This window comes from Setaria italica, chromosome IV (genome assembly GCF_000263155.2).
Source record: "Setaria italica strain Yugu1 chromosome IV, Setaria_italica_v2.0, whole genome shotgun sequence".
Taxonomy (NCBI): domain Eukaryota; kingdom Viridiplantae; phylum Streptophyta; class Magnoliopsida; order Poales; family Poaceae; genus Setaria; species Setaria italica.
This window is the reverse complement of record NC_028453.1, coordinates 3,185,049-3,255,881: the sequence shown is the minus strand read 5'-3', so window position 1 is coordinate 3,255,881 and position 70,833 is coordinate 3,185,049. Positions and strand designations below refer to the sequence as shown.

General features: G+C 44.9%; 5 protein-coding genes and 3 pseudogenes across 14 annotated transcripts in view; 5 read left to right on the top strand and 3 right to left on the bottom strand.

Moving 5' to 3' along the window:
* LOC101768256 overlaps positions 1-327 on the bottom strand; it is a 6,340-nt gene extending 6,013 nt beyond the window's left edge. Inside the window, 1 exon segment of the mRNA XM_014805096.2 lies at positions 1-327. This exon segment is cut by the window's left edge and continues 256 nt beyond it. The gene's annotated coding sequence lies outside the window, so the exon portion shown is untranslated.
* A 14,520-nt stretch (positions 328-14,847) lies between these two features.
* Positions 14,848-26,540, top strand: LOC101766492 (protein transport protein SEC23). 9 transcript variants are annotated; one of them, XM_022825840.1, is made up of 18 exons: positions 14,848-15,194; positions 15,313-15,365; positions 15,505-15,635; positions 15,738-15,802; positions 15,942-16,001; positions 16,628-16,708; positions 17,939-18,516; positions 18,614-18,829; positions 18,935-19,108; positions 19,941-20,102; positions 20,804-20,946; positions 23,558-23,633; positions 23,743-23,918; positions 24,017-24,098; positions 24,288-24,365; positions 24,744-25,256; positions 25,472-25,576; positions 26,246-26,540. In XM_022825840.1, exons 7-18 carry the CDS (start codon positions 18,007-18,009, stop codon positions 26,384-26,386), a joined length of 2,376 nt encoding a protein of 791 aa, XP_022681575.1. In that variant the 5' UTR covers positions 14,848-15,194; positions 15,313-15,365; positions 15,505-15,635; positions 15,738-15,802; positions 15,942-16,001; positions 16,628-16,708; positions 17,939-18,006; the 3' UTR covers positions 26,387-26,540. The 9 variants fall into 9 exon arrangements, with proteins under 9 accessions (XP_022681575.1, XP_012701015.1, XP_012701016.1 ...); XM_012845566.2 differs by lacking the exon at positions 15,505-15,635 and having other exon boundaries at positions 14,851-15,194; positions 24,744-24,905; positions 24,993-25,256; XM_012845561.1 differs by lacking the exon at positions 15,505-15,635.
* Positions 26,541-27,554: 1,014 nt separating this feature from the next.
* On the top strand, positions 27,555-28,875 carry LOC101766084 (annotated as a pseudogene).
* Positions 28,876-30,078: 1,203 nt separating this feature from the next.
* Positions 30,079-31,218, top strand: LOC101765669 (annotated as a pseudogene).
* Positions 31,219-36,047: 4,829 nt separating this feature from the next.
* On the bottom strand, positions 36,048-38,494 carry LOC101765261 (60S ribosomal protein L19-1). The gene is made up of 5 exons (XM_004964569.4): positions 38,309-38,494; positions 37,272-37,394; positions 36,866-37,179; positions 36,420-36,472; positions 36,048-36,319 (listed from the first exon to the last, which is right to left on the bottom strand). Exons 1-5 carry the CDS (start codon positions 38,418-38,420, stop codon positions 36,295-36,297), a joined length of 627 nt encoding a protein of 208 aa, XP_004964626.1. The 5' UTR covers positions 38,421-38,494; the 3' UTR covers positions 36,048-36,294.
* A 904-nt stretch (positions 38,495-39,398) lies between these two features.
* On the bottom strand, positions 39,399-42,391 carry LOC101776611 (annotated as a pseudogene).
* Positions 42,392-53,628: 11,237 nt separating this feature from the next.
* LOC101764588 (DNA-dependent metalloprotease WSS1) lies at positions 53,629-57,915 on the top strand. Of its 2 annotated transcripts, none has more exons than XM_012845117.2 (5): positions 53,629-53,870; positions 53,981-54,176; positions 55,065-55,583; positions 56,531-56,776; positions 57,462-57,915. In XM_012845117.2, the coding sequence occupies exons 1-4, from the start codon at positions 53,713-53,715 to the stop codon at positions 56,717-56,719; spliced, it is 1,062 nt and encodes a 353-aa protein (XP_012700571.1). In that variant the 5' UTR covers positions 53,629-53,712; the 3' UTR covers positions 56,720-56,776; positions 57,462-57,915. The 2 variants fall into 2 exon arrangements, with proteins under 2 accessions (XP_012700571.1, XP_012700570.1); XM_012845116.1 differs by having other exon boundaries at positions 53,636-53,870; positions 56,531-56,805.
* A 1,227-nt stretch (positions 57,916-59,142) lies between these two features.
* On the top strand, positions 59,143-61,331 carry LOC101764177 (mitogen-activated protein kinase kinase 5). Its single transcript, XM_004964567.3, has one exon. It carries the CDS (start codon positions 59,184-59,186, stop codon positions 60,579-60,581), a length of 1,398 nt encoding a protein of 465 aa, XP_004964624.1. The 5' UTR covers positions 59,143-59,183; the 3' UTR covers positions 60,582-61,331.
* Positions 61,332-70,833: the final 9,502 nt, after the last annotated feature.

Sequence of the window (70,833 nt, the reverse complement as noted above, 5' to 3'; positions counted from 1 at the left end):
CAGAGCACCGCCTCCATCGCCGCCCGCCGAAGCTTCACCCCACCACCCAACGCCGTGGCGGAGATCCACGGCGCCCGGCAGGCGCTGCCGCTCCGTGCCCTCAACCCTGCGTCTGCGCGCCCGCCGCCTCGCCTGGTTGCCCCCGCCTCCCGCTCGATCCCGCGACGAAGCAAGCGGTTCGGACACCGATCTATGATTTGGGCTGGGATTGGAGGAGCGCGTCGATGAATTGGGGGTCGATGGGATCTGGGCATGGATTTCCTCCTATCGCTTTTGCCCTTTTCCTCGCTCGCTCTCTCTGCTCGGTGTACAACTGTTGCGCCGAATTAAGCTGAAAACGCCCCAAGCCACCGTCGCATTGTAAGGATGAAAGCACACATACTGATATACGCTTTCCTTATTCACAAAGCTTTTACGTTTCCACACGGGCATGGAGGGTAGATTTGATGCCACGGTCTGCCCTGCATGCTACTCTATTTTCTTGAAGCAGCGTACCAGGCCTCTAGTGCTGACGTCTCGCTCCACTAGCATGCAGCCCCACATCACAACGAAGTTAAGGGGCTGATTGGTTGCCCGCATGACTCCACAGCTAAGCTGCGTGGATGCAGAGAAGTCTGGTTGGTTGTCTGCGTACCCTCCGAACCCAGGCTTCGTACATGCAAAATGGAGGCTAGAACTGACTCACCAGAAACATAGGGAGTAAGTGTTTCTCACGAGTCTTGCTCGCATGGTGCCCGATTTGCATTGATAATGACATAATTAGTACATAATTAATATGTATTAAGTGATGTTAGAATATTAAGCTATAATAAGATGATTGATAAGATGATTAAGGACTATTGGAGTACAATCATACAAAAGAAATATACAGTTAGGGATATTTTATATTTTTTTCCGTACAATATATCTTCATATGGGTAATCAAACAACTTCCCTCCTCAACCAGACTCGATATGTGCAACCAACCAAACACCGTGTATTTGCATACACCCGACCTGGCTCACGGATACGAGCCAGGTTGAGGAGTATAGGTAACCAATCGGACTCTAAGGTTCTGGCCGGAGATGCCCTTGGAGCGCGCTCTCCTCCTTGTTCCTGATGGCGGGTCCATATGGGCCGTCCACGTCGCTCACCCCCCGCTACAAGGATCTTCGTCCACCTCTAGTTCCTCATGCGCCTCCTACAGCGACAGCTGCGCTGCGTCGCCTGTCGCCGCTGGTGGGATGGGGCTTTGCTCCTCCCTCACCCCCGCACGGCACGCTGGTTATTCCTGTAGGCGGCTCGCTCTCCTGCCATTCCTTTAGGTAATTTTGCTATTAGACACTCTTCAAGACTGGTTTTTGCTGATGGACAACACTCAATCTTGTATTTGCTGGTATAAGATTACTCAATCTTGTATAAAATGGAACGATTACATCTTATGCTACACACATGTAACTGAATTTTCTATTTGCATGCACAAATCTGGTATACATTAGGAATTAGGATTCAGAGCGTTCTTCGGTAGTTCAGTGTGCTTGCCTGTTTAACATTTATAGGTGACAAGATAAAACTCCATAACGACGGAATCATCATATAAATGTAATGAAAGCATACAAGGTTTAGATCTTATTCAACTAGTTTTACACAGTGTACAACTGATATAGTGTCAGCATATACAAGGTTCAGATCTTATTCAACTACTTTATTAGTGTACAACTAATATAGTGTCAATATCTTCTACAATACTAAGCTGATGGTTTTCTTGACTTGCATAATTCTGTTCAGGGCCTCCTAAACTACTCGTGTGCAGTTGTTGGTGCTTCATTAAGCAGCAAGATTTCTTGGAATTTTCAATACTGCCCTTGTTCCCTCCACGCATTCGTTGATGTGGATTTTTTAAAGTCTAAAGTAATTTAGCAAGCCATGGTATGGAGATTCCACTTAGCTACTCTAGTGTTGGCCTAGAGCAGATTGTTGATAGTCAATATGCAGGCCTAGAGCTCGACCTCCCGGGAGATGACGGGGAAAGGACACTAGGAGATGCACTTCATAGGATCATTCTATGACGCAAACGCTACATCATCATCCCAGCACGGAGGCATCATTGCTCCCCGTAGATCTCCCGCAGTGACCATCTCCTCAAAACTCAAGACCGTCATCTCCAGCACATCCACCCCAGGACCATCATCACCACCGGAACCGTCGCATCCTGTTCGATCACCGTCTCCATCTCCATCGAATCCTGGTGGTGCAAGCGACGACGACAACAACACCCCTCCCCGATCACCGTCACCAGGACTAAGACCCGCAATGAGCAAGGAACCTGCAACACCTCTAAAGAAGTTGCGACCACCACCTTCCAAGCCAAGGCAACAAAAGAAAACAAAGAAGTCTGAACCCATTGAGAAGCTACCGGCCGATATGACTACTGAGGAATTGCGGAAGCTATCCCAAGCAACTTGCAAGAAGTTCTTCAAAAATGCGCTGAAGAAAGAAAAGCAAAGGAGATGGAGCCAAAGCCAATAGATCCAGTAAAATTAAAAAAATTTATTGGCATGTCAAAAGAAGTAAAGATGACTCTACTGATATGAACCCGCTAGGGTTTGTTTTCGATCTTTTGGTGAGTGCGGGATAACTCAATTTGGGGTGGATCCGACGTACTGCTGCCCGACTATAACGACCAACAGGGGCGTTGCGCCTTAGCGACGGTTACACCAACTCCAATTTGTTGTTGTTCTTGCCGTGCTAAGAACAACCGTGAACTTGCAAGCAAATCGAAGAACAAGTAAGAACAAGTGGACAAGCACACAGTGCACAGACCTTACCCAAGAGATGAATATGATACACTCAAATTTGGGTTCTGAATCAAGCAAATCGGATGGTCTAATCGACACGTGTTTTACAAGGAAGTAATAGTAGCTAAACTTTCATCTAAACAAAATCTCAATCTATTTGTGGTGGCTCTAATCCTTATTACAAGAAGACGGGATCTTAACGACGGCATATGTGGTCATTAAAAGTGTAGATGTGGTCGTTAAAAGTTATTAACGACCACAAAAATGTGGTCGTTCATGGTTATTAAAGGCTCGGTCGTTAATACTATTAACGACCACATACAATTTCCGGTCGTTAACTTTTCAACGACCACCCAATATGTGGTCATTATTACTAGCTTATTAACAACCACATTTTTAAGTAATAATGACCGCATTTGTTTTGTTAATATTCTAACAACACCTAGTATGAGATACTAATGACCAAAATTTTAGTAATAACAACCACATTTGTCGTCGTTAATAATATTTTACTATGCACTACGGAGCATTAACAACCAGTTTTACAACATGAATGATTACCTATACTATGTAAAAACATTGTTGTGCCTGCTTCTTCTGATGGGTGACCACGCATAACAGCAATTACTTTTTATTATTCAAACTCAATGTTTCATGACGTTCTTTAAGAAGCCAGTACACCAATTACAGTGGCTTATTTTTACTAGCCAAACAACTTTTATTACATCACATATGGAAGCATCCAATGGCAAGAAAAACTTTTTGACACCCACATATTGACGCCCTTTCCTCACAAACAGTTTCCAATGATGATTCTACTGTTCTTCATCTTGAGCCCTAGAATACGCAAAGTTTGTGTACGTAAAAAAATGAACTGACAGTCTTTTTTTTCGAACCCCACCTACAAGGCTCCAATTGTCCTTTTATTTGAAACAGTAAAACAGGATCACGTTCTAATCTGAGAATGATCATCATTCTAAGGATAATTGTAAATTTCCATTTGCAACAGCAAGTTACAAGACCAGTAATGAGCTTTATTACAAAGAAACAGTGTGTCACACTTCACCAGCAGCCCTACATTATCAAGGATAAGTTGCTCTGGAAAAATATATTTGAAGAATTTGGTTTGATTCCAGGTTGCATATCTTTAGGCTGAGTGTAAATTCGGTAATACTACATTCTATTTATTTCCAATGACTAGGATCGTACCCTGCGTTGCTACGGGCAAAAAAAATTGTATTGCAAAAGATAGAGCATTCAACAAGATAATAATGATATTGAAATAAGGATTAAAAATATTTAACCTAAAAATGTAGTTACTTAACTAGGTATGATAATGGCTAAGCTCGCATATTCATAACATACATTCAACCAAAATCAACAGTAACCAAAACTTGTCCCAAAAGTATGAGGATCCGTTCCATTATAATGATTCTAAATAAGTACTCCTCCGTTTTAAACTGTAGATCGTTTTCCTTTTCTAGGTTCATAGTTATTATTATGCATATAGATATATGCTATATCCAGGTGCATAGCAAAAACCATGTACCTAGAAAAGCCAAAACGGTATACAATTTGGAATGGAGGGAATAATAATGTTGTCGGCCCCTATGTTAGTCTCTGCCCGCCACCGCCACGGCGGCATCCCGCGTGACCGGATCGACGTGTCTTAGGCCAACCTAGCCAGGTCCACCGCAACAAGCTCCACCCATCCTACCTACTGCTTTTGGTCTTGTTTGTTTTTGCTTATTTGGGAATAAGGATTGTATTTATGATCCGATGTTTTTCTAGACAAAATAGTATGAGAAATTCAGAATCACCACCATAGATGCCAAAATGCCCAGATGCTCAACATTCTGGTCTAACTGACTGTCGCATTCGGCTGTTCCCGTCTAACGTGGCACCCATTGATTGGCCCAGTACACCTCAGCACGTACTGAGGTGGCGAGATGCTTTTCGCGGTGAAAAGAAAAAAAGAAAACACAAAGGGGATGTCAGCACCCTTTATCCAAACTGTCCAGCGTGCCATCTGATCAACACCTCACCCGTCCGATTACCCTGTCCCTCGCCGACCACTGGGGTCCACTGCCCGCTGCCGTCGCCACTTCATCCTTCTTCCCCCTGCAAGCCCGTCTCTTCTTGACTCCCAACTCCTCCGATGTCTTTCGATCGCATCGCGCCCTCCGTTCTCTGTTTCAACCTCGTCCTCAGCTGCCTAGCACACCTCGGCTCACGACTCTAGCCGACGCCGCCACCGCCACCGCCACCGCCCGGGGTTGCCTCTGCTCTAGGAGCTGGGCAGCCAGTCTTCAGTATTTCACCGCGCGCTATAGGTGAGCCGCCTTCTCTCCACTTGTACTCATTTTCAAGATAAAGCTCGTGGAGATCTAGGTTGTTGGCGATTAGGTGCAAGATTTCCATGATGGGGGTGGTTGCTACATTGTAATTGCGGTAGATTTTGGCATACAACTAAATGTCAAGTTAGAAGGAACCCTTGTTAGTTTTCCAGGAGTAAACCCCAGCTCTGATCTCTTTATGCTAGTTCGGACTTTGAGATTTTTTTGTGGTTTCCAGGACTTAATTTCGTGCTGTGGGTCAATATATTAAATTATGGACCCGGAATTACATTTAGAAAGATTTGTTGATCGTTAGTGCTCATACTATCAGCAAATCCGGATTCAAGAATAATTATATTTTTGTTTGATTCCAGGGTGCATATCTTTAGGCTGTGTAAATTCGGTTATACTATATTTTATTTATTTCCGATGACTAGAATCGTGCCCGTGCCCGTGTGTTCTATTAATTGTATTGTTCAATTGTTTGTGCTGCTGATTTACCTGAGCTATTATTGTCACCTCGCTTCTTCTTATATCTTTGCACAAAAGGAGAGGGAATTGAAACGCCAGGAGAAGGACAAACTTTTTGCTTTTGCTAACAGTTTCCAAACTTGTTGATTGCATGAACGTAGGCCTGCCAGCTACAATTACTGTAAGAATTAGCTTCTCCGTCGATCATGCCTGAGGCAGAGAGAGGCCAGGGAAAGGGAAGGAGGTCAGGGAGGAGAGGGAGCTCAGCGACAGCCTGCTTGCGCTCATGGTCTGCGTGCACCCGATGGACTACAGCCACCTGCGGCAGCAAGAAATTGAAATTGGGAGAGAGCGTTGGAGAGAGGGGATTTGGGAAAAGACCGGGCTAGGTTCCATTTGCCACGGGAAACATAACTAAGCCATGCCTTTTGCAGCTCCTTTTGCAAAAAAAAAAAGGTATTGTTATACTGTTAGTTCCATGAGTGCTTAATTTAGCATTACTCTCTGTTTTTTAATTACAAAATGATCCTCGGGATATTTTAGAGGCACTTCATCTATATAAATGGTAACCATTTCCAACAAAATTTTACAATTACTATTTGCTAACCTGATATTTGCACACTTATATTTGCCAATTTACATGAATCTATTTTGTTCTTGTAGAAACCTACACGTTTGCAAGAACATCTGAATAAAAATGCTAGAGTGGTGGCAGCCTAACAACTGTTTCCTTCTTGCTACCTTCTTGTGAACAAATTCAGAACCACAAGAACTACCTGCTAAGTACCATTACATCCCACATAGTAATTTCCTAGCTGCTAAAAAAAGTATATAGCGGCACTAAGCATCAATGGCGTTCAGAATAGAATTTACTTGAATGGTCACGTACTTGCATAATGCATGTGCTTTCAGCTACAGTTGCCAATGACCAATTGCCAATTATCTAGGCCGCTGCTTAAACTACCGAAGTTCAGTGAATTATTAAGTTGATACATCTCTTTCTGGGTAGATGGTCTAACACTGAACACAATTGCATGGTAGTTTCAGGGCGCCTTCTAGGGATTATTTCGAGTGGATTTTTATCTAAAAACTTATATCACTGGGTGATAGTGACTACGTCCTGCTTCCTGCCCTCAGTTGTGGGTGTTGCAGCACTAATATCACATCTTCAACTCCTTTGAAACTGTTTCCAATTAACTGAACACATGTTGTCACAAACCCACGGTAAGTGATATCATATACTTACCCTTCTGGTCAGCCATATAATAATGTGTTGCTTTTTCACTTACCATGACCTTTATGCTTACCAAAAATAATTTGATGACTGCTTTTAGTTGACCTTAATGCATTACGTAATTGTTTTAATTGACCTTTAGTTCTGTTATGGTCTCTAATTCAGTTTACGATATACTCTTAAAAATATTTACATTTACATATGTTGTTTGAGGTAGAAGAAAGTTCTTATTCATGTTGTATACAGAAACCATCCACTTTCAATGACAGTTACAATGCAGCCAGTGTGGATCCCCCACCCTTTTGTGATTGTCTACATCTTGTCGCAATTTTTAATTAATTAGTCATAAAATTAACCTAGTTCTATAAAAGCAAGGGCAGTCATAATCTTAGATACTAAAGAATTCTTGAGTGCCCTTATGTGGTGACAAGACAGACGGTCTAAAATATGTGAGGTGCATAACCAGTTATTTCTAATTCTAATTTGTTCATTACTGATTATGATATCAATTTTAGGCCATCCCACCACTCCCTATAGTTCTGTCAGTAGCATTAGCACTATTGTGAAAGTACAGACATATGTTATCTTCTTATGGTAACAAGCATTATAGATACTTGGTACATTTATTTGCAAAAGTTGTGTATAGAAAACTTCAGGAAGTGGGCCACGTGGCTGCCTTTTAAATTCAAAAGAAATATCATTGAGTATTGGCGTCCTTGACCAGTGTCACAATAATCTGTTAAATATATTTGAGATAATAGCGACTAATAGAACTCATCTGATTCCTAAGGTACTCACTCAAATGGAGCCGGTTTACATTTATCAAATGTAATAGATGTAATAGAAGAAATTGCAGTAGATCCCCCACCCTTATGTGCTCAAAATACTCTGCTCTTTTGTGCCATGTCTAACAGTTCCTACTATGGTTGTACAGCCCTTAACATCTCCGGCTATGAGGAGCACCCTGAGGTCGTCGAGCTGCTCCTCCAGTGCGGCTTGGAGGCCGCCATCGAGGACCAGTGAAGCAGCAGGTCTGGCCTTCTTATGTTTTTGATGATTTTTTAATAACTTGACAACTGATTCACCTCCATATATAGGAGCTGAATTTTCCTAAGTGCCATTTGATAGATAATACCATAGTGAGTCATATAGCACAAGAGTACAATATTCGACCTTGCAAGTTTGTTTCCTGTTTGATTCAAACATAAAAAAGGATTGGTAGATCTGTTGTCATCAGGTCTTTGCCTAATTTCCTTATGCTACCTATAACATCCAAGCGTAATCATTACACCTAAAGATTGGTAGATCTATATGCATGCAGGGATTCTTGGATAAAATGATCGCGAACATGGCATGGCAACATGCCACCTAACATATAAAATTCAGGTTAGTATTTCCCCATCCTGAATGTAGCCTAATTTGCTTCTAAATATTCCCTTGCTCTGATCTTGTCTATCCTTAATGTATCATGACATCATGTTATTGCATTGATTCAATAATTTCATCTCTATAGCTAAAAAACTGGGAAGGATTCTTTCCCTCTGCCTATAAATATTTCCTTGCTCTGATATTTTTCATTCTTAACACTATCATTTGTCAAATTTCCTTAGAATATGATTCTACCATTGGCGTGCATTGAGCTCCATAATCTTTGTTCAAAAGATTGAAAGCACCTATCCATCAGAATTACTCTATGTTTTCTAATTACAAACTTAATTTGACTAGTTGTCAAGTAATGTACCCATGATTACAGTTCTTAGATTGTTGTAATTCTTTCTCGTTCCTTCTGAATTCTGACTACATACCAAAGCACCACACTGTCTAGGTTAGAAAAATCAATGTTACGAACTGTATGCCTACTAGAAGAACCATGTAAAAGCTGCATTCATCAGATGAAAGATCTTAAGATCCTAGATTTCTGATACAATTCAGTCACTGAGTAGTATTGATGATTGAATGAAAATTTACATGGCAGTGTTGTACCCAGTTCAATTAGAAACAAATAACTTCACTGTAAAATTTCAAATCCCCAATTGGGAGATAAAATTGGGATTCATCTTATTCCTCACCTGGAAATTCCTTGGTCATTGGAGTATGTAATCTTTCCTTGGCTGAAGAAGGTACATATTAAAACCCATCAACCGTAATTTGACACTCCAGAACAATGCTAGGAGAAATTGAAGTGGCAAGAATGTTGCAGCAAAAATCACATCATTGTCTGAGAGATCTAACCTTCCCGTATTGGTTCCTTGTGCAGAATGGATCAAGATGGCACCCTCACACGGCGACGGCATGGACGATGGCACCTGTTCCCATCTTCAAATGGCGATCCTTCTCCTAGGATGGAACAACGGCAAAAGATGAGGGCACCAGCTCTATGTCTTCCAAGGCGAAGTCACCCTTGTGGTTGGTGGTTTGAGACCTTGCAACGCAGCAGTCGATGAGGAGCAAATGACGGGCAGGCGACAGCGGTGTGAAAAGGGTGCCTAGATGGGTCGCCGTCTTCCCGCGTCGTGAGGCCGTCCTGCGTGCGATGCCGGCGATTGGGAGTTGGGCAGCGCATCGGGATAGACGGCCGCTGGGTGATGGACCAGGACGTCCACAGAAGGGCGTGCCTAGTGGGCTAGCGGCGGTGACGGGAGGAGGTTTTGGGGCAGACGTAGGATGCGCGGATCATGAAAGAGGCAGAGGTGGGGTGATGCGACGGAAGAATGAAGGGCGGTGAGTTGTCGAGGGACTCCGCAGAAGGCACATGGGCGATCCGACGGTGGGAATCGAGCGAAGGGACGTTCACGGGGTGAGGGGCGATCGATGTACGAAGAAAAATTTCCTCTTTGATTTTTTTAGATGCAGAGATGCAAGGCACGAAGCATTTGTATGTAATCTCATTTTGCTGGCATTTTCACAGTATCTACCATATCAAATAAATCTTCACAATGTCTACAAAGTGGTGATATGGGATATCCAAAAGAAGCTAGTAGAAAAACAGGGTCAAACCCTTGTTTTATGTCCAGGAAATTGCAAGTTACAATTGTACTTGGAACTTTACAACAATTCATTGCCCACTGTTACTAGGTCATAGTTGCACAAAAAAAAAGCATCGTGGTATCCTCTCTCGTGGGACACAACCTCAACATTGTTGGGCCACCCGCGGTGCCACATTATGCTGTAAAGGTGGGGCACAGGCAACATGCCAACGTGGCACCATGGATATGCCCATCTTGTCAGGTCATGTACTCAAGGTTGTACCTTTCTTGAGGTGAGGTTTGGTAAAATAACATGACCATATTACCCTTAGTCCTGTTTGGATCTATAGAAATGAGCTGAATTGGAATCCTTTTCCTGGGCCGGCATGTTTGGCTGCACATGAAATTGGAAATCGTGCTTCCAGTACTTTCCACGGGCCGATTTGCTTGCCTACGACACATTCCGGGGCTAAAAACAAGAAATCAACTAGGATCGTGCCCGTGCGTTGCTACGGGCAACACAAATCATAGATAGATACCATTCTAATCTTAGTGGCAAACAACTAACATAAATGCAATACATCCAACTTTATTAAACAAGCATACATGTTCATTCATATTACAGGTGCAACACAAATCAAGCATCACGGAGAGTCATCCATTGAGTTATATTAAAAGGACAGCCAGTAGATGGATAGGAGAAAAGCTTCTATCCAGAAATGGTTTTAGAATAAACCCCGCTAAACCTAATGTCTATCGCCTATTATCCTGCCACCAGTAGGGATCTTGAAGCTAAGCAGCAAGAAACCTGCATAATCAGTAATTAAGAATAATCACATTCAAACACAGAAGCTAGATAGCTATGCTATCCTATCCTCAGTTACCTCCGATGGCACAAACGCCATGAACCTTGACATAGGAGTGGGATTATAGGAGGCCAAATCCAGCAGCCCCTTTTTCTCCATCATATTCCTGCATTCACCATGAGTGATACAACCACGTTGTGCATTAACATGCCATGTCAAAGAATGCATTATAACCTCAAGGTCGATGTAGATTGATCTGAATTTTTTTTCATTACAAGAAAGGGACTGGTTATCTGCACGTCTCAAGAAAGAACAGACACACATCAATCCATTTTTCCAGGATGCATATGTACCAGAGGAGTACGAACATAACACAGTAACAGATAAATAAGTACAAAATCTCAAGAGTAAACTGCAATTCAGGAATCATGGCACATATCATACTATTAAGATATGTTAGACTCCAACCTCAAGTCTAGCCTAAATCATGTAAATCTTCTAGAAAGAGAATGTCCCCACTGCACTTGCAACATATAGTTTAACAAGCAAAATGGAAGAAAAGAAAAGCATCCCCATTGCATTTTTGATATAATGGCCTCACAAATATTCCCTCTTTGTGACTTCCATTTGCATTCAGAGAGAAAATAATTTCAGTAAGCAACTTAAAATAATCTGAACATTTTTTCATGAGGGGGATAGCACACTGTAAAACGTACACCATCTCTTGGCTGATGCACAAGCCTGAAACGTGATTCTAGTTGTGTGTTTGCAGGTGTACAATTCTCAAAATACATTAAGTTATGATCACAACTGTAGATCAAGATAAGGCTATTTTAGCTAGAGGCGTCACCATCCAATCATCCATGCATCTCGAGTTGGCTTATTCTTATTAAAACGTATGTACACATATTTTTGCTCTTACATGCTAACTGCAATAATGTTCATATATCAAGATTGACAGAAACACGGTAGTCGGCACATGATAGATAGCACAATGGAAGCAGCTAACGAGCAACAGATACTGTATTTCAATTAGCCAGCTATAGTTTTAGAGTTCTGGATATTGTCCAACAAAACTGAGAATTGCAGCATCCTAAGGTGCTAATGATTGACCAGAAACTCGCAACCTATAGATATAATGACTTTTGCTTCCAATTCATCAGGCTGCTAATGATTAGTCAAAAACCCGCAACCCAAAAATCATGATTTTAAAAGGGCTCTCAAAGTAGTTTATGTTAGCAATATTTAAAAACATCACGAAAGTAGAGGACTGATGACCATATTTGGGATGTAGATCACGAACAAGTATTGTTGTTACTTAGCAATATGCAAAACAATCAGAAGAGTAGAGGACTGATCGTCTATGGGGTGCAGATCATAGATGACACCATTTTCCTAGGAATAAATATCAAATTTCCTCCCTACACAAGGTAATGATTGCAGAACAAATCCTTAATTCAGGAAAAGGCCTGCACATTATTAGATGATATAAACAGGGAATCAAACATCATTTCTGTACCCGCCAGCATTTACCATTCTCATTATCACGAATTGCAGTGTCCTTGATGCTGACCAAACAACCTTACACGAAAGTTCAGTTAGACCCCAGGATGATCTCTTTCAGCTCAAGCACTGTCCATGTCATGCATCAATCAGTTCTTTAGCACTTTTGTTAGCACTTCAGCCCAGGAAACGATTTCTTAGCGCAATGAGGTTTCAAAACATTAGAAATGTTGGATTTGATACTTGTATGATAGCAGGCAAGAAGAGGACTATGATAGGAGGAACGCATAGATCGGTCGCCAGGTATGGCTGGGGAACACAAATGTATATTCTCTGCAGGTACACCGAATATAAGAAATGAAATTGTGTAGTTTGATATACGATGGTGATTTAAGAGGGAAAAAACAACAATGGCAATGAAAATAACTGTTCTTCTTTTTCTATGATCTCTGAAATTATGTTCTAGCTATACAAATACCTATGGAAGTACATGCAGCTAGATGCAGACAAGGACATACGATTAATACCTATGCAACATCTGACAATCCAGACAATCTTGCTATACAAATACCTATGGAAGCCGGCACCTTTGCACACTTCCTACAATCATGCGTCTAGCAACAGTTTTGCTCCACCACCAGCTGCATCATGAGAACGTTAATGCTGTGACCACTGACCAGCACCAAGCACACCATCACCGATCAACATAGTGACGAGCAGCAGCAGCCAAATACCAAATATGTCGACGTAGATAGGAAGCTAGCATCTTTGAAAATAGACAATGGAGACCAATAATACTCGTCGGTGTACCTTGGCATCAGATAGTTCATGCAAGACTGCAGTCTATTAGACATTTCATCGAGCTCCTTCTACGCACAATGGGTCAAATGGCCGAAGATCCAAATCTGCATCATCCATCGGCAGTTAGGGGACAAGAACTAATGTGGCAAGCATGAAACACCATAAAGAATTGCAATAATGATCTCACCATCAGGAGAGATATTGTAATTCAGCTGTGTAGATCAATGTGGTCGCTGTCAAGATTCAAGAACACATCACTTTTTTAGTGGCTTGTTGTTCGTCTCCACAGCATCAAGCTACCTGAACAACATGTCATTGTGAATGACAAAATTAAACTGGAACAAAGTATAATGGCTAAATTCATCATGAAATCCATCCGTAAATCATAAAATGAACATCATTCTATTCTCGGATCTAATTGTACTACCACATAGCTAATGTTTCAGAAAACGCTTGTATAGTTGACATGATGACATATATCTGGCAATGGCATAAGAGGAAACGACAGCACCTGCACCTGACCTGCACGGTGATGGTGCTCTCGTAGTGGTCTTGATCTGCAGTCCCAAGAAGAATCAGGTCAGGGAGGTCAAGATCAGACACGTTTGGAGGCGAACGGCAGCCAAACTTAGACTGGAGGTGCTGCGGGACAACTGAGTGATGCTGTGGCAAACTCACTAGGCGATGCGATTCTTCAGGTTGGAGGATGACGCAATGATGCAGCGGCCGGTTAACAGTAGGTCCTTTCCTGGCATCACCAGTGGCGGCTGCACATCAGGGACAGTGAGGGCAGCCGATTAGTTGAGGGCTCCTCTTCTACAGGCTCTTCTCGTGCTTGGCCTTGTGGAGCTCCATGGCCTAGTCGACCAGCATCTTGGCGGTGAGGCCGAAGCACATGCTCCTTCCAGTAGGTGCTCTGGTAGATCTTGGAGCGCACAATCTGCTCCACCAGGAGGATGCCGGGGACGCCTCCGTGAGGAGGTGCGGCGGGCACAGTGCCGCCGCCGCGGCCGACGCCAAGGCCGACGACGCGGACGAGTGCAGGCGCGCGGTGGCCGTCGCCGCCACCGCCGCGAACGTCGAGTGCTGGTGCGCCGGCGTGAAGTGCACCCGCTTGGAGACGCGCAGCCGTCCCCAGTCCTTCCGCGCCGCGACCACGACGCGACGGCGGCGTAGACAGCCGATGGGTCATCGAGGAGGGAGCGGAGGAGGGCGGCTTGGAGGCGAGGGACGGCGGGGTTGGAGCTGACGGCGCCGGCAGGGTTCGAGGCTACGGACGGTTGCTCGTTTTGGGGGCGATGCTAGGGTCGGCGGCGCAGGCGAAGCGGCGGAGGCGCGGATGCGTGTGGGATGGCGGCGTGGAATTGGGGACGCAGGCGGAGGGATGGCTCGGAGGGGTGGGGGGGGTTCCGACGGAAAGAGATACTCGGGGTGAGGGCCACGGATCGGAGGCGCATGACCTACGGTGAAAAGTCTGGATCGGACGGAAGGAGATGCCTGGATCGGACAGAAGGAGATGCTTGGAGCGAGGGCCACGGAGCGACTACGAAAAAAAGTCTTCTTTCTACTTTTTTCAAGTAGTAGAGATAGGAGTTGTTTGGCAACAGGGTGTTAAAATTTAACACCCGTCACATCGGATGTTCGGATGCTAATTAGTAGTATTAAATATATGTTAATTACAAAACTAATTGCACAGATGGAGTATAATTCGCGAGACGAATCTATTAAGCTGATTAATTAGGCTTAATAGATTCATCTCGCGAATTAGCACATGGTTCTGCAATTAGTTTTATAATTAGCTCATGTTTAGTTCTCCTAACTAGCATCTGATGACACTTAAAAGTTAACACCTCGTATCCAAACACTATATTCCATCCGCAGCTATCTCCCCGACGCCGCGCCGCCTCCCCTCCCGACTCGCCTCCCCTCCCCGACGCCGCGCCGCCTCCATCCCCGACGCCGCGCCGCCTCCCCTCCCGACTCGGCTCCATCCCAGACGCCGCGCCGCCTCCCCTCTCGAATCGCCTCCATCTCCGGGCGCCGCGCCGCCGCCTCCGGGCCATGGCCCCTTCCTCCACCTCCTAGTTCCACCTCCTCCGTCGCCCCTCCTCCTCTTCCTGCTGCCGGCTCTCTCCCAAATGCATGGAGGCTAGGGTTTCCTAGTGTCTCCCCCAGAATCGCCTCCACGTCTCGCTCTGCCGCGCCGCCGCCTCCTGGACTCGCTCTGCCGCGCGGCCGTCAGATCTACACTGCAGCAAGCCGGTGGACCTCACCTCCGCCGCAGGCCGCACCTTGCTGTGGTGAGCCCCCCTACACCTTCCTCCCTCTTTACCATGTTCCACTGACTGGTGCTCTGACAGCCTCCTCCCGCGTGCCAGGCGTGCTACTGACGGCTTTCTCTGTGATACGCGTGTGCAGGAAGTGGAGAGCGCCGTGCAGGCCCTCGAGGCCCTGGGAGACGTTCCGATCCGGTGCGTGTGCCGTTCAATTTCTATGTGCTCTGCTCCACTGTAATCTAGTGTGTTCAAGTCACAGCTAGCTTGCTTGAGGGGGTGCTTGGTGGTTTTGGTCAGTAGATTCAGTTGTCAATGATTCAGGCATTATATGCAGATGACTTGAACCTTGCTTACTCAAGTTGAAGCCGAACTGAGAACTTATGCTGGAGTTTAAGTTTAAATTAGTAGGTTTACTGCCTTAAAGAAATAATATGATGGAGATGGGTCTTGATTGCGTAGAGCTTGGTATGCTTTTTTTTTGGTAGAATGAATCATTTAATTTCTTGAAATTTATATTGCAAACTGCACAAGCTTAACTGCACGGCACACTATTGTTCGTCTTGGTAGAATTTGATTGAGACCGGGGACAAGTTCAAGTTTGATTGAAGGTTGCTGGCAGCTCATCTATTCAGGTTAAGAAAAAATACAATTGCTTCTGTACAGGGGAAAATAATAGTATTTCATCTACTATTTGCCTCTGTTCTTTCAACTTTGGATTGTTCAGTCTCTAGACACATGACTAAAATTATTGTCATTTCGCATTGCCTGCAGAGGACTTTTGTTGGAGTTGACTCTTTCAGGATCTTCCAGGAAGTTTACCTCCAGCCATAGGTTAAGGTTTTAGATTGCCTAATTCACCCCCTCCCCCTCTTAGGCTACGAGCACAGATTCCTTGCACACATTTCAGTTCGCATACTACATTATTTGAACTGAGTAGTTGAACTTGCCATCACTTGTGTACCTTATAACTTAGTGGTATGAAGACAATATCATCAGGAATAATGACCATAACTAGCTGTAGAATCAGCCTATTTCAAGGTTCATCATACACAGGACAGGACAGTTGACCTGTTCTAGTTTGCTGCTAATTGCTTGCCATGCTTTTGTAAAGGCACTAGCATAGTTTAGCTATCCATTATTTATCAGCAATGATTTAAGCCATTTAATTATGCCTTTCTGTTTCCAGTAAATGTGTTCCATTTAAGAAAATTCTAAACAGAGAGCTCTAAATGTTAGTGCCATTTAAGAAAATTCTGGAAGAGCATCTAGCAACACATGAATTTTCTAATGAACTGACTATCAAAAGTGCTCCGTTTAGTTTCCTGGAACAGATCACATCACATTGACTCTCAACAATTTGGGTCACACCATCGGGAGATTTCTTCTTCTGAATCGGGGCCGATTTCTTTTTCGCATGCAAAGCAGTATCTGACAGATTACTTACTTCAATTTTGCAGGAGGAACCCAGGTTCTTGCTAACTGACGGGGAGATAGTTGGAAGTTCAATATTACAACCCAAGCAAAGTTTGCTCCTACAGGTAACATCCTTGTAACCACGTTTTATCTTTTTGACCCTTGAGCTATGTCTAACATCTGTGTCGACCAAGACTTCAGGTGCTGCTGTTTTTTTTTGTTTGCGGATAGCGTTCTTTTTCTTAGTTTTGGGCGGCGAGGTGGGAGTTGGTGTTGGGGATAAAGCGGTTGGAGAGCCTGGAGGCGTGAAGTCATGCACACTGCCTTTCCCTTGGCATCTAGAGGGAGCTCTGTTATGGAAGGAAGTGGTTTACAGAATGGAGTACCTTGGATGGAGAGGTCCTCGGGGCATCGAGAAGGAAGAGAGAACTGGATCCTCTTGGAACTGTTAAAGAAGCTCCATGCCCTTGAAGTCAGCATATCCAAGAAATGATGCTGCTTGTAACACGTACATATAGGTTCTGCTCCATGTTGTCTGTGCCCAAGGACTCTCTGTGTGTTGTACTGTGACAACTGACACAGGAAGAGAAGCCCATGAATTGGCATTGTACAATGGAGGGAGGGAGGGTCATGTATCTATTGTTTGAAGAGAGAGAGTTATTTTTGCAAATAGATCCGTGTGTGTACTGTGACACAGGAGGAGAAGCACATGTGACGGCATTGTACATTGTAGAGAGAGATGAGAGAGAAAAGCTCATGTAGCTATTGTTTGGAGAGAGAGGACATTTACAGTCTACTATATATTATTTATTCTCTACTTGAAAAGATTCCATATTTAGTCATCCAAACAGGACATGGAGTTCGATTCATGTAAAAGAATTCCATCAGCAGCCAAACAAAAAAATTGAATTGAATCAAATTCTCAGTAATTCTTTTCTGATGGAATCTAATTTCTAGAATGTAATTTCTGGAATAGGTTTCAATTCTAGGGATCCAAACAGGCCCTTAGGGTTATGTGTTTTAAGCCAAGGCATCTAAGGGTTGGTGAACAAATAAAGGATAACCACAGAACATGTGGTTTTATGCACTTTTATTTTGTTAATTTAAGGTTATCTCATTTTGTCTAGAAAGTGGATATTCTTCTTTGTGAAGTACTGATTATAGTCACACAGTTATAGAATGTTTCAAAGCTCCAGAACAGAGTTGCTGGTGTTCGGTGTTCCTTGTGGTACTTTGAGCTGATTGAATTGCGATTGGCATCCACTTTAAGGGTTTCCTCTGTTGTTCCTGTTTTGACTCTTTATTCTCTTGTTCGTGACCACCAGTTTTCACATCCTATTGATTGATATTTGCAGGCCAGATTCCTTTGACCGAATTGTGTAAGCCTCATATACAACGGTTGTACAAGGCAGCTGCATTGAAGATGTCTGAGTTCCTTGACCTAGAGGCACAAGACGGGATAAGGATGCCCTGGAATGTTATTCCAGGCACAAAGCAGGAGGCTTTGAACTGTGTAATTCCTGTTTCCGCTATCTATACACCTCTGAAGTCAATTCCTGATATCCCGGTTCTCCCGTATTCACCCCTTCGCTGTCGCATGTGTCGTTCCGTCCTCAATCCTTTCTCCATTGTTGACTATGTTGCTAAGATCTGGGTCTGTCCATTCTGCTTTCAACGCAATCAATTCCCTCAACACTACTCCTTGATCTCAGAAAATAATCTTCCCGCAGAACTCTTTCCTCAGTATACCACTGTTGAGTACTTATCATCAATGGAAACTGGTCCTATAGTGCCACCGGTTTTCATTTTTGTTGTAGATACTTGCATGATTGAAGAAGAAATTGGTTATCTGAAGTCTGCACTGGCACAAGCTGTTGAGCTATTGCCAGATAATTCCCTTGTTGGATTCATTACTTTTGGAACATATGTGCAGGTAAAAGCTCACTGTTTCTCACTAGTGCTCCATATAGTTTTTCTGTTCGATGTTTAATTTGTTAGTTTAGTAACATATACAATATCTGTCCATTCAGGTTCATGAGTTGGGTTTTGGCTTGTTGCCAAAATCATATGTGTTCAAGGGAACAAAGGAGGTCACCAAGGAACAAATATTGGACCAAATGTGCTTCTTTGCAGGGAAGCAAAAGCCCACCACTGGGGTGATTGCTGGTACCAGAGATGGTCTTTCATCTGAGAGCATTGCTAGGTTCCTGCTGCCTGCTTCTGAATGCGAGTTTGTGTTGAACTCAGTTAAGAACCAGTTACATTAAAATATGAAATAACACTGTTCACACCATACAATATATCCTCAATGTTCAATGCTGCAAGTCCATGATATAATTCACTACATGTAGGTTATAGAAGAAATGCAAAAGGACCCTTGGCCTGTTCCAGTTGATCAGCGGGCATCAAGGTGCACTGGAGTTGCCTTAAGTGTTGCAGCCAATCTCATTGGGGTTTGTGTCCCTGGATCAGGTGCTAGGATAATGGCATTTGTTGGTGGTCCATCTACAGAGGGACCTGGTTCTGTAAGTCCAAATTCTTTCAATTGGATGCCATTTTTTAAGCTATGGTTCTTTTAACTACATCAGTTCTGGATTAAGATGCCTAATAGAGGGCCAATTGGGAAGTTTCCTTCGCCAATATACAACCTACATATTTCTCAGGAAATTTAACATAGGTTCCTACAAGCTTGAGAAATGTTATTGTTTATAACTTTCCGAACACCATATTCTGAAGTGGAATGGAATATGCTCACATGACCTGAACTTGTCTGGATCTGATGCTGTCAATTGTCAATTTTATATAAGATTTACATGGTTGTCTTATCCCCCCCCCCCCCCCCCCAAATGCTAAATTACTGTTAATAGCCACGATTCTGGGAGCGGTAATTTATTTTAGCTGCATAGTTTCACTGCTATATATGCTTGTGTTATTTGTTTGTATTTGCTTGGGGATTATGCTGCAGTACCCGTAATAGTATAACATAAATACTATGCATTTCTTTATTTGCTTTATACTATGAGATTATGTTTATAAGCATAAGTGATTTGAAAGAAGATGGAAGCCATCCTTCACTTCTATTGTTGTACCTGTGTTTTGTCAGAAGATGCTGTTGTATCTTTTCTTGAAACGACTAACTCATGTTTATCTCACTACTTACATTGGATTACATTTACTACAATTCCCTTCACATTACTAGGCGATATCACGAAACAACACTTTGCCCCAGTTTATTTGTTTAAAATCAGAGCTTTAGCGTTAGTTCCAATTATGATTTTTCACATGTATTATATGGTTCGGAGATACTCCTGTAATATGCTTTCTTGTGCAGTAGGATGACCATCTTCCAATTTCCAGATTGTATCCAAATCCTTATCAGAGCCAATTCGCTCACACAAGGACCTTGATAAAGACTCGGCACCACTTTATGACAAAGCTATTAAGTTCTATGATCAAATAGCAAAGCAGCTTGTTCACCAAGGGCATGTTCTGGATTTGTTTGCCTGTGCAGTCGACCAGGTTTGCCAGTTGCCACTGTTTTGCTTTTTTCAAGTACTCTTTAGGGACAAAAAGCAGCTTCCTGAATGTTTCCTTTGACGACATTCTCTTTTTGGCCTATACTCCCGTCCCAAATTATAGTTCTTTTTGGCCTTTTAAGGTTCATAACTTTTGCTATGTATCTAGACATAGCGTATATCTATGTACATAGTTAAATTTATGAATCTAGAAAAGCCAAAACGACCTATAATTTAGGGAGTACATCATTATTAAACTTGTAGTTTGATTTAATTTTTTAAGTTTTAGTTTTTTACTTTTGCTTTTGCTAAAAAGCAATGTCTTTATCACATGTAGGTGTCTATGCATCAGAGTATATCATGCATATACGCAACTTAAAACATGATCTAGATTGTTAACCAAAATCGATAACATCACAATGCAAAATTATTTTAATATAGCCATTAACAACTTGCCATAATTAGTCACATAAGAAACAAGGCATTTCCAATGTTTCTTTAATTGCATTTAAAATGTTTACATGTAAGACAATGTGCACAGTTGATTCCAGTGACAATCAGTGCTATCCAATACATTTATGAGAAAGAAATTCATTTGGACAGGTCATTAAGGACCACTACACAGTATTTTCGATGTGTAAATTGAGATGTATGGTTACCTTGTTCAAAATTAATAAACTTCTTCTTTCTGGTTTGATTTTATAGGTAGGAGTTGCTGAAATGAAGGTTGCAATTGAGAAGACTGGAGGAGTAGTTGTGCTTGCTGAAAGTTTTGGTCATTCTGTTTTTAAGGACTCACTTCTCCGCATTTTTCAATCAGCAGACGACAACCTTGGTCTATCATTCAAGTAAATGTTCTTTCATCTATCTTAATTTAATTGTTGTGGTAGCATGACTTTTATTTGATTGTTTCTAGAGATGATCAAATTTGTAATTGTAAGGGCTTGAACTTGTAAGATTGTGTATAATGCGTGGGATATATTGCTTGAGCCTCTTGGGCTGATTATATAGGAGTACATGGCTTGGAGGGCAAGTAGCCTCTCCTAGAGATAAGGAAGGTTATCCCGGGATTACAATCAATCCTAAACTAACCATATCCGGAGTTGCCTAATATACTCTAACATCCCCCCGCAGTCACAACGGGAGCGTGCAAACGATGAGATTGGAAAATAAGCCGAAGAGAGGACATCCCCCCGCAGTCGCAACCGTCGATGCGTCGCAGATGTTGTGGTTGGAATAGGAGCTGAAGAGGCTTGCCAAGCAAATGGTAGCCCCTTAGTGCCGAAGTAGCCGAGGTTGAGGTGGACGTGGTCGAAGCCGTGGAGAAGGGCTCGTGTCCGAAGCGTCAGCGAAGGCGCCCGAATACACAAAATCAGTAGCTTCTTGCTGATAGGTTCAGCAGAACAATGAGCCGACTGCGATGGTAGATGGTGCAGCTAAAGAGCGCAACTGCATCTTCCTTTAGCAACATCGGCGGCGGTGTTCACGAGCGTGCGGCAATAGGCGCAGACTCGGACCGAGAGCCAGCGTGACGAGGACCAGCAGCATGGGTGGTGCCACCGCCTGAAAAGGCGGCGACGCCGGCGAGGATGGCTTGATCACGAGCGTTGCCACTGCAGCCTAGAGGGCGCAACGACAACCTCGTCCTCGGGAGTGTTGACGATGAAGCGACAACGGGACGGTAGGGCGACACAACCCGATCTCTGATCGGGAAAAAGAAAAGAGCAGCAGCAGGAAGAGGCCCGCGAGTACAATCTCGGGTGCACCTAGTAGTTTCCCCTCCCCTCCCTTATCTCTTCCCCACTGTGGTCAACCACGGGCACAGGAAAAAGAAAGGAGGAAGCGAGAGCGACGGCGTGGGGTGCGCCCCAAGCGGCTCCTCCACTCCAGTAGCATGGCAGGTCGATAGCCCCATGAGCCGCCCCCGTAGCCGTGTCCTTGCGCTCAAGGCAGCAGCAAGGCGGCGCTGGGGGAGGAAGGGGACGGCGCCCGATGGCGCGGAGGAGAGAGCCGGCGAGGGAGGGCGGGAGGGGCGCTGCGGCCCGACGGCGACGTCGACCGGCGGTGCAGTGGCCTGACGGCCCCAACGGCGCGTTGGCCTGAAATCCCCACAGGCGTCCTCCGCAGCTGTGCACTCGCGCTCCGAGGTGACGGTGCGGCGGCGCAGGTTGGAGGGGGATGCCTGGGTTGGTGCTCAGAGGGAGCGGCGGATCCAGATGCAAAGCTGGAGGAAACAACGACGTGGAGGCATGGCAGGCCCAGCGGCGGCCCCATGGTGGCGCGGCCGACGAGCAGTGCGGCCATGGATCCAATCGGCCACGGGTAGAGGTAGGCCCCTCTGTTGCTAGGTGACCACGACGGCGTGGCGGATTAGATCGGCTGCGCATCCTACAAGGGTGCTGCAACCGGCGGAGATCGATCTCCCCGGGGGTGGCGCAAGGGCAGCGGAAGCCGGAGACCTAGGGTTAGAACCTAGACTCGTGATACCATGTAAGATTGTGTATAATTTTTGGGATATATTGCTTGAGCCCCTTGGCTGATTATATAGGAGTACATGGCTTAGAGAGCAAGTAGCCTCTCCTAGAGATAAGGAAGGTTATCCCGGGATTACAATCAATCCTAAACTAACCATATCCGGAGTTGCCTAATATACTCTAACAGAACTGAGTCACCTTGTTTTTTTAAAAAAATACATTGTACGTGCAAGCTGCAATTCTTAATTGGCGGAGCTACTGCTTTCTTATCTCTTTTGAGAATGTTGCATCGGAGACACTTCACACTTGGTTTCCTTTTCTTCGAATACCACAGAATCACATATCTAGTCATTCTTCTTTGCACCAGGAAATACATGTAGTTGTGCATAGGCCCATTGAAGCTTTCAGTGCATCGCAGCTGCTTTCCACATTAAGGCATTGTGCAATTGCTTTAAAGTGGCTTGACTGCTAACCGCTGCTTAAAACATAGCATCTAGTGCCTTGGTCGCACAATGCCCATAAGAGAAGCTAACTGACTGGCATGTTTGTAGATCCATTGTCTTATTATTCCTAGAATAGACAATCCCATGTAGGTTAATAGTGGCGGGTTTGGGTTTTGAAAGACTGTACTTGAAGATTTCACTTGGGATAATTGAACCTGAGATTTCTTAGTTTACATCCTACTCCCTCTGGTTGCAAATATAAGTCGTTTAGGACATTGACACGGTCTCCAATATGTCACTAGTGATTCTGAAATTATGACTTCGGGTAAAGGGAATTGAGTATTGTGAAACCTCTATTAATGTTGAATTTAGTGATAGAAATTTTACGTTGTTCTCCATCTGCACATTGATGGTAAATTTTTTGAAAGTTTACGACCAAAACATATCTTAAAACAACTTACATTTGCAATAGCCAATAGGAGGGAGTACATTTGTGGAATGGTGGCATGTTGATTTATTAATTGATTAAATTGCCTCTGCAGTGGTATCCTGGAGATTAACTGTTCAAAGGATGTAAAGGTTCAAGGCATCATTGGACCTTGTACTTCCCTGGAGAAGGTAGGACACTATGATCATTCAATAGCTACTTTGTTAATTAGGAATACAACAAGCTTGCGTGTGCTTTCCCCCCCTCTGTTGTTCTAAACATTGCTGTCATGATATGCAGAAAAGTCCTTTGTCTTCAGACACTGTTATTGGTCAAGGAAACACTAGCGCTTGGAAGATGTGCGGTCTTGACAGAAAAACATCACTTTGCTTTGTATATGATATTGCAAAAAAAGATGGCCCAGATTCAATTGGTCAATCAACAAGCAATCAGTTTTACTTTCAATTCTTAACCTAGTAAGAAGATTTTTGGTTTCCTCTGGCCTATACATATGCAAGTAGCTGATTCTGTTTTGGATGAATTTGTCTGACTAACTTGAGGGTGCCACATTCAGCTATCAGCACAATGAGGGTCAGATGAGATTAAGGTCAACCACAATATCCAGAAGATGGGTCTCTGGCGTGGATAATGTCGAGGCAAGTGCCCTTTTATTTGGTTAATTTAATAATGCTGAATTTTCAAGCACTTTGTTTTTACATGCTATAGTTTGTTTAGCTGATATGATGAATACAGGTGTGACTGATTTCTATTCCTTTCTTGTGTTTCCCCCCTCTTTCAAAACAAACTAAGGTATTCGTTCCTTAGCAAGTTCGTTTGTGTTGTAGGAGCTAGTAGCTGGCTTTGATCAAGAAGCTGCTGCTGCAGTCATGGCTCGCTTGGTGTCATTTAAGATGGAAACTGAGGTACCCCCCCCCCCCACCCCCAGAAGTCTTTTGGTTTTGCATCCATGCCAAATTGGATTACTCCTTATCTTTTAAGGTTTGAAGAAATGGCCAAACTTAACGTGGCATAATATTTGTATAAAAATGGGGATTGGATCATATCGGTCACTGAAAGTGTTGTGCCAGATGCCCAGATCTCAACAATTTTAACTTTTTTGGTCAAGTCTGCTCCTGACGTTTATAGGAGCAATATTAATACATTATCTGCTATTTCTGCTTATACATTTATACATAGCATTTTTTGAGTATATAGGCTGGAGGGATTCGCGAAGCATGCGCAATAGTTTAAGTTGTTGAGCTCATCTTAGTGTAACATTTTCCTGTCATGGATTATTCCAGGTTGATTTTGACCCAGTAAGATGGCTTGATCGAGCTTTGATACGTATATGTTCTAAATTTGGAGACTATCAGAAGGAAACACCCTCATCATTCAGTTTATCCCCACGTCTATCAATATTTCCTCAGTTTATTTTTAATTTGAGGCGTTCTCAATTTGTTCAGGTAGACTGTTCATCTTTATTCATTAAACAATGCTTTGAATATGAAAGGTTTACATATCTGGATATTAATTATTTATTTCTTGTGCAGGTTTTTAATAACAGTCCTGATGAAACTGCATATTTTAGGATGATGATGGACAGAGAGAATGTAGCCAATGCACTTGTGATGATTCAGCCTTCACTTATATCCTATTTATTTCAGTCAGGGCCAGAGCCAGTTCTCTTGGATGCAACTGCAGTTGCTTCTGACAAGATCCTTTTGTTGGATTCTTATTTTACTGTTGTCATATTCCATGGGATAACCATTGCACAGTGGCGAAATGCTGGTTATCAAGATCAAGAAGGTCACGAGGTAACCCTTCTCACAGCTTTCTAATGTTTTCTGCTGAGATATAAAACTTTTTTGCTTGTACATTAATTTTCAAACACATTTTTAGTTTATTACTTCACCTTAACATCAAATTGTCATTATTTTTATATTATAGTGGTCCAAGTAGGTCACATCTACAGTGAATTGTGAATTATATGCTATAGTTGCCATCCGGTGCTTACTTGTACAATGTTCAGGCATTTGCCCAGTTGTTAAAAGCTCCACACGAGGAAGCTGGTTCAATAATAAAGGAGCGGTTTCCTGTACCCCGTTTGGTAGTCTGTGATCAATATGGATCTCAGGTATTCTTTTTTTTTCTTGGCCATTTTGAATTTCCCTAGTTCTGTTTGTACATTATCCTGTGGGTTGATAAGTCATGGTTGTTTTTTCAATAAGTAGTTCATGGGTTAGTGAAGTAATATTCCCAACTTTCACTTAAACATGTAGTATAATGCTCCTTGTTATGGATTCATGGTATTTGCACTGTGAAGCAGCATCATTTCAGCAAAGCCACTGAAAAGGGGTACAGGAAAAAATGAGCCATCGCCTGTATCTAACAAGCTCTATGGCATGGAAATAATGAACTGCTCAACAATTGTTGCACGTCAATATCCTATTTTAGCTGTAGTTGCCCCCCTAACCACCAGTGCTCAAATAAAGCCCCTTGTCGACTTTGGTTCTAGGTCCCTGATGATTCCATTTGTCATGACAAATAAAGCAGTCTTAGAATCAAGCCATTTCCCATGTCTAACAACCAGTGCTCAAATTAGTGTGTATGAACCATGAAGTGTATTACGGATTTACGGTTTAGAGGAATGGTCAATATTCACCAAGGAAAAAGAACAACCATTTCCACCGATAAAACCTTTATTTTTCAACTGTTGTCTCATCCCAACCTTTCTCTTGGCATACCTTTCCCTATGCTATATGCTCTAGAAATAACTAAAAGTTATTTTCTTCTGAAACTGCAGGCTCGATTTTTACTGGCGAAGCTAAATCCATCTGTGACATATAATTCGGATAATCCCTCCCCTGGTGGAGACGTCATATTTACAGATGATGTGAGCTTTGAGGTTTTCATGGACCATCTCCAGCGGCTGGCAGTCCAATAGCAGATCAATCTTAGAACAGTGCGTAGAGTAATTTGTACTACCAATGATCTCTTCTGCTGTACAGTAAGAAGAAACTTTTTTGCTTGTACAAAATTCATTGCAGCTGATTTGAATTATACAATTTTCTCAATAAAATTACATAATCATTAGTGCATTGTAGAATGGAAAACCGCACCTTCTTTCAATGGATGGTTACATTTCTTTGGATTTACCGAAGAGGCATCTTTCAAACACGAGCGCATATTTAGGAAGCTGCCAATTTGCTGAGGGAACCTTGTCCCACTGGCGCGTGGGCCATTTGGCGATGAGGCCCACGCGTCAGTGGGGAGAGTCCAGTTTGATAGCCTTGCCAGGTCATGTCCCGCTATTTTCCAACTATTTTCTGTCCCACCACACTGATTTTTTTTATTACTCATCATCCAAGGGCCTAGGCACGTGCGGCCACAGTTCACACCTCACTCAGAGCATGCAGAATATCTGGTGCTCCAAGTGAGCAAGGTCTTGTGTTGTGATCCCATCGATAAGATATGTAAATAAAAAAATTATGAAAAACTCCAACCACAAAGCAGGTGTATATTATATGACAAATTATGCAAGGAGAACAAAAGGGGGGAGCTCAGCACGTGAAGTATCGTAAGTTGTGGACCAACTATGAACACGGTTATTTTTTTCAAAACAAAGATGCAGACGCTCACGTATGCAAACGCATACTCATTTTATGAATACCCATACGTAATCCTACCTATATAATCACTTTCGAGAGATCAAGTCGCTGGTTATCAAGATTGACGAAATCATAGCAAGCATCTATACCTCTACTAGCATCTTCGAGATACTGAGTTACCAGTTACCACCGAAAAATAACGTCCATAAAAATACGAGCACCTGCATCAAGTCGAAAACTCGAATCCAATGATGAGATTTCACCACAAGTAACCTTATCCGTTGATCTACGCCTGGTTTGCAAACACAGTATTTTCTCTTTGTATAATTCTTTGTACAAGCTCAATTTTTACATGCTCAGGAATTTTCCGTGCATTTTCTAGATACGCATTTTGTTGACAGGACCACGGAGGTGCTAGCCTTTGTGTCACAGCAATCCCATTCCGTTGGTAGAACCGAGCGCGGATTTTGTCTACGCCAGGGATTCCAGCGATTTGGCCGGGGTCAGTATAGCTGATAATGCAATTGATTTTCCATCTCAAACAAATCCATCTTTTATCTTTAGAAGCCTGCCAGTGTGTGTTTCCACACCGACGCCTTCTCCGATCCATCATGGAGCCGGCCGCAGACGAGATAGCCATCGAGTCCCCGGCGCACTTCCGCCTCTACAAGAGTGGAAGGATCGAGCGCCTGAACCGGCCTCCGGTCCTCCCCGCCGGCCTCGACGAGGCCACCGGCGTCACCTCCAAGGACGTCGTCCTGGACCCCGAAACCGGCCTGTCTGTCAGTGCGCCCCGTCCAAGAAGCTCCCCGTCCTCGTCTTCTTCCACGGCGGCGGGTTCATGCTCGAGTCAGCTGGCTCTGCCACGTACCACACCTACGTCAACCCCCTCGCCGCCGCGGCGGGCGTCCTCGTGGTGTCCGTGTGCTACCGCCTGGCCCCCGAGCACCCGCTCCCGGCTGCCTACGAGGACTCCTGGGCCGCGCTCCAGTGGGCGGCGTCGGCGCGGGACGAGTGGATCGCCGAGCACGGCGACGTGGCTCGCCTCTTCCTCGCCGGCGCCAACATCGTGCACGACATGCTGCTGAGGGCGTCCGGCAACGGCGGCCCGAGCATCGAGGGCGCCATCATGCTCCACCCGTGGTTCGGCGGGAGCACGCTCATCGAGGGGGAGTCGGAGGTCGCCGCAGCGATCACCGCCGGGCTCTGGGTTTACGCGTGCCCGGACGCGGTCGGCGGCGTCGACGACCCGAGGATGAACGTAACCCGCTGGCGCCCGGCGCGCCGTCGCTGGAGAAGCTCGGGTGCGCGAGGATGCTGGTGTGCGCCGGCAACAAGGACGGGCTCTACGCGAGGGGCCGCGCGTACTACGAGGCCGTGGCCGCGAGCGCGTGGCGTGGCACGAGTCCGACGGGGAGGAGCACGTTTTATTCCTCCCGAAGCCCGAGTGCGAGAACGCCAGGCAGCTCATGGACCGCGTCGTGGCCTTCATAGCCGGGGCCTGACTTTGCTGTCTCTCTCCCTGTGTTCCGCTCGTCGCAGCATTCGAGGTTCGAGCTGTCATTGAACTTGTGCAAGTATTTCTGGTTGAATAAATCGGTCTTGGTCCGGGCATGATTTTTCTTGTGGACGTGTGTAGTTTTGAGCTTGTTGCAACTGAAAATTGTTCACTATTCCAGCTCTGCGCCTCTGCCACAGTCGAGGAGGGCAGTAGAGTGTTGTCGTCGTGTCCCCATACATCTCTTCTCGAGACTTGAATTGCTTATTCTGCTACGAAGCTTTATGATAAGATTTTTCATATTTCCATGAATATGGAAAGTTCCTATTTAACGTTATTATCACGATAGTTTTGTTCATTTCCAAACTCGCTACTTACAAGTGCAAGCTCCAAGGGTAAAATGTCCGAAGAGGCCAGTAGAACGTTGTTAGTTTAGAGCTTTGGGCCCTGCATGTTTACAATCCACCTTATAATCTGTCCTCTGAATTGTTATAGTCTAATTATAATTACAAAATAATAAGCTTGATTATATACTCGGGTGGGAAACAAACATTGCCTTATAATAATCTTTCTATAAACTAGGAACTCCTTCACATTAGAATAGTTTTGATCGATTTTCTTAACCTGTATTCATGGATGTGTGCTCTAGGGGTACAAGACTCCCAAATAAAGACGAGAATTCTATGACCGAAATGGCTACTACAGATGAGATGAACATGAACGACCTTTACCACTCTCTTGAGCGGCTTGTCATAATTTTTAACCAACCACCTGAAAACTACTGAGAATCACAACAAAACACACAACTATGATGCTTACGTTCGAAACAGTCCCCTCTAATCCACACATAATGGGAGGGATTGGATGAAAATAATTAATTTTCCATTTTAATCCACATGTGCCGAGAGTAAATGATTTTAATCCAAACAAGCCATGAAAAAGGAGCAGCACTAAAGAACTGGACAATAGCCTCCATGCAACATAACAAGATGTCGCACCAAATTCAGACGGTGTGAGCGAAATGCAATTATAGAGAACCTAGACACCGCTCAATGTGGTTTGATTAGGCGATGTACTTCAAGTGATAAACAAAAGAAGGCAGGGTTTACAAACCCTGAAAGACCACTTGAATGCGATACACCACTTTAGACGAATAAATGTTTGCGTAGTTCAAAATTTGAACAGAAATTCAATTGAAACTCGGTTAAATCAGCTCCAAATATAGAATTTGGCAGGTATTTGAAACAACCAAAACAAACATATATATTCCAACAAGTAGATCAAGTTGTAATCGAGAAGGTTACGTCCACGTTTGTGATTTGGAGTATCGAGACCATTTTTATGGAATTAATTTGATATTGTAGACATGGTGTGTTTTTTTAAAAAAAATTGGTCAAAACTTGACTTAGGACAAAAGAGTTCTTTTCATTTCGAAACATCTATATCATCCAATGGCCCCAAGCACGTCTGGTCGTGATTCACTCCCAAGAGAGAGGCAAAGCTACCCAATAGTCCAACAGCCTCCTAACAGCACCTCGTTGGGTAGCCATGGACCCGGACAACGACGAGGTGGTGTTCGACGCCCCGGAGGACTTCCGCATCTACAAGAGCGGCACGATAGATCGTTTCCACCGACCAGTGCTCGTGGCCGCTGGCGTCGACGACGATGCCAGCGGCGTCGCCTCCAAGGACGTCGTCATCGACGCCGTCACCGGCCTCTCCGTGCGCCTCTTCTTGCCCAAGCTCCAAGGACCTTCCGCCAAGAAGCTCCCCGTCCTAGTCTATTTCCACGGCGGCAGGTTCATCATCGAGTCCGCGAGGTCCGCCACGTACCACAACTACCTCACCTCCCTCGCCGCCGCGGCCGGTGTCCTCGCGGTGTCCGTCGACTACCGCCTCGCCCCGAGCACCGGCTACCCGCGGCCTACGACGACTGCTGGGCCGCGCTCCGGTGGGCGGCATCTGCGCGGGACGACGACTGGCTCGCCGAGCACGGCGACGCGTCCCGCGTCTTCGTCGCCGGCGACAGCGCGGGCGGCAACATCGTGCACAACGTGCTGATGAGGGCGTCGTCCGCGGACAACGCGCCGAGGATCGAGGGCGCGGTCCTGCTCCACCCGTTCTTCGGTGGGAGCATGGCCATCGAGGGGGAGCCGGAGTGCGCGGTGGTGATCACGGCGAAGGTGTGGGCGCTCGCGTGCCCCGACGCGGCCGGCGGCGCGGACGACCCGAGGATCAACCCGACGGCGCCGGGCGCGGCAGCGGGGCTGGAGAGCCTCGGGTGCGAGCGGTTGCTGGTGTGCGCGGCGGCGAAGGACTGGCTGGTGGCGAGAGACCGCGCGTACTACGACGCCGTGGCGGCCAGCGCGTGGCCCGGGAGCGCGGCGTGGCTCGAGTCCGAGGGGGTGGGCCACGTCTTCTTCCTGATGAAGCCCGAGTGCGAGAACGCCAAGCGGCTCATGGAGCGCATCGTGGCCTTCATAGCCGGGTCCTGAAGCACGTGCCCCGAGTGTCTGCGTGCAGCATTGTTGCAGCCGCATTGCACTCGAGCTGTAGGTTTTCTACTTTTCTTTCACCGGGGTTGAATAAAAATAGCTCGTGGTACTACTGTGGTAGTTGTAGCAGATGTACTACTCAACCAGTTCATTACATTGAAAATTTGAAATCTATTTAGCGAATTGAAATGCCTGTCCAGCATTTCGGCTCAGCTTCATCAAAGCTTAAAAGACGGCAGTCTACTTTCCACGTCAATGGCTGTGATACAGTACTGGACCGATTGGTACTGAAAACCGACATGCCGAGCTCGAAAAGCTCTAATTTTATTCGAGAAGAACTAAACTCAAGCACGAAAAAACAATAAACAAGGTTTAGATTTGGAGGTTATGGCAGAGAAGACGCTCCGGTTTAGAGACTATTGTTCTCGAAGATACAAGAGCTGCAGCATGTGGACGGTGGCGAGCCGGAGCGCTGGAGAGGTGGAGCGGCGCGACGTATGGTGATCGAAGAGGGGCGGTGAAGGGGGCCGAGCGGGGGCTACAGTAGGAGTTCTTGAAAACTCCTCTTTGGGGAAATGGCGAGGACGACAAGAGGAGTTCTTAAAATCCCCTCTACAAACTGGATTGGGAATCGGCGACGACAGCGAGAAGGAGTTCTTGAAAACCCCTCTTGGAACTGCCACCGACCACCAGCCTCTCCACTCACAGTTAAGGCGGAACCGCGTCTAGGTGAGCATGCGCCACCAGCCTCTCCACTCACAGTAAGGCGGAACCGCGTCTAGGTGAGCATGCACGGGAACAAGAACCGTCGCGCCCATGTGAGTATTTTGCTCAAAAAGAATGCGAGTGTGTAGTTAGTCAAAAACACTTGAGTAGCGCAGTGGTTGATAGCATCTGCGATGCCGCCTTTGGCTCGTGTTCGAACCCGTGCGGCAGCAAAAAAAGGTGGGCCTCGCGTTGACATATTTGACCCACGGTCCTGACACATGGACGGTAGGGTCCTATTCACTACACATGGCAGCCACGTAGACATGTTGAACCGGTCAATAGGGACCCACAGTTACACGTGTTAGCCACATCGGTCTGCTTGGCCCGTACTCGTACACGTGGACGACCGGGTCCCACCTCTACCACGGCCCTGACACGTGGACCGGTGGGTCCTGGTCGCTACACGTGGCAACCACGAAGACACGTTAGACCCTCTATCATCACATGTGGATCTATGGGTCCCACCGCCACATGTGGCCCACCGGTTCTATGACGAGTTGTTGGCGTCACAAATACGAGATGCTGGTGGCGCACCGTTCTGTAACGATATGAGATGTTGTTTTATGACACACGTTTTTTTCATCATAATTCCATATTTCCATAGCGGTCGAGGGCTACTGCCGATGATCTATGACGAACCTAAGATTTTTGTCATAGATGTGATCTGTTCAATGACGAAGTTTTAGAACGTCACGCGCAAAACTTCAGGGAAGCGGGAGCAAGGGTTATGATGTGGGTTGCTATTCTAGGTACTCTTTAACTCTTTATCATATTTTGTCAATCAGATTTTTAAAAAATGTGAAATACGTTCCATTTTGACTGTGGATAGAGGATGCGAGAGAAACTTTCTATTTCTCGAGTGAACAAGTTAATCCCTAGGAAACAGTTTCATAGAAACATGGTTTCAGGGTTTGGGCTGGCTTGACTAATATCAACTTTTAGTACTGTGGAATTCAAATTCAAATTATAAAACATAGACCAGAAAGAAATAGCCTAAATAAGGTGGAAGATAGTTCAAAGAGGTGTTTAAATAGATTTGCTCGATCTAGGCGTAACCATTGCAAAAACTCCCTCTCTCTGCCTTAAAACAATCCTTTCAATTCTTAGTAAGCAGTATCTTGTTTTCTAGCAAATTAATTTTGAATTTTCTTCTTTCATGTTTAGCTGTATGTCAAGCGTTTTTGCATGAAAATTGGGGAATTGCAATACTCTGTCCTGAATCTCCTTCAATCGTTCAGTTCCATTATGTCTCTCTCAGTTTGTTTCGCATCCAGTACACATCTTCAACAATTCATGAACGGATATCAGATTTCTGTTGCAAATGATGGAGGGCCCGTCTCCATTGGACTGCTGAGGGATCTTTTTGACGAGACTATGACATGTTTTTGGATATTTTGTTTATTGAAAATCTAGCTTATGTTTCCCCTGACGCGACATTTGGGCTGTTTAATCTTTCCCATTTGATGTATGCAAGCACAAGGACCTCAAGTTTAATTACACATGCCAAAAGTTATTGCAAACAGCTGGTGGGCATTTCTTTTTATCAGTTGGCATGGAATGTGTTCCTGTTTTATTTTTCATAGTCATAGTCACAACTCTCATAGTTATAGCTGCATGCTCTTGCAGATTTTTACTTCTCTCATTGAGAAAATCTAATGAAAATGTTTTGTTTCTGTTGTCAGAGTAAGTAAATGAACCTTATTACTACCTTATATGGCCTTTTCATGGTTTCTGATGATCGCTGTTGAATATCAAGGCTCGGATACAGAATAATGAGGTGGATATCACGGGATTGAGAGAAAAAAATGTCCTATGAGATCTTGGCATGTTTAAGTCCTATGAAACAATGTCCTCTGATCCTTTCAAAATGATGACGCACTTCTAACCGATGAGGTGGTTGATTAAGTCTGCCAAGTATCATGCCGCTAGATTTGTCAGGATAAGGTCTTAAGTTGAGGGGTATCATTCTCATAGGACGTTCTTCTGGCTTGAATTGTCATGCCATATTTTAGATATCAATGTGGATGACTTAGGGCTCCTTTGGTATGGCTTAGGGAGGCTTCGGCTTTGCAACTGTAGCAGTACTATAGCAGGCGGAGCCGAAGCCGTGGGAAGTCACTTTTTGGGGCTTCACCTCCTTCCCAATTCATTTTGAGGCTTTGGTATCTGTTTTGGCTTCGTGCTACAGTATCGCACAGTGTTAAATAATGCTTGTTACTCCGAAACCTCTTTGGCCTAAGCCCGTGCCAAAGGGGACCTTATATTGCGTGAAACTGAAGTCACAGGATTGCATCATTAGGAATATATAAAGGACTAATATTCTATTTTGAGAGCGTAGTGCAAATGGCCAATATGCAGAAGCACGTGAGACGTAAGAATGAAGTTATGGGACTATGGTAGACTTAACAGTTAACACTCTTAACCTTCCTCCTGGATTTTGTTCGTCAAAATAGTGCTAGTAAGATCAAAGTTCTGCTCTGCTAGCACTTTCAATGATTTTATTTCTGGATCAGTTGTCTTGCCGTTAGCTGCCATTATAAATTATAGTAATAGGGAACCAGTTGGTATTAAATGCAAAGAGCCTTGCTCAGAAACTGAAATAGGTACTGATTTATCAAAGTTGAGCAATATTCTTAACATTGTTGTCCTCACTGACTCTCAAGTACTTTGAAACTTAAAGTTTCTCAGCCGCGAAACTGAGTCTATCAGGGCCTTGGTGAACGCCACACAAATGTCATACGAAGTACTGGATTCGCAGCATCTGTCTGCAAAGTGTGGAATCATTAAACGAAGTCTGCCGTGTCACTCCCTGCAAAGCATAGCAGTAGCAAATTCTGGAATCATTAAACAAAGATGACCGGTAATTTAATTATCTTATACTTGCCTTCTGCATATCTACCAGGATCTTCTTGGCTCCTCTTTGTACTTTGAGCTTATATAGGCAACTTGAATGTAATGATCCTTTTTTTTCAACTTCAGTGCCATTCCATTGTAGGAATCTTGTTCTTTAGTTCTTATCTAGTTGATCAGATATCTTCTTAACCCAGTGACAAAAAGTCTGCTACCAAGTCTTTGATCTTTGCAAAAGATTTTAACTTTCCAGTTATGTAATATTACCCTTTCAATGACCTGCGTAAGATCCTGCATGGCATTTGACAACTATTTGTAAACATGCAGGTGTTTTCCTTGTTCTTTTTTTTTCGTGTACTGGTTGATTCTCAGATTCCTTTCTAAGTGATATTATACAGTACACTTGAGGTTTTTTTACCTCATACCTCTACCAGCGTGGTTCCTGACATAGGTAAAGATGTAATCTGGATGGCTTAATATAAGACATTTCCAGGTCGTGATTGGAGAGCATTTTGAGACTGATGACTTCCTAGCAGCTGGAGCTTTACATCATGCGATTCAGTGAACAGAAAAGTTTGTTCTGCACCTATCAATTTCAGATGAACTAGATACGGCTGCTAATGTGATTCACCAAAGGCACATCAGTTGAAATCTTGATTCTAGTTTCATAGTTTTCCCAATCTTATGCATTTTCTGTTTGCAATGCTCCCTGCACCAGGATCGCAATTAACCTTGACAGGAAACTGTGTAAGAATGCTCTATCATGAAAAACTCGCTGATCATCCACTGAAAATGGACTCTCTGTCTCTGTAACCTACGAACTGAGCCAATTTCCTGACAGCCCGTCCAGTTTGGTAAATGTGTCAAATTACACTTGACGCTTTTGAATGGGGCTAAAACATCTCTGACTCGGCATATGGAAAAGCGTCGTCAGGAACTTGACTCGGGCATATGGAAAAGCCTCATGCATGAACGATTGCAATGGCAAATCCCTTCCGGAGCATTTGAATTGAAATCTACAGGTGCTTTGGCTGCCTCTGCAAGGATCCCTTGATTTGCCGTTCAAGAACTACTCTACTGTTGACAGACGGCCATTTGCCGATCAAGAACTGTTGACAGACGCCATATACCAAACTGGCTGGCACGCAGCTTAAGCCCTAAACGGGCGGTGACGATGTTCACAAATCCCGAAGCATCAACATATATGCAGCGAGCCTTGCAGGCCTCCAAACATAACTCAGCAAATGGTCTTGTGCATCATCAGCGACCGTCGACGGACGACACCACCACTCAGTTATGGTCCCTAGGCGACATCACATGAAAGCCAAGAGACGAACCTTCGGACAGACAAGCGAAGGAATAAGTGGACCATGCCAACCTCGCAACTAAACCAACCAAAAGGAGAACCCATAACTTCGATCCATAAACATAACCAGATTTTCTGAGATCTGTTGCAAAGAAAACTCTGCATAAACAAGTCTACTACATTGATCCAACTCAACATAAACGAGATATGATATTCAGAGATATCGAGACACGAAAGCTTGGACATATGTAACAGCAAAACAGTTCAGAGGCGCTCCAAAATTAGGCTACTCCTGGTACCAGAAAGCTAAAGCTGGGGATCGATCCTTCATTTCTTCGCCTTCTTTGGTGCCCTGAAACATTGGAGAAAGCAGGAAAAACACATCAACAAAACATAATAATTGAACCTACTCCAGGAAACTAGGAACACAAAAGGAGTTCCGAGACACTTACGCTGCAGCCGGCACTGGAGCTGCAGCTGCTGGTGCAGCCGGTTCCCTCGGGCCCTATACAAAGATGAAACACAGATTAAACATAAAATCAAAAGAAAAGAAAAAACAAACAGGTTAAATTATATCTCAACATTCAGGGGAAAAGGGCAAACATTTTAGAAAAAATAAGTCAAACCAATGAACCATGACTGATAGACAATAAAACTATAACATTCAAACCCATGGATCACCAATTCACCATATGCCATAGTAAATAAATTTTCAGAACATACTTTCATTTCAATGGATCAAGAAGCAACAACTAAATAGAAGTTCAAATTTGGTAGTCCTTAAGAATTATAGTATCACATGGACACAAAACGAAATTCCAGCATCCATATTACCAATCACCAGGATCATCACCACTCAGAGATAAATGCAGATTGAATCTATAAGACACTATCTTACCTGGGCCAACCTCTCCTCCCTCCTGGCAATCTTCCTCTGACGGCTTGCCTTGCTCTTGGCACGCTTGGCCTCAAACTGATCAGAAAGCGTCTTCTCTCTGGCCTTCTCAGCCTTGGACTTGTGGATACTCTCCATGAGCACCCTCTTGTTCTTGAAACTGTTACCCTTGACCTTCATGTACATGTCATGGTACATGTGCTTGTCGATCTTCTTGGCTTCACGGTACTTGCGCAGCAGGCGCCTCAGTACGCGCATTCTCCTCATCCACAGAATCTTGGTGGGGAGCCTAGCCTCCCTGGTACCCCTGCGCTTACCTGTAGAGGTAGTGGATTAACATATATTTACAAGACTTTGACAATGTTTACAGGACACAAAAAAGGGGTACATCAGCATGGCAGCAGTATACCATATCCAGAGTGACGTCCCTTCTGCTTGGCCTCATGCGCCCTCCTTGCACGGGACCTCGAGTGGATCTTCTGAGGCTTCCTGATGATGAAACCATCCTTAACCAACTTACGGATGTTCTGGCCTGTAAGTTTAGTAGAAAACATGGTCATACTTATATTCCTTTCAGTTGTTAGTAGTAAAAACAAGACATTAACAATTCAATATTTAAATATAAAGACAGTAAATATAAAACACAAGTCAGCATCATCAAAACTACATGAACACAAGAGTTCAGTGCAACAAACTACCCAGAAGAACATAACAAATATGAGTAACTGAACTATTCTAACTTTATCATGCAGTCATATAATAAACCAAGCAGTCAAAGCCTCGGCACAATGGCATACTAACGGGAACAATTTCTTCCTTGCAAATCATCATTTGAAATGCAAGTAACTGCAGTTCTAGCCAAAATCAGAATTTAGACTATTAGCTTCATAAATAACTGCATCACTCTGCTAAAGATATCTTCTTCAGCTAAACTAGCATCACAGACAAATTAGAACGTACACGGGTAACAAAATCATAACAGCAACTACAAACCTAGATACAATTTATCAGTATCATCAGAGTATGCACAGATAAAAAAGACCACAACATGATGATAGCGCACACTGACATAGTGAGTGACCCAAATCCCAATATGAGACCTGCAGCCACGGAACGCAAACAAAACAAGACATCTAGATGGCTACTAACCTCAACAAGACAAAAACAGCTAATTAACCACAAGGGCATAGCACTGGCAGTCAATCAAACGGATAGGGGTAGCTGATTTACTAGTGGAATCACCCCTTACCGCTCCCCTAAGCAGAATTGCCACAGGCTCGAAACTAAACCTACGAGCGCAGAATCATAGATCTATCTCTACGACGGCAACACAAACCCACTGAGCAACCAAGGAATGAACGGGCGGTGATCGTTGGACGGACGCGCCGCGCAGAAAACAAGGACCAGGCGAGGAGGGGCCGAGGCGGGGAAGCGGTGGTGCCTTACGGGAGTTGGCCATGGAGATCTCGCTGACTTCATTGGGGTCGAGCCAGACCTTGCCCTTGCCGCACTTGAGCACGCTCGAGGCGAGCCGCTTCTGCAGCTTGAGCGACACCATCTTCTCCGCCGCCGATAGGCTCTCCTGCCGGCTGGTTGTGTGGTGGCGCAAGGTGCTAGGGGAATGCGGCGGCGGCACGCGGAGGGTTATATACCAACCCGACGGGGGGATTAGGGTTTCCCTGTGAGGCGGCTCACTACTGGGCCAGGCCTAACTTATTGATGGGAGTCCGTCCTGTTGGGCCAAGGCCCATTGGTCGGCTGGATCAAAAAGATATTCAAATCTTCTTTCCTTCTCCTTTAGTTTCGTGATTTTCTTTTCCAAAACCATAATGTGGGTACCGATTCGATGTAGTATATTTTTGGGGGCGACCAGACAATTTTTACTCCAATTATATTTTTTATTTGGGGATTTCTATTAATGTTATACTACCAGGTCCAGATGCTACGTGTTGAATGTTCAGGTCTTCAAGCTCGCAGACAAGGCTTGTAGGAGTTTGGCTCCTAGACTACTCCCTCCGTCGCCGTTTTAGTTTTTTAGATTTATAGACTTCGATATGCACTTAAATATACTTATGTCTAGATACATAATAATATCTATGCATCTAAAAAAAGTTAAAACGACCTATAATTTGAAACGAAGTAGAAAATAAAGAAAGTAGAGGGGAGACATAAGTTTTGCAGAATCCAATGGCATCATACGGTGTGAACATGATGTTTCTCCGTAGGATAAAATTTGATACAACAATCACATTTCTCCAATAATGAGATAAGACCAACTACAACACCCCTCTCTTGTCCATGATGTGTGAGGAACAGCACACGTGTAGCAAAGAAAAACAAGATGGAGTCTTATCTCATCAGAGATGACAGTAACTGAAGGAATATAAACCAACGCCAACTAGCGTCCCCCCTCCCCCATTACTCCTACAGTCCTACGACGAAGTAGTGAAGTACCACTACCTAACCAGACTCATAAGCAGCATCAGGCATCACCGAGGTGCCTACAGAAAGCAACCTGACGATAACCGCCTATGTCCTACCTGGTCCTCGATTCAACCTGGAGTGATTCAGCAGGCACAGAGTCGATGGCCAAGCCATTTTGAAGTTGTTGATGGCCAATGTCACCAATAGTCTCTACCTGGAGTGATTCAGCAGGCACAGAGTCCGTGGCCATGTCATTATGCAATGGTTGTGGTTCCATGTCACCAACAGATTCTCCATTCCCATGGCAACGCCGTGAGCCTCGGTTTCTCCGCCATGCCCAAATGAACTTAATCAAGGCTATAAGCAGAACGATTACTAGCACAAAGCCATTGATGATGAACAGGCCTGCGAAGCTTTTAAGCTGAGACGTGCAGAATCAGTACCACGACCACCATAATCGAGCGAAGGAGTTGCATCCCCAAACCATTTCTGTTGTATCGCAAACCCTTCATGCCCCTCTCTTAAGTCCAAGATGGCCCTTGAAAGGTCAGGCACCACTGGAGAGCCTCTAGGGAAAACCTGCAGACACGTAACCCATGACATAAGTATATAACAACCAGGTGAGTTTAGCTAGGAGATCTTATGGTCTACAGAAGGATAGGCGCAAGGAGCTACAAAACCAAATCCAGCAGCAGTGTCGATGTGACCAACTATTTGGAACTCTGATGATCTGATCCATACTGCACAAGGAAAGTATTTAGATAGGGGATCTCATCAAAGATAGCTGACACCCCTCCAAGGTTTGATCCTGCCCTCAATGCCTTTGCATATTCCTCTGGTGTGCTAAACACCTTTATCTTGCCCTCATCGAACTTGAGCTGCGTAAGCTTCGCGAGCACGAAAGATCCATTCTGGTATCCGACATAATCGCCATTGCGCAAGAGTTGACCTGGATCAGTCACTGAAGGTTGGAGCCTCTTTGCAGTTAGCAACGATGACAAGCTTGCTGTATAGCTCTGAACTAAAGTTAGAACCACAAAACACCAAATCACCACAAGAACTTTTGACGGAAGGCGCTTGATAATTTGATCTGTCCAAAGCATTAGCAAAAGAGATAATGTTACTGAAGTAACAAACCATACACTTATAAAGTTAGCATACTGTTATGTTTAAGTTCAGAGTACTGTATAGTCATGAAGATGCATGCAGTTTTGTACTTTTGATTAATGAAAGCCAGGCAGAAGAAGAATGACCGTGACCACATACCATGAGAGAAGGTCAAAGTGGAGAATATAAAGTAGAAAACGGTGCTGAACTGTCTTAATCTTGACCCTTGGAATTCATCATTTGTTGGATATTCACTCATCCATACAACTAGGCCAGTGACGAAGATAAACAGCCTGTTCGGCTGTGCTACATCGACTGGCTGATGCTGCAGCTGAAGCAGCCAGCCGCTCGGCAGCGGGCAGCCTGTTTAGCTAACTGGATTCTTGGGGAACAGGTCCGTTGGTCCACCTTGGACATTTGATCCACAAAAGGTCGTGGATTTCGTAGTGTGGGTCCAGGAAAGGACGACGTTTACCAATCGGTGTGGTGCTAGGCTCGCTGCCGAGCGGTTGGCTGCTTCAGCTGCAGCATCAGCCAGCCGATGTAGCACAGCCGAGCAGGTCAAAACTGCAGTTGCAATCCAGAGGTCATTTGTTAGTGGCTGAAAGAAGATCCACATGGATAGTTTATCACTGTTCTTGGATAGAACAAGCATTGACACGCCAGACTCTGTGTATGGCATTGTGAAGTCCACATCTCTAGCTCGATTTGTGATAATTGCCACGTCACCCACTGCCGCATCAAACTCCTGTCATATGCACCAAGGAAAGAAAAAGCAAGCAATTAAATATGGAATGAACAAATATTTCAAAAACCAGCGACAAATGGAAAGCGAAAAAGTAGATATTATAGAAAGAAAGCTGACCTTGAGGTACACCTTGGTTACCAGCTTGTCATAAGAATTTGCACAATCAAAGGGAATGTAATTATAGCGAAGAGCATATGGTACTTTCTTCACAGCAGCCTCAAAGACATCAATGCTGTAGCCACTGACACTCACTGTATTGGTGCCAGGAATTGTATCAACACTCACAAAAAGTTTAAACTCGTGCCTTACAGCACACCAATCTTGAGTATTTTTCCGTTCACTGGTAAGTCCCAACCTTTGGGCACTGCTTTTGAATCTCCTGGCCAATGGATTTCACCTGCGTCTATGCGAAATTTAGTTTGACCATGGCTTGTGCTTGGGTTTAGAAGCCTCGACGATCCAGAAGCTGGGCTCCAAAACCCTATGCCCTTTGCTTGATCTCCAATCACATTGACAACCTCATAAACAGGAACTTGCATATGCCTATCCGCGAGTGCGAATCTACCAGCCAATCCATCAAAGTCTGTTTCCAAAATGGCACTGAGAAGTTCTGGCCCAACAGGAGATGGTAGGAGAGTATCTATTAAACTCTTCCTCACACCTTCTGGTGTCTGAAAGCTTCTATTTGAAAATCTGATTCCCTTGACCTTCTCAGATAAAGTTGCAACTGCCCATGCCACATCATACGCCCAGTATTGGTAGACAGTGGGTCTTGCCATCCTTATATCAGGAAGCTGATGGTATTTGGCTCTGAATCGTGCACCAAATCGACCCATGAAATCTATGTTCCTAGCTGATTTTGCTACATATGGCCAGAAACCGACAACACCTTGCATGGTTTGAATGTTATGTTGGGGAAGTACATCAAGGCTGAAGCCAACATTATCAGTGACAATCCAGACATACCCTTCATTCATCATTCCAGCTGCTGAAGCTCGAGCAAAGAAGCGGCAAGCACGAGCTGGCAACATATGAACAATGAAGACACGTGTCAGAATGGCCATGAGCTTATACAGTCCCAAATCAATGAGATTATTTGGTGAAGATGCAGGAATAGCAGAACGGTAAATGGCATGTGCATCAACACTTTGAAGGGCATCCGTAATGGAAGGGAGGATGCCCACACCGTAATCTTGTTTCATTTGAAACGCCAAGAGGTATAGGGTAAACTGCTCGGCGCAAAGATTCATGGTGCCAAGCTTGGTGTGACAATGGCTGGCGCCAAGCTCCTGCCACGTCAGCATCCGCATCAGCAGCTGCGCAGACCTTGGCACCAGGATGGCTGGCGTCGAGACGTGTAAGCTTGGCGCCAGCGTGGATGGCGCCAAGCTAAGGGTCCAGATTTTGAAATAGTTTTGCCAGGGTGTATTTATGAGGATTTGAAAGGTCAAAAACAAAAAAAGTCAGTCCCTTCGAGATGAGAAAGACGAGAGGATACCGGGCGTAGAGCGACCTCGTGAAGATAGGCTCATTGGCATACTGTGCAGAGCGACCTCTCACTTTCTAGAAAAAGGTGGAACTGGCATCAGCAAGGAACTCTCAAACAAACATCAGTGTTGGCCTAACCGGAGCCCTGGACTCATAGGAAAGGTGATCGCGTGTTTGATGTGTCTCTGCACTTTTTGTTTTTTGATTTTTAGCAGAATTAACAAAAGATCATACGGTGAAGAATATGAGGACACAGTAGCAAGGTTGACCACCACCCAATCGACTTTAGTGGATGCTTTGAAGAAAAAGAAGTCTCCTAGCTTGACAGCAAGGTTGGAAAACGTTTTGCGGAATTGAAAGGAGGTAATCGAAACAAAATAAAAAAAACTAGTTGCAGTGCAAAAATATATAGAGAAAAAGGATTTGCAAGACCGGAAGAGCAAAGAAAAATTGAACTTGCTGTATTTGCAAAATCAAAAGAGAAAGAACCAGCCAGAAACCACACGGTTAAAAGCCGTGCACTCTACCGACTGAGCTAGGATGGCTGGGTACATCTGTTTGCATCATGGATTTTATATATATACATCTAATTTTCACGATGGATTTCACAGCATCATATATCGTGGCCGAAGCTTAGCCGCGAACTTTAAAACGGACTCTATGTTTGGGAGGGGAGAGTAATGTGTTTGGTAATCTGAATGTTATCTGATTTGAGTAATAGGGTGGTGTATCGTGTGTCCATGCTATGTATTTTGCTGAGATACTTCATTTCTCATGGTTATATACTGATGTCTGATGACATGTATGTAAGGAATAGGTGATAATAGATCCATCAATTCCATTACATTTTGTTTTTTGAAAAAAAATCATCAATTCTATTACTTCTCAAATCAAATAAGAAGTAAGAATGTGAGACGAAGATGAACTACCTCGCTCCTCACATCAAATGCCCCGATCATAATCATTGATCTTTAGTTACGTGGTTAAGTGTGCGCATGGATAGAAAACTCGATAGGATCCACGTATTCGTCTCACCGATTCACCGAACAATCCTCTCAAGTCTCAACCGTTTTTTGCTGTGACAAAACCAAAAAAGTCCAAAGCAAATGCTATCTCTTTCCCCACTTCAAAACTCGTTCGCAATTCGTGGAGACCCAACGCAATCGAATCTCCCCCACCTCCGCACGGGGCCTTGCCACGTTCCCCTCTTGCCCCAAAGTACCTCCAACAATAGCTCCTACTTGAGACCCTACTTTTCTTTAGGTAGGAGCTGTCCCAACTTTCTGGAGTTCTAGATTTAACTCACAACTCCAGCAATAGCCCCTTCTTCATAGCCCCTACTCTCACATGACAGTTGGGTCCCATTTGGTAGTGAGTCTTATTATTTTTATTTCTCTCTCCCACATTTCATCTATCCTCAGCGCTCCTCTCTTCCCCTGACCCCCTCTATCCCCAAGCACGGCGGCGCTCCCTCGCCCCTGCGTGCTCCCGCGGCGTTGGAGCTCGCCCAGTGTTGACGCTGATTCACGGCGCCTCACACACTTGAGCACCTCGTGTGCTGTTGACGCTGATTCGCGGCGCCTCACACACTTGAGCACCTCGTGTGCAATCACCGGTCAAAGATCCCAATCAAGGATTGGAACCTCCCGTTGTGGTAGATCCGTGGAACGCTCGTCAAGGAGGGATCCCGTCGGGACATGCGCACCAGCGGTTTGCCTTAGGTTCGGCAGGCCAGTTAGGGCGTCCTCTAATACCGTCGAGACGAGAGAAGAACATCAGCTAGGGTTTGGAAAAGCTAAGGTGGAGAGAAAACGAAAAAAGATAAAAAGAAATTATATTTGATCGATTGTGGATGATTTTTCAATCGGCCGTAACCCTGTACATATAGGGCCGCTGGACTTCGCACGCAAGTTAATCAAGTTTCTATCCTTAATTCCAAACTCGAATGCAATTCCGTTGATGCATACCCCGGCCATCCAGCCCGACGTAACCGGCGCTTCCTCCGTGATCGTAGATCTCGAACTCCTTCAATAGAAAAAGGATATACGTGTATCTCCTCGTTGATTTTATTTCCTTGATTACCCTCAAGATTAATCTTTGCACTTCCTTGAGCCTGGCACGTTGGACTCTTGTGCATGCTGATCTACAACTGGGTCACGGCTAGCTGGTCATCTAATCTCCAGGTACGCATGCAGGTAACATGCAATATATTTTAGGGGGTTTTAGGATACGAGATGTTAAACTTTAGTATGAACACATCGGATGTTCGGATGTTAATTAGAAGGACTAAATATGAGTTAATTACAAAATTAATTGTACAAATGGAGTCTAATTCGCGAAACGAATCTATTAAGACTAAATAATCCATCATTAACAAATAGTTATTGTAGCACCACATTGTCAAATCATGGACTAATTAGGCTTAATAGATTCGTCTCGCGAATTAGACTTCATCTGTGCAATTAGTTTTATAATTAGATTATATTTAATATTCATAATTAGTATCAAACATCCGATGTGATAGGTGCTAAAGTTTAGCAAGAGGTATCAAACACCCCTTAGTTAGCTATAAACCGGTCACCCGTCCTTCCGTGATGCAGTCATGCACTTGCACCTGCAGCTTTTACTATACGCGCGTCCAGCCAGATACGGTCTTCGGTATACCACATACAAACTTGCTTTGCCAATCTCTGGAAACCACAGACAACTTCATCGGAGAAGGACCGAAGCCGTTGGGCAGTCTCTGGATAGCGCACACAAAAGGCCAGACATGTCTGTAGCATGCAAAGCTTAGCCGCTCAAATCATCCTGCGCTAAACACCATACTCAATTAAGAAATTAATTAATCATTCGGCCACATTAATTAACTCAGAGCCGAATTAAATAAATCCTTTGACTAATTATCCAGCTATAACAAGCCAAATATCTTGATTTCCAAGATTGCACCATCATTAGCCAAATTAAGCTCAAAATTCGGCCAAATATATTTCTCAACCACATTTTAAACCATTGAATGTGTCAAATTTAGTCATCAACACCCAACAGATCTGGGCAGCTCCCCTTCCCTCACCCCGCCTGCTCCCCCCCTCCAGATTCGTGTGGCGCCACGGAGAGGGGGCGGCGCGGCCGGCCCCAGCAGCGGTGTGGAGAGGGGGCCGCGCAGCTGGCCTACACAGCGAGGTGGGGTAGGCACAGCGGGGCGGGGTAGGCACGACGCGGCTGGCCGTTGTAGTGGAGCAGATCGGGGGCGGTGTGGCTGGCTCGTGCGGCGGCGTGGAAAGGCGGCCGCGCGGTCGGCCTGCGCAGCGGGGTGGAGCAGGAGCAGAGCGGCCGGTGCACCGGAGTGGCGCGGCTGGCTTGGGTGGCGACGTGGAGAGGGGGCAGCAAGGCGGCAGGCGGGTGGTGGCGTGGAGCGATCGGTGCTAAGGACCCGAGTAGAGGCCTGGAGTGAGATTTTCTTCTCTCGGCTCCTACTTTTTTTATTAGGGACTGTTGGAGCCTTAAAGTAGCACCAAATCGGATTGAGCTGAGGCCAGCCGGTTAGACCGATTCCTCCAGGCGGTCTGAACAGTTTGGGTTTCTGTAGCAGGTTTGGCACGGCCAACCGGTCTGATCGGTGGGCTTGACCGGTCTGACCAAAGTGCTCAAAATGCAAATTGTACTTCACCATTGCGTGATCTCGTCGAGACGATCGAAATGCATATGTCGAACGTCCAAATCGGAGCTGGATGAGAGAGATATGTCTCTGGCAAGATTCAACCCTGTGTTGACCGGTCTGACTGGTCGGGATGGGTGGTCTGACCGGTCAGTCTAGCCTAATCCGAGTTGGGAGTTGTATTTTGACACGAGATTTGTATAACCTCCGACTCCTATTGGGGCAAGACCTCCCCACCCTATAAATATAAAGGGCCACAGCCGATTCCTATTGAGGGGATCCTAATCGAACCAATCTACAATTTACTTTTATCTCCTAAACCCTAATCCTTTTCCAACCTCCATGTTGTTCATCTACTGTTCTCCACTACCATAGATGGCGTTCTAGGCTTGTTGGTCGACCTAGGGTATGCCGGCGACATCCACGCCCTGACAGGGTCCCTCCCGGGTGAGAGCTTCAATGGCCTTTGCTAGTTTGTTCGTAAACTAGTCGTTCTTCACTACGTAAGTGCGTTGGTTATCCTTTTGCTGATTTGCTTGTAAACCTAGCCGTCCTCCACCACATAACTGTGGTAGTTACCCCCTCGAACGATCAGCTTGAGCCAATCCCCAAGAAACCGGTCTGACCGGGTTGCTGGACCAGTCTGACCGGTCTGTGCAGCATCTTGACTATTTGGTCTGTTCGCGACCCGCGCGATCTAGCGCACTCGTGTGTTGGTCAGAAAAAGTGCCAACACATTTTAGCGACTCCGCTGGGGAAGAAAGATCTAGTTGCTTAAACCATTCTATCAAACCCTAGCCAAATATCCAATTGATCTATTATTTTGATTCACCGCTGTAGTTGCATTTGGTCTTTTTTGACCAATTGCATCTATACTTGTGACTTTGCATCAGGCTGCTCAAGTCGATTGCATTGTGTTTTGCTTGCTGCTACATATTGAAGATTAAAAGAGAAGCAAAGTATTGGTCATTGGTTGGTTAGATTGTCAACAATATCTAGACTTATTTACCACAAGATCAGAAGCATCAAGACCTATTATGGCGGGCTATCCTTATGTTCCATAACAATATCACTACAACGAGTCCAAGGTACAAGTTGCAAATACCTTACATGGTTGTAATAATTATTTTGCTCGTATCATGAATCCTCATATTGATGTTGCTAGATATGATACTAGTAGGCATATTGCATTGGCTAGTCATTATTCAGATGGTTCTACTTCTGCAAATTATAATTCTGAATATTATAAGCAAAAGCTATTGTTAAATAATATGCATGCTTTGAATTTTAACGCTACTAGCAACATACAACATTACCCTCACGCATCGGCTGTATAACAAGTTCAAGAGCCAATGGGATATTATCAAGGCTAAACTAACATGTGAGTTCGGCCAATTTGTATGAGACATCATATGCAGGTAATTTAAAGTGTTTCATCTATTTATTCATCAGCTGGAAACTCACTATGTGATTACACCACAAAATATGCCGATGAACGAGAAGATTGGCCATGCTAATTCTAGCTATCAGGCCAGTTATTCTCAAACATCATATGCTATTGATTTATATACTATTCAGCAAGGTAGAAATGAATCGGTTTTGGATTACATAAAACGATTCGACAAAATTAAAGACCGTTGCTCTAATATGTCAATTTCTGACATCGAACTAGCTGCTCTTGCTTGTATGGGTTTAAGACCATCCCTTAGAAACATGCTAGAGGGGTCTGATCTTCGTTGCATTGCGGGCGTGCTTGCAGAAGCCATGGGAGTGGAAATACGAATGGCTAGAGAGAAGAAGGATTCAGTTTTGAGCAATAGTTCAGTTATTATAACAATCGAACACAATAAAGCATATTCTGAATCTGTTACACCAAAAGTGTCAAGTTTAGCTGTACAAGGGCATGTTAAGAAAAAGAAAACAGCGATGCTTGATTTTTCTAAAATCGAAGGTGTCATGCATTTTTCTAGTAATTATTGCATTATTAAACGACAAGTTCTGGCTAAGAAAAGTTTAGAACATCAAGCTATTGAGGACCAGGGCAATGGAGGAAGTAAAGAAACGGTGGCATCTCAACGCTCGGTGATTTCCAGCAATCCTGAAAGCACCAGCGTGACCAGTTCCATGGTCCGGTCTGACTGGTCCATGTAGGACATGGCCGTGGGTTGCCATCAAGAGGAGAAACATGATATCATCACATCAAGGTTCCTCACCTCTTCAAATGCTTTGCAAGTAATTTCCAATCAGATCCTATATCTTTAGTTAATTCATCTATTAGTGATTCTATCATAAATAATTCCAAGAGATCGATTGAGGATGGTAATTTACTTGCTAGGAGTAGTATGCCTTCAAATAGTGTTAGCCAATGCATTGTAAAAATTAGAAAGGCTGATCATAGTAATACTTTAGCACTTAAAATCCCTCCATCATCATTGCCAAAGTTTTTATCTACATGGTTTACTTATGGTCATTTTGGATTTAAAAGCAAAAGACCAAAGCCGAGAGCTATTGTGAAATCCGATGCTAATATAGTGATAAACTCTAAAGCATCGGATATGAGAAATGCAAGGAAAGGTATAGCTGAATGGATTGAGAAATCTAAACCATTTGCTTGCTAGGCCTTGAAGCTTTCTCCACAAAAGCATCGATTGGAAAAGATAAAGTATACTTTTGATTTAACTTTGTGTGATAATCTATTTGATATGTTGCTAGAGAATAAGTTTATTAGATTATTTGATCATAAAGTTATTCCATCACCTCTTGAATTAGGAGATCAAAAGTATTGCAAGTGGCATAACTCGTTTGATCATAATACTAGCGATTGCAATATATTTCGTCAACTTATACAATCGGCCATTAATACCGGAGATTGAGATTTTTTCAAACACAAGAGGATGACCAGTTGGCTGCAATTGGTCTTGATGGCAAAGGATCATTAAATCGGTTAGGATCATCTGATTCATCTAAAGATTCGAGCTTAATTGCCAAAGAGGAAGATTCGAAGCTCCCAAGTGATGAGAAGGACATTGTCCATGAATTGCAAGTTTAGGCAACAATTGAGGACGATGAGCCTATCAAAGTCCCTGAGGTTACTAGGGAGGAAATGAATTTTTCTCCATTAGATCAAGAACATGTTACTCCTACTGTGCTGGGCAAACAGGTCAGACCGGTTGGGCAAACAGGTCAGACCGGTTGGGCAAACAGGTTAGACCGGTCTCCCAAACCGTTTAGACCGGTTCAGGTCTAAAAAATTCATAAATGTTGAGGCCCGGGCATCCTGTTGTGAATGGAGGTAAAGACCGTGTTAAGCACAATGGTAAAAAGTCGAAGCTCACTTTCGATGAACTTCTGGCTAAATATCAAAAAGATAATGAGGAAAAGCATGCTAATCGGCCAAATGATGTTAAGGCATCAAGATTGCCTCCTAAACATAATTCTAGGAATTGGAATTGGCAAGGAGAAATGTTTCATTCAGCAGCATCCCGTCCTCCTTTTGGGCCATCAATGTCAGTTCCATATGCTCCACACCCCACTAGTTTTCATCCATACTCATCATGGGGGTGGAATGATCCATGGGCACATGCTCCTTCATATTTTAGACCATATCATGTAGAGTATGTAGCACCAAGAGAATCATCGTGTTCAAGGTAACCTTATGTTGAAAATGACCATTTTAAGTAAAAGAATCGATCTAATATTCAAAAGAAGAAAAGATTGTCAAGCAAGTTTATCGAGTGAAAAGAGATGGTCGCAAAGATAAGAGTTCAGATCTGAATTCGATTAGTGAAAAGCCGATTGACATGCTAAGTACTTCGCCTATTAATATTAAAGATGAGGAAAAATCAGCCATTGATCCTCCAAGTGTTAAATCTGAACCAAAGAAGGTGAAGAAGCCAAAAAACAAGAAAAGAGCATTGCTATCCGAAATTGAAGCAAAGCCAAGCCGTAAACTTGGTTTATCAAATTGGCAGAAGAAGAAGCCGCAAAAGCTTAGTGCTCAAGAACTAAGAAAGAAGGGCATGGCCTAGGTTCCTAAAAGAAGCATTCAAACTCAAAGCAAGGATGATGTTCAATCAAAGGGTGCAGCACAGTTGAAGGAGAAGAGAAAGTTTGAGAGACGATCTCCAAAACTGAAGTTTGCACCGAATCATCAAAATTATTGGTCATTACCTCATCCATTTGCTTTACAAATGTCATATGTGCCTATATCTTGGAATCCATCCTTGGATATGTTTGGTTATCCCTCACACTCTTATTTTGATCCTTGGGTTCCACATGGATCTTTATATCATGGAGGGTTGTCACCAAATTGCTATGCACGTTGATTAGATTGCAATAAATGTTGCCATTAATTTTCAAAACCCAAAATATTTGGTTCTTAAAGATGGTTTTAATTCCTGAATTTATATATCTCTTTACACTTTTATTTCGGCTGTGCATATTCTTATGGATGGATTCATATCATACTTGGCAATATATATGGCCGATGAATCTATTTGATCATCGTCCTAAAGTAATAGCTTCCCAATGAGAGATCATTTATGACCTTATTGGTGCCTTAAATGCTCGGGGGGCAAGATATTAACAAAATGAGTGATTTACTACCATGAAGTTCGTATTTACCGAATCGCTTGCAAAGTGTTTTCAAAATATTGGTGTTGTCTTTATTTCACTAAATGGTGTTGTTTTGAGATCTTTAGCCGATTGGAGTATTTAACATCAGTAATCAAGCCGAATATGAAATTTCTCTATTCAGGCTAGAGATTTTGGAATTCATGGTTGGAAAGCATGCTGAAGTATCTAATAACTCATTGCTGAAGGTGTAGCAAATATTTATGTTTAAATGAGTCATTAGATATTTTTCTTAGTAGATGTCTAGACAATCGTCTCAATTCTATCATGTGTCATGTCTCTAGGCATTAAAAATCCAGGATCGTCACTCTGGAACAATGAACATCAGGTCGTAATGTCCAAAAGAACATTCTCATGAGAGAAGACCGGTGTTTAACAATGACAGAGGGTATATTTTGGGCAATCAGTCTGACCGCCATCTGAGACCGGTTTGACCGGGATGGATAATTTATCTCATAGAGATTATATTTGATGGATTGGCTTTCAAAGGGTTTTTTCCACACATTGGTGATATCTTTATTTGATCACATGATGTTGTTTTGATCTTTAGCCGATTTAATATTAGGAATTAAGCCAAATCTGAATTTTTCGATTCAAGCTAGAAAGTTTGCAATCCATGAGTGTAAATCATGCAGAGGCATTTGATGATTCATTGCTAGTAGCGCAAAAGATATCTATGTAAATGGATCATTGAATGTTTATATTAGTCAATGCCTAGAGATCATATTTGATAAGTACAATCCTGTACCTAGGCGTGAGAATCAGATGTTAACATTCTGGCATAACAAGCATCAGGATATAACGTCTATGGGGATGCTTTCGTATTTAGGCCGATGTTAGGCAATGTTAGAGGGCACATCCTGGGTAGACCAGTCTCACCGCCATTGAGACCGGTCTGACCGGTATGTCTACCACTTCGGATAATAAGTTTCAGAACTTGCTGGAGCCAAAGTTGGTAGTTGGGGAAAGTTTGTTGTCGTCTATTTGCATAATATAAGATGCATTGAAAGATGAGGTGAGAGTGAACAAAAGGGGTTCAAGAGTAATCTGACCATCATCAATTCCAAGGTAGTTGTGTCATATTCACCTTTTGGGCTGATTACTCACCTTACTTTGTTTTTTGTTTATGGTCGAAATGACTTGTGGGTGCACTATTGAATCATTTTATATTTCTTCATTTTCAATCTGAGAAGTATTGCAAACGCCAATTACATTATAGCAATTTGACCGCTTTATGCATCCGCAATAGCTTGTGAGAGTGAGAATGACCTTAAATCAGTATTTGAAGAATCCACAGCCGAGACAGTGATACTTAGGCTTATCTCACTCGCACAAGATATGTAAACATCAACAACAAGATGGTTTCTTCATATTGGGCAGAATCAAGTAATATGGTCGATAGACATTATCATCCTTAAAAGTGAAGCATCATTAATGTGCTTGTGCTCTACATTGTTCCTATGCTGTTCATATTCTGATGAATGTTTCTTGGTACACAAGCTTTACCAAGAAATAGGGGAGCATGTGTTGGAGTCCAAAAGTGACAACAAAACCGATTGGGCTGAGGCCAACCGGTCAGATCGGTTCCTCCAGGTGGTCTGACCAGTCTGGTCTCTGTAGCCGGTCTGGCACTGCCAATCGGTCTGAACGAAGTACTCAAAATGCAAATTGGATTTCACCATTGCGTAGATCTCATCAAGACGATCGAAATGCATATGTAGAATGTCCAAATCGGAGTCCGAATGAGAGAGATATGTCTCTGGCAAGATTCAGCCCTGTGCTGACCGGTCTGACTGGTCGGATGGGCGGTCTGACGGGTGAGTCCAGCCTAATCCGAGTTGGGAGTTGTATTTTGACACGATATTTGTATAATCTTCGATTTCTATTGGAGCAACCTCCTTACACTCTAAATATAAAGGGCCGCGGCCGATTAAGGGGATCATAATCGAACCAATCTACAATTTACTTTTATCTCCTAAACCCTAATCCTTTTCCAACTTTCATGCTCTTCATCTACTATTATCCACGACCATAGATGTTGTTCTAGGCTTGCTGGTCGACCTAGGGCATGCTAGTGGCATCCACGCCCTGATGGGGTCCCTTCTAGGCGAGAGTTTCCACGACCTTTGCTAGTTTGCTCATAAGCTAGTTATTTTTCACCACGTAAGTGCGTTGGTTATCTTTTTGCTAGTTTGCTCGTAAACTTGGCCGTCCTCTACCATGTAAGTGTGGTAGTTACCTCCTCGAACGACAGGGAACGTATCTGGTGCAAACCATCTACCACGTGCAACCTTGAAAACTATAAATCAAGGCCACAAGATGCTAATCCAATGGATAGGGTTAGTGGTGGGATTATTTTGCAATTAAACTCCCCACCCGCCGGCCACTTTTGCGAATCCCCTGCCTCTTCGCCTTTAACCTGTCCTGTCCCTTTCCATCACGTGACCGGCGGCTGAAAGGCTTAATTGCAAAATAATCCTACTATTAATCCTATCCATTGTATTAGCATCTTGTCATCTTGATTCGTACCGGATACATTCTCCGAACGATCAACTCAAGCCAATCCTCAGGAAACCGGTCCGGTCAGACCGGCCTATGCAGCATCTGGCTATTCGGTTGTGCGATCTAGCGCTCGTGTGTTCGGAGTGTTCGGAAAAAAAAAAGAGCCAACAGGGACCTGAATAGCGGTTTGCTGGAGTTTTCTTAAACGCCGCGCCTCGCCTCAAGACCGCCCACCTTTCCGTCCCCAATCCATTTGAAACCGCGCCGCGTCGGCGTGAATCGTCGGCGGCGGCGATGGAGGTGGGCGACCTGCACAAGGTCTGGGATGTCCGGGAACTCAAGAGGAAGCCCGACGCGGCCGCCGCCCGCGCGCTCCTCGACCGCGTCGCCAAGCAGGTCCAGCCCATCATGCGCCGCCACAAGTGGCGGGTCAAGGTCCTCTCCGAGTTCTCGTAAGCGCCCCTCCTCGCCCACGAACCCTAACCCTAACCTCCTCCCCCCGGATCGATCGATCGATTGATGAACCCCGTGTGTGTGTGCGCGCGCGCGCCTGTTTGGCCAGGCCACGGAACGCCAGGCTGCTGGGGCTCAACGTCGGCGCGGGCGTTGAGGTCAAGCTGCGCCTGCGGCGCGCCGGCCGCGACTACGATTTCATCCCCTACGAGGAGGTGCTCGACACCATGCTCCATGAGCTCTGCCACAACGACCGCGGGCCCCACGACGCGCAGTTCTACAAGCTCTGGGACGAACTCCGCAAGGTGCGTGGCTTACTGCTTTGTGCTCTAGCAATTTGGTGATTCCACTGGAACTGGAACAGTGCGATACTGGGTTGCTTAGGCTTATTCAATTTCACGACAATGTGGCCCCTGACCAAATGATCTGAAGTTGCATATATCAAAATTTCCTTTCTCAATGGCATACTTGTAATGATGTTGTAGACTTGTAGTTAGGTAATTTTGAAGTGATTTGAGTTTTACAACATCTGATCTGGATTGATGTTTGCTTGGATGACTTACTATGATCACCAAAAGTTGAAATAGATGGAACTTGTTTTGTTCTCTACAATATCCAAACATAATTTAATGGGAATGTCTGTCTTTGTAACTGATCACATATTCACATGCATCCTAGATGGAGAACTTTGTTATTTACTTTGTATTGTTTTATATACTAAACTAGGGATGTTTGGAGTGGTGTGGGAGACGATTTTTACCTTTGTTTGCCAAACAACGATGCTAAAGGAGTGTATTCAAATCTGAAGACAGTTGTTTGGAATAAAGTCGTGGGAGGGTCTTCAGAATGGACTTTTACTTGTGAAAATTCCTACCAAAAAAGAAAACCAAATCCCTGTTATGTTTCAGAACTGCAGTTTGTTCACTAACTGATCTTAAATTAAGCTTGTATTTGTATTTTTTTGCGGGTTAATCAAGGTTGTATTTGTTTGGATTTGTCGGAATATGAGTAGTCTTTTATTGTATCTCACTGAATATCTTTCTACTTCATATCTGACAAGCAAACCTAATTTAGCCATCTGTAATTTTCTTTATGCAAGTTTTGTGGTGCCGAATGCAATTTCATTTTTGCTCATATGGTGCCTTATTATTAACAAAGAGGCTTTCTTCTATTGCTTATGAAAATTTTTTCAGGAATGCGAGGAACTTGTTTCGAAGGGTATCACTGGAACAGGACAAGGGTTTGATGGTACGGGAAGGCGGGTGGGTGGATTTACAATACATCCGCCACCACCATCTCTCCGACAAGCTACATTGGTTGCTGCACAGAAGCGAGCAAGGAATGGAGCTCTATTGCCTTCTGGACCAAGAAAGTTGGGTGGAAACAACGATATTATGAGTGCGCTTAGTCCAGCGCAAGCTGCTGCAATGGCAGCTGAATGGAGAATGCATGATGATTTGTGGTGTGGATCCCACAATCAATCTGGTATTGATGATTCGGATGACGTTATTATTCTTGAGGAACCACCTAATAACATGACAATAAAGGATGGAAAAACCACAAAGGGTAGCTGTTCCAACACTTCTGCAGAGTCCAGCACTTCGTCTGGAATTCACACAGCAGCACGAGATGGTCCCTCATCTTTTTGGACAACAGGTGATGCAGTTGATGATTCAAAGTGGGAATGTGGTGCTTGCACTCTTCTAAATCAGGCAAGATTTCTATTCCACCTTGTTTTGTAATACTGTGTATAGAAGTGCCTAATATATCCATTTCACCTATAAAACTGTGTGTCTCTGCATGTATTTCAGCAGCATCTTTTACTATACACAGAGATTTATAGCAGAAAGAGTTTCCCAGTGAATCTTTTCATTATGATCCATATAGTTTTTGTCTTCGAAATTCACCCATGTCAGTACAACTGAATTAATTTAATACCATAACCCTTTGAATCTTATTTAACTGCTCTGTTTAGATTACACTAGGCATATCCAAGCTTAAGATGCATATTTAATATGTAGCTTGTATTAATAAGAACTAAGCCAAGCTCAGTAGGTATGGATGAACAGCCCGACATATAATTTTGGGCTCCTTTCTTATTATACTGCAAAGGTTCCTCCTATGTATTCTCGTTTTTTCTAAAGCTTATAATAATTTGCTACACATCATAGTAATCAAACTTAATGTGTCCATTTGAACTATCAAAATGGCTTCCAATTCATGTAATGTATTTTCTTCACTCAACATATTAGCATATGAAGTATTCATTCCTAACCTCACTATAATCCTCTTAGTCTTGAGATATCTGCTGCTTGTGATACCTGGAGACAGTTTCTATCTGCAGGTTTCATGACTTAAAGGCCAGTAGCCTAGTGTGTTAGTCATCAACTAGATGTAATTCAACTGTATGCAAGCCAAGTTCAAATATAATCTATCATAATAAGCACCAAAGAGTTTCATCCTTCCAAAGCATTGGAAGTTTCTTCTTTCCCAGCAAACATTACCATGTGGTCCCCTTTGCATGCTTAACTATATTTCTTTTCGTTCTTTTTGGGCGTTTCCTTGTTTGCTCTTACATCGAGCCTTCATTTCTTCCACATTATAATTGTAGTTATTAATATGTTTTTCTAACACTTTACTGAAATACGAACTTCTGCAGCCTTTGGCACCAATCTGTGAAGTTTGTGGCACTGCAAAACCTAAAATTGCAAAGGCGAAGTACATGACTTGGTCTTGTAAATTTTGTACTCTAGAAAACAGCACTAAGCTTGACAAATGCTCGGCGTGCGACCATTGGAGATACTCATATGGGCCACCTATAGCCACTTATGGCCCAAGCTATGATTGAGAATTGAGATAACATTGAAGGCTACAATTGTACAGTTACAGCACAGTACTGTGCCAGGTCTTTAACAATCTTTCAATTTTCTTTGTGTAAGGTTCCCTTTTGATTCTGTTGTATTGGAGTATTCATTTCATTTATACTGAGAATTTCTAACAGCTGATAGCATCTTGCCAACCTTATCTTAAGATTGCTTTCCATCTGTAACTTCCAATTAACATTAGGCGCTTGGATGCACAAATTACTAGTTATGCTAGATTTGGTTATGGTGTATGCACCCAGGGAAAAATTATTTGTTTACATAGCGTGGCACTTCATCTGATATTTTTCATTACTTCTAGACATGCTATTTCTAATGCTTACTGAACTATGTTTTGTGATCTAGGCTACTTAGTTTATCAGGGACTCATACTGTCATATATGCACCTTCACAAAGTGATTTCTTGGTAGTACCTTTTAAATTGTATGTTTGCGCATCTGAAATGAAAATATAAACTACTCACTAGCATGCAGACAATAGTCTTAGAGGTAAGTGTTGACTTGGAAGTGTATGTCAGCATGTGCAAAGCTGCATCCTGTTTTAGTTATTAACAAGCTGGTCCAGCATACTCGGTTAATAACTTGGTCGCCATTTGAAATATTCAGATTTCTGCATTTGCTTTCGCTGCAATAAATTTGAAGTGTTATCCTCGGTTTAAAGTTATTCCCATACTCAGGTCTAACAATGTGTTTCGTGTGGTTCTTACAGGATGACACTTCAGAGCAGGCATCTGCTGCATTGTTGATTCAAGTTGACTTATCAGAAGCAGTTCTCGCTATATTACCACTAATGTCATATCAGGTTTCAAGTTGCCAGAGAAATCTGATACCTGTTAAACTTACCTAAGCCATCTTTTTTGTTGCTCTTGCTTGTAGCAATGAGTGGATCGGTAAAAAGAAACAATCTTACTCCTTGGCTGTTAACGTTAGCCCCAAGCCCGGGGCATAGTTCGTCTGAACCTGCATGCCCAATGCCCATCCATGTCTCGTTGGCAGGTAACAACTCTGCTCCTTGGACGTGGTATGATTAGTTGGTCCTGCTGTGTCTGTTCTGATGTCGTATACTCATGTTGCCGTTTGAGTATGGGGGAGGAACTTAGTGCATTAATGTAAGGGTTAATACCATGCATCCGCAATGCTCTGAAAAAAAGGTTGCCTGCTCATCTGATCTAGGCCTGGAATTCCAGACCCAAAGCTGTTGCATTTGCTCACCCATGTCGTCGCCTTACGTTTCGAAGGGGTTTGGAGCTGGGAAAGAGGTGTTATAAAAAATGAACTAGAGCTCCACCAACTCTATGAAGTTGTGCTGCTCGAGAAAAAGGTGGAGTTGAGGTGTTTGGCTAGCTTCACCTAACTCCAGCCTCGCCAAACAGGCTCTTAATTTCAACCATCCTCGTTGAAGTTCCGCCATTAGTGCGACGAAAGCGTCGCAGGGTCGTTAGTGACCGCCACTGCATGGTCAGGTGTCATGTTCTAAAACTTTTGAAGCAGATGATCACCCTGAAGTGTGAAGACATCCCCGTTATCCCCGTGTTGGAAACTGGAAAGCGAGGTCGACTGCTTCTCCAGTCCATTCATCCTTGCCATTTTGCCGGACAAGTGCGTGCACAGGCCGCGCGATTCTTTATCGCACGTGGTGCGAGAGAGCTCAGAGATCATGCTTATAGCTTCTTTTGGCAGGGCTGTGAGCTTTATAATCATTGATCACAGGAAGAAGGCCACACCAAAGACTTTGTTCATTGACACGTCGCGCGCGTCTTCCACCGCCTTTACCTTTGTTCGGCACTAGCTGATGATTTCGAACTTCGAGCACGTGCTGTGAATGGACACGGTGTATCTGATATATCGCGTTCCTGTTTATCCTGGCCAGGTTCCTGGTATCGACGGTACGTCGGTACCTGATTCTCTTCGCATCAATTCAGCTTAAACCCGTCGAGCATTCCCACGTCGGGCTAAGATTTGTAACACACGTGCGCCGTGTATTAAGGGGGCTTGTTGCTCCGTGGCTACACCGTAGTAATAACTTCTGCGATTTACTACCTCCATTCTCTACTATATTATATGATATTAGTTAATTCATTTTAAGCTAACCAACATCGTATTAAAGGATGGAGGGGGTAGGTTTTAGTCTATTGCTCGTCTTTTGTCTAATTATTTTTTTAAGTAGTAGTAGTCGATAGCAAGTTGGTTATAATAGAGATGAGCTCGTATATGTATGCAAATGTCTACGTCATGTGGTCTCTAATCTGTGGTGGATATTCTCTGTGGCTTGCCACATTTTGTGCGGTGGCGTCGTGGCGATCCAAGCGTCCAGAAGGTAGTAGACTAGGGCTTTAGAAGTGCGTGCCTGTACCTCGTACAATAAGCACGTTACGTACAGGGAGGTAGGACAGGTCACGTATCACACTCACATCCAGCGAAAATCGTCACGATGCGGTGGCAACACAGAGGTGGCGAAGAACTGAAGATGAGCCCGCCACGGCGCGCGCCGTTCATCATCTCCAGCGAGGCATCGCATCGCCGCCGACCAGGCCCCGTCCGATTCGTCGTCCTCTGGCTCGTGCGGCCGCTCCCTCCAGCTGTTGCCTTGCCGTCAGGCGAGGTCGTCGCCTCGTGCTCCCCCCTCCCCTTCCCTCCCGTCCCGTTCCCCAACCCGACCAGGCTGTGCTCCAATAAACGGGCACCGCAGCCAGACACGACAAGGGACAAACCCCGCGAGCGGCAGCGGCGAGAGCGAGACGCCACCACCACCATCCCCCCTCCGCTAACGAACTCCACCTCCCCGCCCCGCGCCATGCGCCCGGGCGGCCTCCCGACCCAGCAGCCGCAGCCCGGCACGCCGGGCCGCGCGCGCCGCCGCCCGGATCTCACCCTCCCCATGCCCCAGCGCGAGGTCGCCACCTCCCTCGCCGTCCCGCTCCCGCTCCCACCCCCTTCCTCCTCCGGGGGCCCCACGCCCCCCTCCGCGGGTCCGGCGCAGCAGCAGCAGCAGCCGCCCCCGCTCGCGGAGCTGGAGCGCGTCCGCCGCGTCGGCAGCGGGGCGGGGGGGACCGTCTGGCTGGTTCGGCACCGCGGGACGGGCCGGCCGTACGCACTCAAGGTGCTCTACGGCAACCACGACGACGCGGTGCGTCGCCAGATCGCGCGCGAGATCGCGATCCTCCGCGCCGCGGACCACCCCTCCGTGGTGCGGTGCCACGGCATGTACGAGCGGGGCGGGGAGCTCCAGATCCTGCTCGAGTACATGGACGGCGGCTCCCTCGACGGCCGCCGCATCGCCGCCGAGCCGTTCCTCGCCGACGTGGCGCGCCAGGTGCTGTCCGGGATCGCGTACCTCCACCGCCGCCACATCGTGCACCGCGACATCAAGCCATCCAACCTCCTCATCGACGCCGCGCGCCGCGTCAAGATCGCCGACTTCGGCGTGGGCCGGATCCTCAACCAGACCATGGACCCCTGCAACTCCTCCGTGGGGACCATCGCCTACATGAGCCCCGAGCGGATCAACACCGACCTCAACGACGGCAACTACGACGGCTACGCCGGCGACATCTGGAGCTTCGGCCTCAGCATTCTCGAGTTCTACCTTGGCAAGTTCCCCTTCGGGGAGAACCTCGGCAAGCAGGGCGACTGGGCCGCCCTCATGTGCGCCATCTGCTACTCCGATCCGCCGGAGCCGCCGCCCACCGCCTCGCAGGAGTTCAGGGGGTTCATCAGCTGCTGCCTGCAGAAGAACCCGGCCAGGCGGCTCACGGCCGCGCAGCTGCTGCAGCACCCGTTTGTCGCCGGGCTGCAGCCGCAGCCCCTCGCCGCTCCTCCCTCGTCATGACCACCATTTCGGATCAGAACTGCTATGGATCTCAATTCGGCCTTGGCTGCAGGCAGCGTCAGACTCCAATCCAGCATCATGTCAGGTGTATCCTCCATTCCTCCTTGGATGGACCGAACAGATGTGTGAAGGCAATTCACTCTGTATCTTTTTAGAGCTATATTTTCTCTGTATCTTTGGGAGCCAATTAGGGTGTTCTGTCCATCATCATCGTCCTCATCCATTGCTGCTGCTGCCGCCGCAATTAAGGTCCCTTGTTGACGTTCTTCAAGCCATTTTTGAGTGTTCTCTCCATCAGTCATCGTCCTCAACCAGCTCCTCACTGCAATTAAGGTTCTTTCCCCTTCCTGTTCTTTGATGTTCTTTACTTTTTCAGCGATGATAGCATAACGAGAGAAAAAAAAAGTGTGTAAAAATGATTTTGTAAAAGATCATATGTCAAGTACAGACAGGTCCACTTCCTAGCCAGTTTTCATTGCTCTATAAAGGTTTCGTTAGAAACTTGAACTTCCTTTTTTTCCCCCTTCTCCATATGTAGCAGAGCTGTGACATGAACTGGCAATTGTGCAAGCATCTCTCCCTTTGGGTGATATTTTCGGTGTATAAGTGGCGTGATGATTGAACACATGATGACGACCACAGTGTTGCGCCTTTGCTGCGGCCGCCTGATAGGTTCTTGGATTCCTTTATCTGGACATATGATTGCTTAGAGCGCATCTTGAAATGCGAATAAAAACCCAGCTTTAGCCTCGTGTCTCTCTCTTGATGTTGCTCCTGAAATCTGATCCATGCCTCTTTGTTTTCTCTTTCTGCTCCCGAATCCGATATGCCTTTTCCTCACCATTGCAAAGGTGGGTGCTGGCAATTAGCACACGAGGGTATAGGTTCTCCTCGGGTTTCTTTGGGCCATTTCGTGTTTTGTTTTGGTGTCTCCTTGCTTGTCACTTGGCGGATGAGGCTCCTCCGCAGTAGCTGGGCTGCTCTTGTGTCACTTACGTGTGGGGCCGGTTCCACATGTCAATAACCCAACTGCTCTATGCAGTACTGCAGAGGAACCACTTCCCACTTGGCAGTAAGAGTATCTCCAACACACTACTTATTTTTTACAAAAAGATTCCTTTGAGTTGCTGTACTGCATAGAAACCACTTCCCACTTGGCAGTAAGAGTATCTCCAACACACTACTTATTTTTTACAAAAAGATTCCTTTGAGTTGCTTATTCCAAGGGACTATCCATTTCCCACTCTCCAAATCCCAACAAATCCCAACAACTAGTTTCCTCTCTAAAAATTCACGCTCTCCATCTACTCCAACAGTCTCTCTATTTTGTACTACAACAGTCTCTTCATTTTGCACCCTTCATTCTTGCAATTACTGCACTGGGACCCATACTTTGGCAAGCTCGTGGGGAAGGATGGTATTTTGCACCCTTCATTCTTGCAATTACTGCGTTGGGACCCATACTTTAGCAAGCTTGAAGGGTAGGATGGCAAGCTGAGATAGGATAGCAAGTCAGATAGCAAATCTTTTGGAGCACAATTTTCTTGGTGTTTTGCTAAAATTTCTCTAAGCAAGCACATCATCTACACCAGCATGTGGTGTTATCATTATCATAGGCTGATAGCACAGGATGACAGGATATTCAGGAAATGCTGTGCATCGCACCGGTTTATAACTGGTAAGCGTGTAAGACTTGTGAGGGTCCACGATGATCTTGTAGTTGTAGACTTTGTTGATTTTATACTGCATAGAAACAGACTGTGTGTACGAAAAGTCCTAGAATGTGGCTGGCAAGTGGTCCTAGTTTGTGGGGATGATGGTGTGTACGGCAGATTGAGAGATCTGTCTCTTGTGTGTGCTGTCTTGTGCTTGCCTGCTTGATGATGACGAAGTGCCGTGCAGACCGGCTTGGAAGGAGCCCAGCTGCCCAGGAGTACTCCGAAACATGGGATACGGTTCTCTTCTCACAGTTTAGCGACGAACCAGCTGCAGTAGCGAATCAAAGGACGTGGTATCGGTACCGGGTACTGCTAGAAAGGTGTGGGGTAGAGAGATGGATTCTTTCTGGGCAGAAAAGGCCGCGGCGATAGCAGGTAGGTGAACAGTGCCTCCAGCGTCCGGAACAGCGCCGGTTGCTGTCCCTGGGGCACTGCTTGTATTGGAATCTCCGTTGGCGTCCCGGCTGCCCTCCTGCGACGAGCACGGACCGATCGGCGTCGTGCCACCGGGGGTTGCTTAAGTGGTTTAGGGGGTGTTTGATACGTCTTGCTAAAATTTAGCACCTGTCACATCGGATGTTTGGATACTAATTAGGAGTATTAAATATAGGTTAATTACAAAACTAATTGCACAGATGGAGTCTAATTCGTGAGAAGAATCTATTAAGCCTAATTAGTTCATGATTTGACAATGTGGTGCTACCGTAACCATTTGCTAATGACGGATTAATTAGGCTTAATAGATTCGTCTCGCGAATTAGCACAGAGTTCTGCAATTAGTTTTATAATTAGCTCATGTTTAGTCCTAATTAGCATCCGAACATCCGATGTGATACTGCTAAAGTTTAGCATCTAGTATCCAAACACCTCCTTATGCTTCGAGTTTCCCAGAAATTCTGTAGGATTCTGGAACGAAGCAACAAAAGTGATGGTGCAAAGATATCTTTGCACCTTCCACTTCCAGATGACCGTGCAATGCTTGGGTCCTGGCAACGGATTGCTCGTGCGGTCGTGCCCCCTTTTTTTTCCCATCCGGTGGACTTTCCGTAGACTACCGCTGTGGCCACCTGCTATGCCACGAGTCCTGTTCTCCTGTTGGGTCTCGACGGAGTCCTTTTCCAGTAGTGACCGTGATTGGTACTACTAATTCCAGCTAATATGTTACTCCTAGTAGTAGTTTTGTTGTGACTAGTGATGATGTACGTGGGGGCACGCACGTTTCTAAATTTCAGCATTCAACGATCTAAAATCAAGAAGATTTTTGAATTGCAAATTAAGAAGTTATTCGTGTCTGTTCATGTTCCAATCAGATTTGGAGAAATTTTTAAACGCTATCAAATCACTGTGCCTTAAAAACATTAAACGTTACCCTTCAAAAAAAACATTAAACGTGAGGAATTGACGATCTTGCTCAGACTCGTAGTTTTTTCTCACATAAAAACTACAACATCAATTAGGGCAATTAGTCACAGATGTGCACTGAAGAGAGTAGAAATTGGACAGCAGCCAGTAGGAACCCGGAAGGTATCTTTGACAGACTGAACGTCGCATCTGATCTTTGGCAGACTGAAGTCTGAACGTTGCTTGAGTGGTGCTCGAATGGTGGCTCAGATGCGTGCATGAGGCAAGGAAGCATCTGGCGTCATTGCTCTCTTTGGCCACGTGCATCTCTCACAGATTAACGAATCAAACAACAGGGAAGAGAAGAACACCTCCATCCGTAGCCGATCCACGCGTAGTGCTGCTGCATGCTGAACTGCTGATCCGCGCGTAGCGCTGCTGACGCAGCGGGCGGATGTGCTCGGCCACGCCGAGCTAGCATCGGACGAAGATGCCGTTCGGATTTGGGAAAGCCGGGATGTACGCCTTTTGTTGTTGCCACTGGCGATCGTTGTACCGGCCACCGCTATGACGCTCGATCGAACGATCGCACAGCGGGCGGGGACATGGACGTAATCACGTGACGCTCCGAGAAGAAGACTCCCCACACTGCCTTGAAGCGGACCCCCTATCGCCGCGCGACCCCGAGCGGCTCCGCGAGCGCTGCCAGGTGAACGCCGCTCTCCCCGCGGCATCCGCCCAGAGGTCGCCAAGCCGCGCCTCGGGCGGGAGCGGGCCGGGAAGCGAGCGGCATGAACTCGGAGGGGGAGGGAATCCGTTTGGCCGCCCATGGATTTAATTTACTGGAGAGAAGAGAGGCGGCGCCGCGGCAGGAGTTTCGGTCGCTCGGGGCCGATTCGGGCGAGGGAACTGGGAGTCTGGGAAGAATCGGGTCATGCGGGGAAGCCGCGGGTACAGGGGGCGGGTAGAAGCATCACGACGTGAGAATAAGAGGGAGAATTAAGAGGGTGTTTAGTAGTATTCCATTTTAAAAAAAACAGCTCCACTCTACGGGTTCCAGAAAAACGTGAAGTTGTTGTACATGTTTAGCTGATTGCAGTGCTTCAGCTTTACAAACATGAAAACTTATTGTGAATAGTCTATTTTACCCTTTATGAATGGGTCTACGTGTCAGTCTCTCATCTCTTCTCCTCTCCTCTTCGTCCCTTCCTCTTTTCAGATCCTAAGCTCCACGCCATGGGCAACGCCTTGTCCCCGCCGTCGTCGGCCTCTCTAGATTTGTTGCAGCCCTAGCGTCCCGTGGTCGGCCAGCAGCATCAGCGTCGGCACCGCCTGCAACCCTGACGCCCCGTGGCCAGCCAGTAGCAGCCAGCTGCGAGGAGCGTATCGAGCCGGAGCTAGCAGGCGACGGCGGCGCAGCTCTGGCCAGCAAAAGGGCGCAGCCCTGCGGCCCTAGTGGGTGGGGGCGGCGAGGTCCGGCGAGTAGGGGTTGCGTAACCAACGCGGGCAGGGCCGGTGAGGTTCGGCGAGAAGGGAGCGGCGTGGCCACGACCGAGGGGGGCGAGGGCAGCGCGGCTCCGGAGGGTTACAGCGGCGTGGGTAGCGCACTAGCGCGGCTCCGTTGGGCGAGGGCTGCGTGGGCAGCGCGATGCCGGCAGGCGACGGCGAAGGGAGGAAAACGGAGACCGTGAGCGAACCGGTACATTGTGTAACGAGTGGTAAAGGTGGGTAAATAACCCCCAACTCCACGTGGAAGTCTGAAATTGATGTTTTTGGAGCACCCCTGATGTACTAAAAGAAAAACGTGGATCTGACCTCTAGCTCCACGTTTTTTCTGGTTTTTTCTAAAGCTGGAGTTTGTGGAGTTGGACGTGTTTGGCAGGAAATTTTACGGAGTTGGTGAAGTGGAGCTGTTTTTTCTGGAGTGGAGTGCTGCCAAACACCCCCTATTGACCCCAACTCATGATTTCGATGGATCTACGTCGTATCCTCTTCCTTAAATGCATGACAGGTGGGTTCGGCATGAGGGTGCAGCTTCAATTTGGATAAGTAGTATAGATAAGTTGTTGTCTACGGTCTTTGCCTCAATCTTTTTTTGAAAAAAAAGTTATAAAGCGTGGACGCCGGCTTGCGCGGTACAAAAGGTTAACGAGCTGCATGACCTGACCACCTGACCCGAAGAAGGGAAAGCTGACCAGTCGAGGCTTCACTGACAGCCAGGTCAGCTTATGTCTTGTTCCGTTGACTGGTGGCAGCAGCTTACGGCCTTTTTTGTTGGGCTTTCCAAACCTGGCAAAAGCAAAAAGTCAACCAAAAGACCCCAAAACTATTGATGCTTTTGACTAAAAGCAGCTTTTATGGTTGTACAAACCTAAAAGCACCTCCCCTTCTTTCAAGTGCTTTTGGAGCAAAGAATTACCCACCTGTTATTGGTTATGATATACCGTTTCATTTTCTCCCGATCTATTCTCTCCCGCACGCGAAAAGAAATGGACCGACTCCTCTCCCCCGTCCCCTGCACAGCGCCGTTCGCATCGTCCGCCTGCTTCAGGCGGTCCGCCGTCCCTGGTCGCCGGCCGGCCGTCCACCGCCCCCCGTCGCCGGCCTCCTGCCCCAGACCGCCGCCGCAGCACCAAGTCGCCGGCCTCCTGCCCCCTGACGCCCGCCGCCACCCCCTAACAGCCGCAGTAGCCCACCTCGCCCCGCCACCAGCCGTCGCACGCTGACTACCGCTGGTCACTGCCCGTCCACCGCCCCCCATCGCCGGCCCCTTGCCCCGGACCGCCACCGCCGCACTAGGTCGCGGGCCTCTGCCTCCTTGACGGGCACAGCAGCCCGTCTCGCCCGGCACAAGCCGTCGCACGCCGACTACCGCCGGCCACCGCCCGTCCGCCACCCCCCATCACCGGCCCCCATCGCCGGCCCCCTGCCCCTGCTCCTCTCTCTTGGTCACCCGGCGCACCCACCGCCCCCAAGGTTCCCTTCCTTTTTCCGTCTCATCTATAATCTTGTTATAACACTTGTTTCATCATACGTGATAAATTATTTACACTATTCCAATTATTTTATGTTGTCAGGTACAACTACAACACAAAATCAAATAGGAAGCAGAACAGTTAAGGCAACGGAAAGCTACCTATGAAAAGGAACTTCTTTAGGTATGACAATCAATTGTAGTCGTAAGGTTAAATGCAAAATGATAATTAAAAAATGTATAATCAGTCAACATTTGTACTTGGATATCTATGCTCATTTATTTCCCATTGGTTTAATGTGCCCCTTCAGGCTCATAGAATGAGAGATATCTCTAGAAATTTAGTTATGTCTTGGCTTGATAGTTGGATATCTCTAGAACAACTCATGTTTCTGTCAACATTTGTACTTGGATATCTCTAGAACAACTCATGTTTCTGTCTTCCCCGCACATTAGACAATTATCTCTCTATAAGCATATTAGCAGATCATACATAGAGAGGTCTCTTGGGTTGGAATGCGTTATATAGCACTTTCGTTCTAGTTCTTATGATTTATTTTTGGTTGGTTGAAGCATGGGTGATAAGGCGGATTGGGGTGATACTTTTTTAAAGCATTTGATTGATGCATGCAAAGAAGAGATTGAAGTCGGGAATAGGCCGATGGGAATTTTTACTACTACCGGTTGGAAGAATGTTGTTTCCAAGTTTGCAGAAAAATCCGGTGACAGGAGAACAAAAAAAACAATTGAAGAACAAGTTAGATCTTCTGAAAAAGGAGTATTCAACGTTTATGGAGTTCAAGAATTATGCACTGGTCTTGGATGGGATGAGGCAAAACAAACTGTTGATTGCTCAGACGAATGGTGGGATGAACACCATGTTGTAAGAACTATGTTGTCATTGTAATTATATTCTTCCCATTCTTTATTATGGTGTGCCTTGCTATTTTTTTTTCTAATTGTAGAGATGCAAGAATCGTGAGAAAGGAATCAAATGCCACCATATGAAGTTTCGAAAACAAGGACCCAAGTTCCTTGTGACCTGCATATCTTGTTTGGCAAGGCACATGTAAGTGGGTCTTCTGCATCCTGTCCTGAAGATATATCATCCGATGAGGCAAGTGATGAGAATGTGGATGAGGTAGCAAAACTTATGCAGAAGGATATGACAATGAACCTAGGAAAAAGGAAATGCAAGGGTACCTCCATTGGTGTTGAAGAGAAGGATGAGAAGAGCCCATTCTTTCGTTTGTACAAGACCACTTGTTTGAAGATAGAAAATGCTGCTGAGAGGATCTCCACAAGTGTTGAAGCATCATCAGCTCCTCCAACCAACCTAGTTCCTACCATTACAGAGACTATGAAAATGGTGAAAGAATGTGGGGTGCAAGAAGGAATTGCTCTAATGCACACAGCCGCCTCCCTAATTGTTAAACCTGCATTTAGGGAGCTCTTTAGCTCTCTAGAAACAACTAAAGGAAGGCTGGATTTGATTGAGAGGGAGCTAGAAAAGGAGATGATGAAGTGCCACTGATTTGTTTCCATGTTTATCAGATTATTTTATTGTCATATGTGACAATAATTTCCCTATGTTGAACCATAATTTGTTACCCTATGTTGAACCATAATTTGCTTGGAGATGTGAAATATTATTTATCTATTATTGTGTTATATTGAGCTTTTGCATTTAGTATTATCAAGAAAGTTATTGTATTTAATTATTAATATACTAATGTCTCATGTAGATGGATGATAGATTGGGAGATGTAGCCAAAGGAGGATAAAAAGAACTACTACTGCTAGCTGAACTTGCACAGCATGCTGGTGCTATTAGAGAAATGGGCAACTTGTATACTGAGTGCTATGTGCACAAAGCTGAATATAGGGAAACATCAGAAACCGGAATTCAATGGGTGATGAGGTGTATGTCATGTCCGAAGTAGTTTTATAAGATGTTTCAGATGAGCACCGAGATTTTCAATAAACTTCATGACTTGCTAGTCTCTACTTACGGATTGATCTTGACTAACAATGTTTCTTCTACTGAGTCATTGGCAATGTTCTTGTGGATCGTCGGAGGACCACAATCTTTTTCACAAGCTGAAAATCATTTCACACGGTCACTTTGGACAATTCACATGAAGTTTCACGAAGTGTTGAAGTGTTTGCGCAAGTTAGCTAAGGACAATATTAAGCCGAGAGATCCTACTTTTTCTATGGAGCATGAAAGGGTGAGAGAGGATCGTTTTTTGCCATACTTTAAAGGCGCAATTGGAGCAATAGATGGTTCACATGTCAAAGTGGTAGTGCCAGTGGACGAAGTGGTTAACCACACATGCCGTCATGGATATACATCTCAAAATGTGCTAGCTATTTGTGACTTTGACATGAGGTTCACCTTTGCGGTTGCCGGGTGGTCGGGTTCTGCACATGACACACGTATCCTCAATCATGCATTGGTAAATTTTCCTTCATTTCCCATGCCTCCTAAAGGTATACATGGTTCCTTCAACAAATTAGCAATATTTGTATTATTATGTACCTTACTACCTTGGTTTTGTAGGAAAGTAGTATCTTGTGGACTCAGGTTACCCAAACCGAATTGGGTATCTTACGCCTTTTAAAGGAAGCACGTACCATATACCAGAATTTCAACATTGTTCGGAGCCTCCTCGAGGAAAGTATGAGATGTTCAATTTCTTACATTCATCTTTTCGTAATGTCATCGAAAGGTCTTTTGTAATCTTAAAGCAGAAGTGGCGTATTTTGAAGGACATGCCAAGTTTCTCACCTCATACTCAGAAACATATCATTATGGCTTGTCTTGCATTGCATAATTTTATTCGTGACAGCAATTTGTGTGATAGGGAGTTCAAGAGATGTGATGATGGTGAGGATTACTTAGTACAACATAGATGTGGCATGAGATAAACACAAGGAGATGAGAGTAACGATGTGGAGAATGAGGATACCATGAATAGCATTCGTACTAGGATAGCTAATGCTTTTGGTTAGTGCAAGAGGAGGAGAGTAATGTTGAGGGATGGCATTATTGTATAGAACTTTTGATGGATATAGTTCTATTTATGTGGACCAATCACTTTGATGGATGAAGAACATATAAAATTTATTTTTTTTCTTTCTAAAATAGTCGTTTACATGTGAACTAGTGAACACATTATTTTGTAACGAGCAATTTGCATATAAACACACTCACAGGCCTTTAGGGGTATTACAGGTATTTCTTACACAGCCTACAGTTTCAAGGTTGCTCTAAGCAAATGGTCTTCTGCTTTTCCTACAGCTGCTTTCTCACAACTGCTTTTCCACAGCCCTTAGCTCACAGCAGCTTTTCCAAAAACCACAACCCAACCAAACACACCTTAAACCCAAAGATTCCCACATTTAAAATACACGTTTGGTAATGTTAACCATTAGAAAACATAGGGAGAGCTGGCCCCTTCATCCGATCACTCGCAATCTTTGGTTATCCGACGAAATACAATGACGAATTCGAATCGAGCGGACACACGATGTACAGTTCCAAGCCTCACGAGTTGGCAAGCAGATCACATAGACCTGTAATCTGGGGCCTGTTTGATTTCAGCCCGACCAGAGCAGCTGGAGCCAGCCAGCTCGATCCAACCCCAGCCACTCAAAATCGAACATTTGGGAGCACTGCTTGGTTCAGGCAGGTTTATCGGACCGCAACCGAAGAAGCCCCTAGTGCGAAGGATGAGGAGAAAATATGTCATACTAGGGGAAGGCAACAATTCTTCATGTCGCGTAGTCCAATAGGCCCACGACGGAAACTGCAGTGCCCGCTTGTATCTACAGTGCCGTTTCTCTCTTCCTCGTCAAGAGCAAGCTCCCGCCTTCTCCTCACCCTAGCCTGCTCCGACTGCACCACCATTACAAGTGCGACACCCCCACCACTTTCCTTGCCCAACCAACCTCCACCGCCATCGTGGCGGGACCCCTTCCCCCACCTCCCATTGTGCCCACCTATCGCCGGACCGGCGACCTCCCCAGCCATCCCTTTTTATAGCCTTGGACATGGATCCAATTAAATAGCCCAACTCTAACCTCAAGATTAACCTAAAAGCCTAATGGGTGGCTTGTCGGTGTAGGGGTGGCAGCTTGACGGCGCCAAGGGGCGCTTAGCAAGGTGGAGCAGAAAGTGGACTCTAAGCGAGCGACAACAAACCGGCAACCCATC

Coding starts and splice junctions, on each gene's coding strand:
- LOC101766492 (XM_012845565.1), top strand. CDS start 18,007: ATGTCTGAGTTCCTTGACCTAGAGGCACAAGACGGGATAAGGATGCCC. Junction 18,830..18,934: donor GCGAGTTTGTGTTGAACTCA/GTTAAGAACCAG, acceptor CACTACATGTAG/GTTATAGAAGAAATGCAAAA. Junction 20,103..20,803: donor TTGCCTGTGCAGTCGACCAG/GTTTGCCAGTTG, acceptor TTGATTTTATAG/GTAGGAGTTGCTGAAATGAA.
- LOC101764588 (XM_012845117.2), top strand. CDS start 53,713: ATGGAGGTGGGCGACCTGCACAAGGTCTGGGATGTCCGGGAACTCAAG. Junction 53,871..53,980: donor AAGGTCCTCTCCGAGTTCTC/GTAAGCGCCCCT, acceptor CTGTTTGGCCAG/GCCACGGAACGCCAGGCTGC. Junction 55,584..56,530: donor CTTGCACTCTTCTAAATCAG/GCAAGATTTCTA, acceptor GAACTTCTGCAG/CCTTTGGCACCAATCTGTGA.
- LOC101765261 (XM_004964569.4), bottom strand. CDS start 38,420: ATGGTGTCGCTCAAGCTGCAGAAGCGGCTCGCCTCGAGCGTGCTCAAG. Junction 37,395..38,308: donor GATCTCCATGGCCAACTCCC/GTAAGGCACCAC, acceptor CTAAACTTACAG/GCCAGAACATCCGTAAGTTG. Junction 36,320..36,419: donor GCTCCAGTGCCGGCTGCAGC/GTAAGTGTCTCG, acceptor CCAATGTTTCAG/GGCACCAAAGAAGGCGAAGA.
- LOC101764177 (XM_004964567.3), top strand. CDS start 59,184: ATGCGGTGGCAACACAGAGGTGGCGAAGAACTGAAGATGAGCCCGCCA.